Source organism: Mytilus edulis, chromosome 6 (assembly GCF_963676685.1).
Source record: "Mytilus edulis chromosome 6, xbMytEdul2.2, whole genome shotgun sequence".
NCBI classification, from domain to species: domain Eukaryota; kingdom Metazoa; phylum Mollusca; class Bivalvia; order Mytilida; family Mytilidae; genus Mytilus; species Mytilus edulis.
The window spans coordinates 76,889,892-76,941,340 of NC_092349.1; the positions used below are offsets into that span (position 1 = coordinate 76,889,892).

General features: G+C 32.7%; 4 protein-coding genes across 4 annotated transcripts; 2 read left to right on the plus strand and 2 right to left on the minus strand.

The window, feature by feature from the left end:
- The first annotated feature begins 16,419 nt into the window (after positions 1-16,419).
- On the plus strand, positions 16,420-29,017 carry LOC139528463 (metalloproteinase inhibitor 3-like). The gene is made up of 5 exons (XM_071324447.1): positions 16,420-16,656; positions 19,222-19,307; positions 20,443-20,536; positions 21,158-21,300; positions 28,768-29,017. The coding sequence occupies exons 1-5, from the start codon at positions 16,539-16,541 to the stop codon at positions 28,930-28,932; spliced, it is 606 nt and encodes a 201-aa protein (XP_071180548.1). The 5' UTR covers positions 16,420-16,538; the 3' UTR covers positions 28,933-29,017.
- A 4,212-nt stretch (positions 29,018-33,229) lies between these two features.
- LOC139528464 (fructose-bisphosphate aldolase-like) lies at positions 33,230-50,864 on the plus strand. Its single transcript, XM_071324448.1, has 8 exons — positions 33,230-33,356; positions 43,505-43,623; positions 44,050-44,316; positions 44,925-45,085; positions 46,159-46,242; positions 48,522-48,696; positions 48,980-49,179; positions 49,918-50,864. Exons 2-8 carry the CDS (start codon positions 43,512-43,514, stop codon positions 50,008-50,010), a joined length of 1,092 nt encoding a protein of 363 aa, XP_071180549.1. The 5' UTR covers positions 33,230-33,356; positions 43,505-43,511; the 3' UTR covers positions 50,011-50,864.
- LOC139526636 (zinc finger protein 862-like) lies at positions 35,825-38,502 on the minus strand. The gene is made up of 2 exons (XM_071321796.1): positions 37,910-38,502; positions 35,825-37,448 (listed from the first exon to the last, which is right to left on the minus strand). The coding sequence occupies exons 1-2, from the start codon at positions 38,500-38,502 to the stop codon at positions 35,825-35,827; spliced, it is 2,217 nt and encodes a 738-aa protein (XP_071177897.1).
- On the minus strand, positions 40,106-42,783 carry LOC139526637 (zinc finger protein 862-like). Its single transcript, XM_071321798.1, has 2 exons — positions 42,191-42,783; positions 40,106-41,729 (listed from the first exon to the last, which is right to left on the minus strand). Exons 1-2 carry the CDS (start codon positions 42,781-42,783, stop codon positions 40,106-40,108), a joined length of 2,217 nt encoding a protein of 738 aa, XP_071177899.1.
- Positions 50,865-51,449: the final 585 nt, after the last annotated feature.

A 51,449-nucleotide genomic window follows, 5' to 3' on the forward strand; every position in this document is an offset into this window, starting at 1 on the left:
TGTAGAACAGAATAGATTGGTCATTGCCACTAAGTTGTGATTGCTCTTTTTCTGAGTTGTGTTTTTGCACCTTGGTCATCTGTGACATAATTTCTCCAATAATGTCTTCTAAAATCAATTGTCAAAATATTGAAAGTACTTTTTGACATAAATCTTTAATCTCGTGAGGAGTAACAACAAATGGGTCATTTGCTATATTGCATAGTGATGTTGAAAGTGCTGTATAAAAAGTTTTACTGAAAGATCATTGTCCCAAGATAAAAAATCTGACATGTTAATAGAGTTCAAATCAAATAGTCAATAGCATATTTTGCAATTCGTTCTTTTTATGACATATTCGTGTATATTTCTCAAGATTAATTTTCTCAAATCAGCTTTGGTCATTTTGAAAGTAGACAATGACTCTTTTAGTGTAGTTTGGGTCATAGCTTTTCTTAATTGAATAGTAGAAAGGAAACAGCACAAGCTCATATTAAATGAATAACATACAATCAGGACTAATTATTTGTTTTATTATAATTAATTATAAATCATCACAAGAATTAGGAATGCAAAATCTCAAACTAAATAAGGTTTTTTAAAAAACAAATTAATCATTGTTTCTAGAAAACATTTACCTTAATAAAAATGTTAAAACTTTGTAATTTATACGATTTTAACGGCCATGTAAGACATATTTGATAGAAAATAATTTTTTTTCATATTTGTTTCTTTGATTTTTGAACTTCGAAAACACTGATCTCAATCAAGGACGTATATTAGTTATACGTCCTTGTCTCAATACAATCATCTAAAATACGACAAGCTTTCTATAAAAGCTATTACTTGTATACAAAACAAGTCTCACGATATGCGATATTTTAACGAGATACCGCGAGACACGAATCCTTGTTAGTTAAACGTCCTTGTCTAAAGGTAATCACAGAGAGAGACTAGCAAGCAATTTTTAATTGTAGCTTATTTAACGTTAAAACAACTTTCCACTATAAACAAATGTTACTATGTCCAAATATAAGGACCTTGTTAGCTAAATCTACAAATTTTATTAGATATTTTGAATTTGTATTATTGTAACAATAGATTAATGAATATGCTAAATTAATATCAAAATAAAATCATGCATCAGAGACTAAAATCAACTAAAACACATTCCAGGGATTTAGTATTTTAACGTCACGAACAGTCAGAGAAGACATGATTTGTTCAATGCCAAAAATAAATCGACAGGTAGTAGGAAAGTGAGCAGCGAATTCTCTATAGATAAAAATTAACGTGTGTGTGTCTCTAAATTGTGTGTCTCTAAACATCCCTCTGGTCATATATTGATTAAAGGTTTGCAATTGCCAGTGATGGTTGGTTATCTTTCAAGTGGTACATTATTCCAGTGCTGGCGTTTCCTTTTATAAATCTCTTCATAACATTCTCCTAGAAGTAAGGAAGGTTATGATGAAACGATTTGGTAATGTTTTGAAATGTTTATGGATGTCCTAATAATTTGAATAACCACTAGCAAATATCTGGGTCACAAATCCTATTCACATATCTCACTTCTCGTATCATAAACCAGTATTGTTTTGTCATTTATATATTTTTATAAGGTTTATTATTATAAATGTTTCTCTTTTGATTTAAAACATTCAAAGTCCATTCCATTCTAATCATTCCAAAGAAATTTTACTAACAAATAGCATAATACTCGGTCCAAACGAGTCACCGTCATTCGTCTCAACTCGGCCGATTCCTTAGAAGGAGAGTAGCGGATTCTACCGAGGATTGCCGATTGGAGTCACCGTATTCAGTTTTACTTCGGTAATAGGATGATGCAGCGTATCTTTACATCCAGAATAGTCAAAACAGACGCTCTCTTTTGTATTGGCTTAACTCCCGGATGCGTGCATATGATATAACACAAAATTCATGTATATATTCATTGTTTTATAATAACAGGCAAAAAGATATATGAATTCGACTCTGAAGGAACACGTACAAGGGTGCTGAAAATTAAAAAAGAAAAAGGTAGAAAGATTTTGCCAGAGAAAACACGTGCCGCATTTGCTGTCAGTGAAAACCAGGTGTATATGTTAGGTGTAAGTAGTAAATAGTTAATAAAACAAAAATAATACACTTGGAGCATAACAAGAAATTTGAAAATTCAGCTAGGTATAAAACCACTAATTCATTCCCCCATTACTTTCCATGTTAAATTCTGCAATTTCGAGCATTAAGGTCTACTTTGTCTTAAGTTAACAAAAGTGGCAGTTATTTCACGTCAAAACTGTACCTTATCCTGACTTGATCTGAACAAATCAACATTTCCTTAATTGCATAATAGAGCGTACTTGTTCATGGAAGTTTGATAGTACAAAAACAGGAACTTCTGATCTGAACAACAGGTTAAATGTGCACTTCTATCAAATTTCATATACTTCTTTATTATTCAAATCTTTCAACAAGGGTTCTACAGTAATCCCATGTCCCCAAGCTTTCATTTGATACCACAACTAACCAAATATACCCGCTATTCACAAAATTACAGCTATGCGTAGGAACTAGTTTGTTTTAAATATGTACTACTTTCTTGTATGTTCTTTCCGACCGGGCGGGAATTAGTCGGCAAACATTTTATTTTTCATTAAGACAAACCAGTTGTTTCTATTTTTAACAATGTGTATGACAGCTGCTGTTTATTTTTCTGTATAATGTTTTTATCAAAACATCTCTTTTTGTCTTTTGCGGTAAATAAAAGTTTAACCTTCCAGAACCACATAAACCACTCCATGTTTTTTTTTATTAGAGCTCGTTTTGTTTTAAGTAGTTATTGTTTATGAAATGAACTTCAGTTCTTGTTTAGAAGTAAATATTTCACTTCAGAATAAATAAAAAATTGATGAACTGGACTTTTATAGATCGGTTACGCTGGAATGTACGTTGTTCTGCCTTATGGAATGTATATATATTCATGATATACGCAGCGAAGGTCACCTGGGTACATTGGATGTTCAAAAAAGGCAGCCATCTGGTTGGATTTGAGTTTTTTAATCGGATGATTCTTTTATGAAAATTGAATAAGTGACCTATTGCAACACCGATTTTTCGATGATCGTCTAATTTAGGGTGTGTCTATTCTGTGTTAAACTTTAATAGCATTATGTATTCGGGTTTAGTTTTCTGTAATTAGTTAATACTTCAGTTTCATTATGTATATCTCTTTCATATTCATTTGTTAAAATTTACTGTTTGCAATAGCATGAATTGTTCTATATAATAAGGATGTTCTTATCCCGGGCATAAAAACAATGCCGTATTTGGCAAAACCTTTTCAACTTTTGATCTTCAGTGCTGTACAACTTTGTACCTTTTTCACTTTCGATCTTTTATATCTGGGCGTTATGTATTCGGGTTTAGTTTTCTGTAATTAGTTAATACTTCAGTTTCTTTATGTATATCTCTTTCATATTCATTTGATAAAATTTACTGTTTGCAATAGCATGAATTGTTCTATATAATAAGAATGACTTGTTCTTATCCCGGGCATAAAAACAATGCCGTATTTGGCGAAACCTTTTCAACTTTTTATCTCCAGTGCTGTACAACTTTGTACTTTTTTCACTTTCGATCTTTTATATATGGGCGTCACTTGTAAGTCCTGTGTGGACAAGGCGCGTTTTTGGCGTATTGAATTTTAAACCTGATGCTTTTTGTTATCTATTAATCATGTTTTTCTTTGTCTAATATGTTCTCCTATTTATTTGTATTGTAGTCCTGTAATATTATGTTGTCATTTCAATGTTATATTTAACTTTGCCATTAAAGTGCGAGGTTTGGCATGCCACAAAACCAGGTTCAACCCACCACTTTTATTCCCCTTTAAAAGTGTCCTGTACCAAGTCAGGAAGATGGCCATTGTTATATTATTGTTCGTTTCTGTGTGTGTTGCATTTTAACGTTGAGTCGTTTGTGTTTTCTCTTATTTTTGAGATATTGAGATCAGACGTGGCACGGTACTTGTCTATCCCAAATTCATGTATTTGGTTTTCATGTTATATTTGTTATTCTCGTGGTGTTTTGTCTGATGCTTGGTCCGTTTCTGTGTGTGTTACGTTTCGGTGTTATGTCGTTGTTCTCCTCTTATATTTAATGCGTTTCCCTCGGTTTTAGTTTGTTACCCCGATTTTGTTTTTTGTCCCTGGATTTATGAGTTTTGAACAGCGGTATACTACTGTTGCCTTTATTACTCAAACTTCATTCTTCTGTAGTATTCATCTATGATTTTTTCCAATCAATCGACGAAAACATGAAATTGTTTATAAACACATTTATTAATGTTTTTAATTTTGTTTAACTTATAAACTGTACAGTTGATTTTAATCTTTAGTTCTCCTTTGCAGATGGGAGTTTTTTGTTTAAATATTTTATCATTTAAAAATTTTATTTTATTTTTACTTAAGTCTGTAAATGAACAGATGCTGACTCTTGCACATATTTTTTTTAGGACAGTATGGTATGGCAGTTAGATTTATCCACCCTCACCATCAGTTCTGAATCGATCAAATTAATATCAGAAGAGTTCCCTGGATTACCCTCTGGGACTGAAGCAGCTATGCTGTACGACACTCAGACAGTTTATTTCTTCCAATCCACCATGTAAGTTTACTCGTACTAAACAAAGAAATAACACGACGGGTGCCGTATACGGTGCAGAAAATCCTTACCCTTCCAGAGCACCTGATTTCACTCCCGATTTTTAGTGGAGTTCGTGTTGTTTCTTATTTATTATTTATAACTGTTGATGTAAATGTCCTTTGGTTTTGTAAGTCTTTGTTTACTCCTTGGTTTTGATTGTTATTGTCTTTCAATATCATTAAATGCATCAATTATTTAACCGGTCGTAGTACTTATTTGGAACATGCAACACTTTTTCGTCAGATAGTAAAATATTGAAGAGTGTATGGTGACCCAAACTAGCTATAGGTCACCATATGACCACAGACCACAAGTATTTCCTCTATCAGGTCTTTATAACGTTTTGTATCATTAAAAAAATTGCACCTTGCACTTTTGTCATATGTTTTGTGTGTGTAATGTATAGTTCTAGTCCAAATATATATCCAAAATTCAGAAAGATTGAAACAATCAATTTTACAAATTTAGCCAATACACATCCATACCCCTATTGACAAGTCAAGAGATGTTTCGAAAACTGTAAATAGTACCTTTTTGCACTTGGCCTTATCACTCATTCCATATCAAAATCAGTTTAAATACAACATCCAAAAATTTATTTCACCTCTCTTCTTTCATTTTCATCCAAAAAAAATCTAAGAAATGAGCGAGGAAGGGAAAGAAAAAAAATTAGGAAAAATACACTCTAATTGAAAGGAACTATATTCGTGGGCAAAGAAAAGCGGAGTCATTAATTGTGGTCTTGGGCCATATAGCCTTCAACGTTGATAAAACTCTATCCGATATAATCAGCTATTAAAGGCATCGACCTGACAAACAAATCTGTCTGATTTAAGACAAACGTAAAACAAAAATTCCTTTAATTTTACCGTTTTGTGTCAAATACAAATGTATGTTACACATTGCTTCAGTTAAACTGGTATATATGTCTTAGATATTTTAGCTTTGGGCTTGCTTTACAAATAGTATTTTACGATCAATTCTTACTTGTCTTGATTTGAGGTTTTTTCTCGAAAAAAAAAAAACAGACAAACAGCTATCCACAAAAATAGCATAAAACCCAAGATTTGACAACATTAAATCCGTAATAAGTATTTGGACCATATATGTATTTTTATTGTTTCCATAGCAACACGTTATTATACAAAACATTTGAAATTAAGTATCCTTTTTAGATGAAATGATTCGGTTTATTTAACATATTGTATTATGCATTAACCTGTACGTAAAGTTTTGTAAAGCTGTTTCACTTGATAAAATAGAGTTTGGGCAAGTTTTATTTAATTAGTTAAAATGTGCATAGAGTTTTGTCCCTTAATTTAGTTCATTTGTGAAATTCTAACTTTATTATCAAATGAGACTTGCTATTTTATTGTGTAAAATCTATAGCACTTTGATTACTGATTTCAAGAAATAAGCATCTTCATTTACCAGAACTTTCTCTTGTTTTACACCAGGCGCTAAAAGTCATCAGACGCCGCAGAAAGTCAGTACGACATATGCATTATCTAGAGCTCCTTAAAACACCGTAATGACCCGCGACCTTGGTATCACTCCTCGCACGTAAAAAGAAAGCTAGTTTTTCACTCGCTAGCAAAAGGCGTAACTAAAAATGATTGTGCACTACTAAAACCAAAACGTGCAAATACAAAAATTTAAAGCTATGGTACCGTGTGTAAGTTAATGTTACCCTAAGCATACGTGCACGTATACATTTAGCGATGAAAACTAAGATCAACTGACTGTGGCATCTATATTTAATGTTTATGAAGCCTTTGAATTATAAAAAAATATACATTTCTATGTAACCATGGTAACCATCATTGTTTTATTTAAGATAATTTTTTATTTTATTATTGAAACGTTTCTAATGCATATTTGAAAAAAATACATATATGGTCCAGATACTTATATGATCCGTTTCGTTAAAGACAAATCCCTCTAATGTTTATGCGCACATACAGGCGCAACAGTATACTATGCCGTCAGCGGTTTATGTCCAAACGAGTATATACGGGTTTGGTCGGACCATATGAGTATATGCATATGGTTATGACCATACGCGTATGGTTCGAATACTCCTATTGTGCAGAACATTACCATTATATTCTTGATAACGACTTCATATTATTTTATCATCATTGACCAGCTATGTAATTTTAAAAAAAAACAGCAAATGTTCTAAACATTACGACATTACGGGTGCCACATGTGGAGCAGGATCTGCTTACCCTCCGGAGCATCTGCGATAACTCCCAGTTTTTGATGGGGTTCGTGTTGCTTAATCTTCAGTTTTCTATTTTGGTTCTTCTGTACTGTTATTTGTCTGTTTGTCTTTTTATTCTTAACCATGGCGTTGTCGGTTTATTTTCAATCAATGAGTTTGACTTTCTTCTGGTATCTTTCGTCCTTTATTGATATGAACTATTTTAGTTTAGACAGGTATTTCTGAACTATTTTTTTATTTGGACTGGTATTTATAAACCATTTGTTTTATTTGGACTGGTATTTATAAACCATTTGTTTTATTTGGACTGGTATTTATAAACCATTTGTTTTATTTTGACAGTTATTTATAAACTATTTGTTTTTGGTACAGGTATTATAGTTTTGATTTACAAACAAACACTTTAAATGGTGGACCTTACGATGCTGCTGCTGAATTCATAAAGAACGACTGTGAAGTACTTAAGTAAACTTAACATAGAATTATGACGAAAACAAGATTGTGGGAAAAACAGTGTATACGTTCTGTGATTATCAAACTGTTACCAGAAAACAAGACTTTTTTTTAATTCGTCCAATGTTTCGTATTTAACGTAGAATATAACATTTAAAAATAAATTTGTTTTTATTATTAAAATATGTTTACATTTCATATTTTAATATGCTGTGTTTTGTTCATTCGTGCTAAGCAAAGCAAATGAAGGTCGTGTTGATTTATATATATTGAAAAACAACAGATGTTGAATGAATCAATAGTCATGTACACCTTAAGCCGATACCCATACCGAAACCCATACCGAAACCAATATAAAAGTGAGATAAATGATGAAAATCTATAATGTTTAATTAACCCAACCCTTTTTACTCCATTATATTGATTGACATTTGCATACACTAGATGGAGTATAACTTCAATTTAACAATTTACATTAGTCTAGCAAAAAACAAAGTTAAATTCAACGAGTATTAAATACATTAATGTAAGTTACATACAATTAAAATATGGATTAACATTTATTAATGATGTATTATTACCCTTCCGGAGCACCTGAGATCACCCCTAGTTTTTTTGTGGGGTTCGTGTTGTTTATTCTTTAGTTTTCTATGTTGTGTCATGTGTGCTGTTGTTTGTTTGTCTTTTTTCATTTTTAGCCATGGCGTTGTCAATTTGTTTTGGATTTGTGAGTTTGACTGTCCCTTTGGTATCTTTCGTCCCTCTTTCATTAATCATGAAACAAGTTTTGTCGAATAGAATGAACTGTACATAGTTCTACAACTAATATCGTAATATCGTTCCAACTACTGTATATGTAATAAAAAAAAGAGAGCCTTTAATTTACAGATGAACCAAAACAAATACTTATAAAGACAAACATTTTATTTCAGTATAAATAAACGAAATTCTTAACATTCCAGTTGCTTCCTGGGCCCATTTATCCATCAACAGTTCACAATTTTAATGAAGTATATATTTGATATTTATGAGAGCGCTAAGCAGAATAGGTCAAGAGAGTAAAGAAGTGGTACTTATTACATGTATAAGCTAACAAAATAAACTTTTTATGGTTTTAATTTGATTTGTTAACCTACATTTGAACAAATGGCTTTGGTGTTTGATGTTAGCAATACTTTAGTTCACAAAGTTATCCATGATTGGGTCAAGTCTTCATCCAGCTTTCAGATCAATGCTAACATTGGATTTATCTGAGGAATTGAAATCTTAAAGGGTGATTGGCCAGAGTTGGAAAAATCAGTTGGATATATTGATGGCATCTTCCATAGAATAAATCGCCCAACCGAAAACCAGGCATTGGTTTATAGTGAATATGTTCATATACATTGTATTAGTACGCAGGTCATAATAGACACAGGAAAGAAAATAAGATCCATCAATTCTTGTTTCCTAGGTCATGATAATGACGCGCTGATTTACAGATTGATAGATGCTACCGGTCCACACAAGATATTACCGTTCCTCGTGATTGTTACTAAATTGGTGATACCATATACTCATCAGAACATCCTATTACAACACCATATACTGTAAGGCATCTACGCACTCAAAATGCAATGATTTGCCATCAACTCAAAATTGTCAATGAAAAGATTCGTGCAAGAAGAGTTTATGTAGAACATTCCCATAAGACGTATGCAAATTTATGAAATGATAGGTTCTTTTTATCGACATAGTGGGAACGATAATGCGGCTATTGTGGAACTATGTGCAGCTCTACACCTACGACGAAACTTGCTTTAAGATAAATGTACATGACAAATAATTTGTCTATAAATTGCATAAATGTATTTAATATTGAATGAATTAAACTCAGATTTTTCGATAGATTTATGTGAACTGATGAATTGAAGAATATCCCATATAGTAGTGTATTCCAATTTCAAACAATATAATTGAGTGAAAGGTTTGAGCTAATTGACATATCATTAACATTTAACATTTACCTCACTACTATTTTTGGTTTCGGTATCGGTTTATGTTTCGGTATCGGCTTATAGTGAACATGTCTTATAAGAGCAACCCATTTTTTGATACACAACGAAATATTAATTTATCAGCGAAATAGTGTTTTTATTGCAGTGTATCACCTTCAAAATGCCTTATAGGTCATGAGTTGCTATTTGATAAAGGCGGATACCATACTTATTCATTCCCACCAGCCTTTTATAACTATTAGTAAATTGTACGACCATCTGAAACCAAGTTCAAAGTGGTACAAAGCTACTTAATTTATAAGTTTCTTATCTTTTATTTCTTTCTTGAATGATTAGAAAAAAAATGAAAACAATATGTAATCCATTTTTCTCTGAAACTGGTTCTGTTAAGCAAGTAGTTAAACAACCATTCCCCATGTGAAATTGAAAAATTGTGTAAATGAAGTCATTCACAATGCATTTAAACCTAAAATTTGGAAGCATACATTATAAGTATACTGTGTATTACTTTGAGATTCCACTAGGCATATTTTGTTAAATTGTGAACAAAAGGTAAAACAATGCCTCACTGAGGAACAAGTGATCACTATGCTGAAGGTTCTTATTGACAACATGTTTGTTTAATTTGCCGGTAGACTCTCTCTTACAAATTGTTGGTATTCCTTTGGGAACGAACCATACACCTCTCGTTGTCGACCTTCTCTCAATTCATACAAGTATGAATACCCCTCAAACACAACAATAAGACAGGTCCTTTAATTTCATAGTTTGATACATTGATGATGCACTTTCTATTAACAATCAAAACTTTTCTGATTGGGTTCAATTAGTATATCCTCCAAATCTAGAAAGTAAAGAAACAATAGACACGGCGTTCTCAATCTTATTTTTAGACTTATACCCCGAAGTGTGCAGTACCACTATCTATAACAAACGAGACTATCTTAATTAAAAAAAATATACATTCTCATGCATACCTTAGCAGCAATATGCCCATTGGAACTGCATTTTGTTCACAAAACTTTTGAATTTTTAAAATATTAAGGATTTTTAACTCAGGAATAATTTATCTTAGCTGTATTTGGCAAAACTTTTAGCAATTATGGTCCTCAATGCTTTATAACTTCGTACTTTATCTGGCTTTTTTTTTACTTCTTTAGATTCAAGCGTCACTGGTGAGTCTTTTGTAGACGAAACGCGCGTCTGGCTTAAATACAAAATTTAATCCTGTATCTATGATGAGTTTATTTTGGATACTAGAATACATTTTCAAACCCATTCGGTATTCAAGAGCTTGTATCTGCAAATTATGCTTTATATAAAATTTCTGAGCAGAAAGTTGACGAACCAGGGTTATGTCAAAGGACGATTCGACATTTTTTCTGAAAAAAATATCCTCGAAAAATACTAGGCCTTGTTGATAAATATACCGTTTCAACTGCACAAATAATGCATTAAGCCTTTGTAATCTTAATGCAGTGTTATTGTGTTCATTATAATTGTCTTTGTATTTTTTTTTTAAACTGTTTAGTGCATTTTTGGTTATATTCTTTAGGCGCTTTCGGTCTTTATAAATATTTAGCTCTACTGTATTATTGAGCTATGGTCATTTTTGGGTTATTCCGGATTTTTTATTCTTACTTATTTACTTTGTCTTTATGACAATTTGTTTTTCTTTGTTTACATAGGTGTTTGTTTTTATAATGATTAAGATTATTACACGTCGATGACCACTGTACACAAATGTTTGACATTTTTCGAATTAAGTTTGTTTGTTTTGGTAACACATTGATGTTAATATTATGAAATTCTATGCAACTGTCATACGAGTGTGAGGTTTGGCTAGCTATTAAACTATGTTTAACCAATTCTATCTACATAAAAGAAAATCTTTAACAAATCAATTCGTTTGAATTTTAAATTTAGTCATTTGATAAGGAAATTTTCGTTTTGAATTTTCCTTTGAGTTCGGTATTTTTGTTTTTTTAAATTTTTAGATAAGGAATTGATCCGGGTAATTTCGTTATTTAACAAAAAACGAAACTTACATTACGCTATTTGTTAGATGAACATTGTTCAGCACATCTATAAAACCTACTAAGGTTGTCTTATATGACAGCTATATTCTTTCAAAACAATGTATTTTATACTTCAAGTAATATGATATAATTGTTATATTATTAATAGACAATGCTTTATAGAAAAACTACACACACAAAAACAACCGATTCACTACTTATGTGTATACGTTAATATCATAGTTTAAAAGCCGTGTTCACGATTTTTTATTTTGTGCGCACCGGATTAAATCTCCTTCAATCGAAATATTCACATTTACATGGAATTATGGGGCTCCGTAGTAAGGCATACTTTTGTACATAATGATTTTAAATAAGAATAAAAGAATATGGTTCCAATGTCCTCCACGTTTCACATATTTTATATGCCCAAGGGCAATACCAAATACTATAAGTATCTGGCAAAAATTGTTTACGTTAGAGCAATTACAATGTATTTTTTTTTATAGATTTTAATTTCCTGGAAAATCTTTCTTTTAAAACAATTGGTCAAAGCTAATTTTTGAAGTGTCCGAGACATTCCTGATTTAAACTTTTGATATAAATTTTATAAAAAAAAACCTTCCAAGTATTGGACATACAGGCAAATATAATGTTATTATTATACTTTAAGCCCCAGTCCCACTAGACCACGATCGCACCACGCTCACCGATGTAAAATAAATTCAGATCGTGGTGAGGTCGCGGTATGAGCGGCATGAAAATATGATTTTTTTGTTGCTTTTACGATGCTACTACGTCCTCATTACGCTTCTACAACGATCCCGCTACGATTATACCACGTTCTCATCGCGCTTATTCTGCGACCTCACCATGCTCACTACGCTTATCAAAATCTTTCTACGCTCATCACGTTCTCTACGACCATACCACGAGTTATCCGATTGCAACACGATCTTACCACGATTATACTACGTGCATACCGCGATCTTACTACGTTCTCAGCAATAACGTCAACATCGTGTTCCTTATCAATACAGTTCCATTCATTCTATTTCTGATTAATACGTAGATTTCTCGGAAACAATACAGTCATGCCACCAAAATCTACTTGAACACGTGGGCGTGGTGGTAGGGGTTGATGATAGGCAAAGGAAGCTCTGATAGTAACGAATCCTGATCCAGCAGAGATGTCGGACCGACCAATCCAACCTAAATTAAAACCTATTGCTGGTGCATCAAGCTTAAATGACGATATTTTAGTGAACAAAAGCAGAGATGACACATATGTGTCAATAGATATAGGAAGATGTGATATGAGTGTCGATAAGACAACTCTCCGTCCAAGTAACAATTTATAAAAGTAAACCATTACAGATCAAGGTATGGCCTTCAACACGGAGTCTTGGCTCACACTGAACACCAAGCTATAAAGGGCCCCAAAAATTAATAGTGTAAAACCATTCAAACGGGAAAACCAACGATATAATATAAATAAAAACGAGAAGCATGGTTGAGCCGTTAGAGAAAATGGACAAGAAGTCCTAATTGCATACAGAGAAACAAAACCTGGAGAGATTTGATATGTTTTATGTGAAAATGACAATGAGAATGATGGTCGTAGTATGAACGTAGTGATGTCGTAAGAAGAGCGTGATGAGGACAGCAAGGGCGTGCTAGATTCGCACTGTGGTCTTGAACAGCGTGGTGTAAACGTGGTATGATCGTAGTTGGTCGCGACGAGAACGTGATGGTCATAGTGAGGTCATAATAACGTCGCTGTGATATCGTAGCGCAGTCTCTCCGAATAGAATCACGCTTACAGGGACCTTTGCGATCTTGCCACGACCTTAGTGCGCTCTCACTACGCTTCTACTACGACTTGATTTCACCACGAACGCACCACGATTGTTTTGCAAAGTTGGCCACGCTCATCACGATCTTGAAGACCTCACCACGGCCGTGATACGACCTTACTGCGATCTACACGATCTCACTACGATCATCAAAATTTGCATTTTTTTCACAGATGGTAGTGCGATCATCGCCTAGTGGGACTGTGGTATTAAGTTTTTTGTATGATTGTTTCATGCGTCATAATATTTTAAATCGACTCCGAGGCTTTACAACTATCTTAAAACCTGTTTCGTAATAACTTGTCATATCCTTTATGGTTACTGCAACCTAATTGCATTAAGAATGTATCATGTTCTTACGTTTATGTCCCGTTGAAATCCCGTTCTAGAATCATTTCCAAAACATTGAAACTAGTGGAAAATATCAATGAATTTAAATCAAACTTAACTCTGTGAAAACAATATGTATTACAATAAGTAGTTTTTTAGTTTCAATCATTTATAATAAAAAAAAAAGTTGAAATGTGAAACTGTGATTTGTTTATAACAATATTCACAAATTAGTAAAAATTGATGAAAAATGTTAAAATAACTATCAGAATTGGTTAGTTTCAAATGGCCGTAGCAAAAAAGATGTGTACCACCATATAATTTTTCCTTTGCCCTATTATTAATAACATTAAGATACACCCACAAATCAGGTTGAGCAAAAAGTTTCAATCTAGAAATGTTTTGCTCCTCAGAGGTATACATCCTAAACGATTCTTATTTACTTTTTATGAAATGGTCTTTTGTGGCTTTAAGAATTACAAGAGCGTCATAAAAATTATCTTCAGTTCTGGCTGTAACATTATCTGAGACAATTTGTTCAGCTTTCTCTGTAGCATCGCCTGCATTTATATCTCCATTATTTATCTTTTGAAGTTATAGGTGGTTCCTAATCCCCGTCGAGAGAAAGAGTTTTAATAGTTTCATCAACCAAAGACGACAAATACCAGATATCATATTTAACCAGAAAGTAGAAACATGAAAAAGAGAAAATGATGGACGCTCAACAACTCAGTGCAAAATACCGTGCATCCGTTGAACATGTTAATGACGAATTGAAATGTTATAAACTTATTGAAGCATCTTTGTCACACATTAACATCATATTGAGAATTAGCGGTATCATTGTTTTGTCAACCACTGAAAACAACTTTTAATTAATACTATACTGAATAAAAGTACAATGTTTATTGGCAATGAGATTATTATTTTGAGATCGATCCTGTCAAAAGATCTGACTGGTATTCGGACGCGGGTCGGGGTCCAGACAAAATACACGTATTTAAAATATATAATGGTCACAGTAAGGTCCTATAATTAATAATAATAAAAATTAGACTCCAAAAATGGTATCGAAAATAAAACAAATATCAACAACTCCATTTGATTTTTCATTCCTCTCTAAAATAACAAAAACACAAAAATAAAAGCTTCCGTAAATTTTATGATAATTCTAAGTACTTTGTACCTTTTGGGAACGGTTAACCTGTGGTGCATTATTGAAGAGAAAATGATTGAACAGCATGTGGTTAAGTTTACGTCAGTTAATTATAAGTTACCATCCTGTATTAAAAATGATACGATCGCACTACGATCATCAAAATTTGCATTTTTGTCACAGATGGAAGTGCGATCGTGGCCTAGTGGGCCTGCGGTATTAAGTTTTTTGTATGATTGTTTCATGTGTCATAATATTTTAAATCGACTCCGAGGCTTTACAACTATCTTAAAACCTGTTTCTTAATAACTTGTTATATCCTTTATGGTTACTGCAAACTAATTGCATTAAGAATGTATCATGTTCTAACGTTAATGTCCCTTTGAAATCCTGTTCTAAAATCATTTCCAAAACATTGAAACTAGTGGAAAATATCAATGAATTTAATTCAAACTTAACTCTGTGAAAAAAATATGTATTACAATAAGTAGTTTTTGAGTTTCAATCATTTATAATATTAGTGAACTTTATTCAGATTGGTCCATTTCATCTTTATTGAGAGTGTGAAAAAAAGTTGAAATGTGAAACTGTGATTTGTTTATAACAATATTCACAAATTAGTTAAAATTGATGAAAAATGTAAAAATAACTATCAGAATTGGTTAGTTTCAAATGGCCGTAGCAAAAAAGAAGTGTACCACCATATAATTTTTCCTTTGCCCTATCATTAATAACATTAGAATACACCCAAAAATCAGGTTAAGAAAAAAGGTTTCAGTCTAGAAATGTTTTGCTCCTCAGAGGTATACATCCTAAATGATTCTTATTTACTTTTTATGGAATGGTCTTTTGTTGCTTTAAGAATTACAAGAGCGTCATAAAAATTATCTTCAGTTCTGGCTGTAGCATTATCTGAGACAATTTGTTCAGCTTTCGCTGTAGCATCGCCTGCATTTATATCTTCACTATTCATCTTTTGAAGTTAGGTGGTTCCTAATCCCCGTCGAGAAAAAGAGTTTTAATAATTTCATCAACCAAAGACGACAAATACCAGATATCATATTTAACCAGAAAGTAAAAACATGAAAAAGAGAAAATGATGGACGCTCAACAGACTCAGTGCAAAATACCGAGCATCCGTTGAACATGTTAATGGCGAATTGAAATGTTATAAACTTATTGAAGCATCTTTGTCACACATTAACATCATATTGAGAAATAGCGGTATCATTGTTTTGTCAACCACTGAAAATAACTTTTAATTAATACTATACTGATTAAAAGTACAATGTTTATTGGCAATGAGATTATTATTTTTAGATCGATCCTGTCAAAAGATCTGACTGGTATTCGGACGCGGGTCGGGGTCCAGACAAAATACACGTATTTAAACTATCGAATGGTCACAGTAAGGTCCTATAATTAATAATAATTAAAATTAGACTCCAACAATGGTATCGAAAATAAAAAAATATTAAGAACTACATTTGATTTTTCATTCTTCTCTAAAATAACAAAAAACATAAAAATAAAAGCTTCCATAAATTTTATGATAATTCTAAGTACTTTGTACCTTTTGGGAACGGTTAACCTGTGGTGAGTTACTGGCGAGAACATATATGAACAACATGTGGTTAATTTTACGTCAATTATTATAAGTAAATATCCTGTATAAAAAATGAAATGACATGTTATTTATGTTAATAAATAGCAATTTATTTATGTAGATGAGAACACGTGATTGTTAACTACTTATATATTGATCGATGAAAATATAACATGATATTATATAACGTGTAAAACAACAGGTTTCTGAAAATGTCTTGCAAAGGAACATGCATATTAGTAATTTTGCTATGGGTAACATACATATCAAGTGGATGTCGGTGCTTTGCACAACACCCACAAAGAATATTTTGCAGGGAAGATTCTGTCGGTTAGTATATTGCTTAGCTTTTATCCACCTCATAATTATGTAAGTAAATTTGTATCTATTCCTCCAGGTGTCAATTGTACCCTAATTTTGACATTTTTACCTATAATGTCTGTTTGTTTTGTTTACACATCGTCGTTTATATCATGTATATAATGGTATTTTATGCGACTAGCATACAAGTGAGAGGTTTAGCTAGCTAGAAAAAAACAGGTTTAATCCACCATTTATAACATAAGAAAAAAAACTGTACGAAGTCAGGAAAATGACAGTTATTCGTTTGATGTGTTTGAGCTTTTGATTTAGCCTTATGATACGGAATTTCCGTTTTGATGTTTCCTCGGAGTTTGGTATGTTTTATTTTTTACTTTTTTCATGTGTCATTTGAATAAGTGGTACATTACAAAAACAGGAGACTAGTAAGTGAAATAAAACCCTCACGATTTATTTTTTCTACAATATTGATAAAAATAAAATAAATAACAAATGTGGACAGGGTGCAATAAAACTCTTTTAATAATTCTTTCGACGTTTCAGTCAAGTCGGTTGTTCAAACACAGAGACACATAGTTAAAAATTGTAAAATTGTAAAAGGTTTTTTGTTTTGATTGTATAAAAATAAAAGAACTAAAAAAGGTGATAGAAAAATGAAAGGTCTGTGAACTGTTTTTAAATACAAGCACTTGAAATTTGGCCGGAATAATTGTCTCTAGATCTATTTAAGAAATAATTTTATCCTGCCATGCTCTATGCTCATTTTAACATGGGTAGGCATTATATTTGTTAATATCTTAATACCGAGCGTTAGCGAGGTATTAAATGTTTACAAATATAATGCCTACCCATGTTAAAATGAGCATAGAGCATGGCAGGATAGAATTATTTCGATTCTAATAGGAATATTTGAACTTTTTCACTTCAAAGCGGACCTATAGTAGACGCTCGGAATGTCGCCATTTTGATTTCATGAACCAAAAACGTTATAGAAAATCAGCAGTTTATCAATAAAAAAAAACAGAAACATTTAAACTTACTTTTAGAATGTTTTTATTTAATTTCCTAGCGAGCAGCACCAACAAAAATGTCCATTTTGATCTCTGGTGTTGTTCAAAATTCATCTGACGTTGCAATTTCAATTGTGATGTCAATCACGTGCAGCCCATGTTCTATTTGAACTAGAACATGGCTTTGTACCCAAAGCTTAAGAAGAACGTCATATTAGAATGTACATTAAACATTGGAGCTTTTTTTTTTTATATAAAAACTGTGAAAAGTAACAAGTATTTTGTAAGATTTAAGAATATGCCTTTTTCAATTTAATGTAATAAAATTAGGAAAAGAAAAGTAAGGGAAATGCCATTTCACTGATGATATTTTAGGATTCCGTATATCTGACAAAAAGTTTAAAAAAAAAAAAAACAACCTTAAAGGACGCTTAGATAGCTATAAAACAATGTTTAATCCACCATTTTCTACATTTTGAAATGCTTTAACTCAGTTATGAATATAACAGTTGTTATGCATCGTTTGATGAGTTTGAGCTTTTGAATTTGACACTTGGTTTTCTTGGGACTTTTCGTTTTCCTCGGAGTTCGGTATTTTTTGTTAATTTATATTTTACTGATGTTGAGATCTCGTAAATTGACTTAAGGAGGCTCGCGGGTATAAGATTTTCAGAAAAATTTCATTTATTACCTTTAGTATTGTTGTTACTTAATCATATGGTACAAAAATCATTCCAAAAAATCAATTGGTGTTGGCCCAAGGTGACTTTTAAAATGTAGATATCATTGAAAAAGCTCCAAATTATCTCCCTTTGGTAAAAAAAATGCCTTTTTTTGGCATTAGAATTGAAATAACTTTTTTAACTCATCGGTGACCTATATTTTTTATTGTTGTTTTCAAATAAGCTGTACATAAACTAAATAATTGTAAAATTTAAGCGATGTAATTTAGTTCTTTTTCTATTTCGATATTACCGCTATTTCTCCTATTAGTTCAATAGAAAAAAAGGACATTAACAAAAATGTATGCTTCTTTCGAAGGCAGATTGTGAGCGTAACTGAACGGTGACCCAATTTTTTTTATTTCATTTTTCTATTAAGTATAAGATAAAGTTCATTTATAGAAAAATAAAGAGAAATCCTATATTAAATTTTTTTTAAATGATTTAGACCAGCGAGCCCCCTTAAAAGATTAGAAAAAAAGTTTATATTGAAAAGCTTCAGCAATGACGCATTTGTGTGTATTGCAACCAAATTTGCAACAGACGAAATCGTACTAAGATATAAACTGGAAAAAGTTTTGTCCCAACGATTTTATGAATTGAATTATGTATGTTTTCTCCAAGCATGATGTGTTGTTTTTTTTTAAATTAAATCTTAAGCAATTGTCGGAACTAAAATGGTTTCCGCTAAAGCAGAGTTCCAACATAGACATATTGTTGAAAATGTTAAATTTCTGATGCGATACTCTCGACGGTGAGTCGTTAGCTGCGGTGTTGGTTTTTCAAAGTAAGGTTTATTTTGATTTGATCATGTGATATTACTTATGTTTTATCTTTTTTAGTAATGGTTGGGAAAGTTATAAAAGAGGAAATTCCCAAGGGAAGAAGTAAAATAAAATATCACTTTAAACTTCTCAAATCATTGAAGGTAAGATAGACAGAATATATTGCAACACTGATCAACAAAACATATTTCTGTGCAATCAGAAAATGTTCGTATGCACTGATCGAATACTGTAAACTAACTAATTCTCGTTCGCGACGTGCGCGAGTAGAGGATAACACGATAATGTAGAGTTGGATCTTTACTTTTTAAGTAAAACAGGAAATATAGTACATGTATCAGCCAAAATAAGATGGTTTATTTTGTTGATGTATTTGTTTGTTTTATAGTGATTAAGATTATAACATTATTACTCAATGTTGACTGTTGTAAACTTTTTGAGGGACATTTTTATCAATAATATCTGTTTGTTTTGTTCACACATTGTTGTCAATATAATGGAATCTTATGCGACTGTCATACAAGTGAGAGTTTCAGATAGATATAAAAACAGTTTAATTAACTATACAAGAAAATGCACGTAACAAGTCAGGAATATGAAAACTAATTGTTATTCATTCATTTGATAAGTTTGAGCTTTTTAAATTTGCCATTGGTTAGTGGTATTCCGTTTTGAATTTTCCTCGTATTTCGGTATTTTTGTTATTTTACTTTTTACAGTATCTTTTATGTTATGGACTTGTTATTCACACATGTTTCAGTGGAGGTGTAAAAACAATCAGAGCATTTTATGAATGTTTTAGAGAAAAAAATGCATTTAGATGAAATTAGTCAATCAGATATTACAATTTAAATGTTAAATAAACAAAACCCATAATTAGTTTTGTTCAATGCAAATATACTGCTGTGTAAACATACTTTCTTATGTTGGGTTTGTTTAAACCCTTTCTGATTCGGGAAATTAGATATGAACATGATGATCCGGTGTACAAATTGTATTTGTATATTGGTTTTATCAACGTACGTTATATCTATACTTAGTGTATTTCTTTCCCCTTTTTACAACAAAATATATTACATAATACTAAGTTGTAATTGTAATTATATATAGAAAGTAATTGCTATTCATTTAAAACAAAGGTAATATTTTTTTGTTTTTTAAAGGGGCACTAGCTATGAGATATATAAAACACCTAATATATTATTTGTTTTGCTCAATCATTAATGAAATGCAAATAGTGAAATAATAATATGCTAAATTATACATTGAATGTTTCAGGGTGTTCATGAAACAATTGGTTCAACAATAATCATAGAAACATTTTCTTCATGTGCTATTAGATTGAATGTAGGAGAACAGTATGTATTATCAGGTACAAAAGAAATGACTAACTTTAACATGGTTAAATATTCGTAAAACAGTCCAAACGTTTTCTTTTTAAATTTTCCTCGGGGTTCAGTAATTTTGTAATTTTACTTTTTAATGCGCCCAGTGGCTAGAAAATCATTGACATGTCTACAATACTAAATCGCCATTTTCTCTATCTTTTTCAGTTCATAATCATTCAAATCTCTCTATTTCTTATTAAAAAAAACTATGCGATAGCCAAATATGTGTGGTTTTCTTTATTCAAGTTTAGATGCCTGTTGATACCTGTTGCATGGTATGCAGTTACTTGATATGTTAAAACCTTGATATGTTATATACTTGATATGTTATATACTTGATATGTTATATACTTGATATGTTATATACTTGATATGCTATATACTTGATATGTTATATTGTAGAAACGTGTTCTTTGCAGTTAAATTAGTATCCAAATCTAGTTGATGATTTATATAATATCATTTATACAAATGTATGTTCCATAAGTAAATACTCATTATGCAAGTAAATGCTTCTACACAAGAAACGAATAAATACGTTAATTAAACAACATAATATGTTACAATAGTATAAATCCAAAACTTGGTTTTTTTTCTCGTTTCAGGTCGCAGGAGTAACACAACAGGAACGATATCTACCATATACTGTGGTAACTTCATTTATAAGATCGCAGATGTGACATTTGAATTGATGTTGTACCTGTTCAGTGGCGGTTCTGATTCATATAAACAAAACTGTGATTGTAAAGTAAGTGTTGCTTCTGACAAGGTTGAAGGTTTTAAGGTTGGTACCATATCATATGGTAACTTCATTTATAAGATCCATTTGAATTGATGTTGTACGTGTTTAATAGTGGTGCTGAATCATACTAACAAACTGTGTAAAGTTAGTATAGTTTCAAAGTATGAAGGTTTGTACCTATTAAAACGTTTAAACCCGCTGCATTTGTCTGTACCTGTCTTTCGTCAGGAATCTAATGTTGTTGTCGTTTGTTGGGGTGTTTAATAACCGTTTCTTGTTTCCCGTTTTTATATAGATTAGAACGTTGGTTTTCCCGCTTGAATGGTATTACATTTGATCCTTTATAGCTTGTCGTTCGGAGTGAGCCAAGGCTCCGTGTTGAACACCGAACTTTGACCTATAATTGTTTTCTTTTACAACTTGTGACTTGTACATACCTATATTTATATAAAATATAGGTTTTTTATATTTTAAATTGTACTTTCTAGTATATTGAAAATTGTTCTCATGCTCATCAACATGGATTTAATATTGAATTAGTTAATAAAGTCTTTAAATATGACCATATGTACATTGCCTTTCAATAACTAAGAATACTTTTGATTTTACTTTGACTGATTTATGTTCGGTTTTGTATTATTCTAAAATGCCTCACGTCGGTTTGAATTTATGGATTAATTAACTTGGACCACATTTTGTGTATTTCATACTCATAAATTAGATATCCAAACTTACGCTCTGAATTAGTTTTTTTATGTTATAAAGTAACTTAATTATGAAGTTTAAGATAGCTACTCAACCAGCTAGGTTTAACCATCATTTTCTTCCCTTCACTTTGTCAGGAATAAGGCAGTTGTTTTTTACTTAATGAATTCTGGTGTTTTTAAATTGCTCTTGTCAGTTCTTGTGAACTTTCATTTTTGAATTTGCCTTGGAGTTCGGTATTTTTGTTAAAGTATTTAACATTGAATTATACAAACTCTTATATATTTGACGTAAGTGTAAATTTTTAGTCCTGATATCTAGATGAGTTTATTTACAATCACTGGGTCGATGCCACTGCTGGTGGAGATTTATTTCCCCGAGGGTATCACCAACCCAGTAGTCAGCACTTCTGTGATGACTTGAGTTATCATTGATATGTTCATTATAATAAATTAACTGTTACCATACTTTGAATTTTTGAAATACTAAGGCTTTTCTACCTCATGATTAGTTAACCTTAGCTGTATTTGGCAAAACTTTTAGGAACTTTTGGTCCTCAATGTCAACTTAATTTATTTGGCCTTTCAAACATTTTTTTTTTATTCGAGCGTCACTGATGGGTCTTTTGTAGACGAAACGTGCGTCTGGCGTAAGTGTAAAATTTTAGTCCTGGTATCTATGATGAGTTCATTTACACCGTTAGCATGGTTAGAGTTTAATAAGTGTTCAATACTTGTAACACAAATACTATACACTTGATCGTCACAACATCATTTCGTTCATATAAATTATAATCATGTATTTCATCGACGTCTGACTATGGCAAGCCGTTCTCGTCAAAACTATGTTTAAACCCTTTTTTTCGAAAAAAAATTACAGAATGAGATTTAAAACCCTAAAATAACACACTGAGAAATCGAAATTACACACTGAGATTAAAAACTAGAGGCTCTAAAGAGCCTGTGTCGCTCACCTTGGTCTTGTGCATATTAAATAATGGACACGGATAAATTCATGACATAATTGTGTTTTGGTGATAGTGATGTGTTTGTAGATCTTACTTTACTGAACATTCTTGTTGCTACAAATATCTCTGACTATAATGAACTTGCCAGTAATTACAGTGGAAAATATTTTCTACAAATTTACAAAAATTTATGACAAATGTTAAAAATTAGCTATAAAGGGCAATAACTCCTTAAGGGGTCAATAGACTATTTTGGTCATGTAAACTTATTTGTAGATCTTATTTTGCTGAACGTTATTGCTGTATACAGTTTATCTCTATCTATAATAATATTCAAGATAATGACAAAAAACGGCAAAATTTCCTTAAAATTACCAATTCAGGACAGTAACCTAACAACGGGTTGTCCGATCCATGTGAAAACATCAGGGCAGATAGATCTTGACCTGATAAACAATTAAACCCTGTCAGATTTTCTCTTAATGCTTCGGTTTTTGAGTTATAAGCCAAAAACTGCATTTTACCCCTATGTTCTATTATTAGCCGTAGCACTTTTTGGTTGATTGGCCAGGTCACGCCACACATTTTTTAAACAAATTACCTTAATGATGATTGTGGCAAAGCTTAGTTTAATTTGGCCCAGTAGTTTCAGAGAAGAAGATTTTTGTAAAAGATAACTAAGATTTACCAAAAAATGGTTAAAAATTGACTATAAAGGGCAATAACTCCTTCAGGGGTCAACTGACCATTTTGGTCATGCTGACTTATTTGTAAATCTTACTTTGCTGAACATTATTGCTGTTTACCGTTTATCTCTATCTATAATAATATTCAAGATAATAACCAAAAACAGCAAAATTTCCTTAAAATTACCTATTCAGGGGCAGCAACCCAACAACAGGTTGTCCGATTCATCTGAAAATTTCAGGACAGGTAAATCTTGACCTGATAAACACTTTCACCGCATGTCAGATTTGCTCTAAATGCTTTGGTTTTTGAGTTATAAGCCAAAAACTGCATTTTACCCCTATGTTCTATTTTTAGCCATGGCGGCCATCTTGGTTGGTTGGCCGGGTCACGCCACACATTTTTTAAACTAGATATCCCAAAGATGATTGTGGCCAAGTTTGGATTAATTTCGCCCAGTAGTTTCAGAGGAGAAGATTTTTATAAAAGATTACTAAGATTTACGAAAAATGGTTAAAAATTGACTATAAAGGTCAATAACTCCTAAAGGGGTCAACTGACCATTTTGGTCATGTTGACATATTTGTAAATCTTACTTTGCTGAACATTATTGCTGTTTACAGCTTATCTCTATCTATAATAATATTCAAGATAATAGCCAAAAACAGCAAAAATTCCCTAAAATTACCGGTTCAGGGGCAGCAACCCAATAACGGGTTGTCGGATTCATCTGAAAATTTGAGGGCAGATACATCTTGACCTGATAAACAATTTTACCCCATGTCAGATTTGCTCTAAATGCTTTGGTTTTTGAGTTATAAGCCAAAAACTGCATTTTACCCCTATGTTCTATTTTTAGCCATGGCGGCCATCTTGGTTGGTTGGCCGGGTCACGCCACACATTTTTTAAACAAATTACCCCAATGATGATTGTGGCAAAGCTTAGTTTAATTTGGCCCAGTAGTTTCAGAGAAGAAGATTTTTGTAAAAGATAACTAAGATTTACCAAAAAATGGTTAAAAATTGACTATAAAGGGCAATAACTCCTTCAGGGGTCAACTGACCATTTTGGTCATGCTGACTTATTTGTAAATCTTACTTTGCTGAACATTATTGCTGTTTACCGTTTATCTCTATCTATAATAATATTCAAGATAATAACCAAAAACAGCAAAATTTCCTTAAAATTACCTATTCAGGGGCAGCAACCCAACAACAGGTTGTCCGATTCATCTGAAAATTTCAGGACAGGTAAATCTTGACCTGATAAACACTTTTACCGCATGTCAGATTTGCTCTAAATGCTTTGGTTTTTGAGTTATAAGCCAAAAACTGCATTTTACCCCTATGTTCTATTTTTAGCCATGGCGGCCATCTTGGTTGGTTGGCCGGGTCACGCCACACATTTTTTTAAACTAGATATCCCAAAGATGATTGTGGCCAAGTTTGGATTAATTTCGCCCAGTAGTTTCAGAGGAGAAGATTTTTGTAAAAGATTACTAAGATTTACGAAAATGGTTAAAAATTGAATATAAAGGTCAATAACTCCTAAAGGGGTCAACTGACCATTTTGGTCATGTTGACCTATTTGTAAATCTTACTTTGCTGAACATTATTGCTGTTTACAGCTTATCTCTATCTATAATAATATTCAAGATAATAGCCAAAAACAGCAAAAATTCCCTAAAATTACCAGTTCAGGGGCAGCAACCCAATAACGGGTTGTCGGATTCATCTGAAAATTTGAGGGCAGATACATCTTGACCTGATAAACAATTTTACCCCATGTCAGATTTGCTCTAAATGCTTTGGTTTTTGAGTTATAAGCCAAAAACTGCATTTTACCCCTATGTTCTATTTTTAGCCATGGCGGCCATCTTGGTTGGTTGGCCGGGTCACGCCACACATTTTTTAAACTAGATACCCCAATGATGATTGTGGCCAAGTTTGGTTTAATTTGGCCCAGTAGTTTCAGAGGAGAAGATTTTTGTAAAAGTTAACGACGACGGACGCCGGACGCCAAGTGATGGGAAAAGCTCACTTGGCCCTTCGGGCCAGGTGAGCTAAAAGCAGCAAAATTTCCTCAAAATTACCAATTCAGGGGCAGCAACCTAACAACCGATTATCCAATTCATCTGAAAATTTCAGGGCAGAAAGATCGTGACCTGATCAACAATATCACCCCATGTCAGATTTCCTCAAAATGCTTTGGTTTTTGAGTTATAAGCCAAAAACAGCATTTTACCCCTATGTTCTATTTTTAGCCATGGCGGCCATCTTGGTTGGTTGGCCGGGTCCCTGGACACATTTTTTAAACTAAATACCCCAATGATGATTATGGCCAAGTTTGGTTAAATTTGGCCAAGTAGTTTCAGAGGAGAAGATTTTTCTAAAAGATTACTAAGATTTACGAAAAATGGTTAAAAATTTAATATAAAGGGCAATAACTCCTAAAGTGGTCAACTGACCATTTTGGTCATGTTGACCTATTTGTAGATCTTACTTTGCTGAACATTATTGCTGTTTACAGTTTATCTCTATCTATAATAATATTCAAGATAATAACCAAAAACAGCAAAATTTCCTTAAAATTACCATTTCAGGGGCAGCAACCCAACAACCGATTATCCGATTCATCTGACAATTCCAGGGCAGATAGAACATGACCTAATCAACAATTTTACTTCCTGTCAGATTTGCTCTAAATGCTTTGGTTTTTGAGTTATAAGCCAAAAACTGCACTTTACCCCTATGTTCTATTTTTAGCCATGGCGGCCATCTTGGTTGGTTGGCCGGCTCCCTGGACACATTTTTTAAACTAAATACCCCAATGATGATTATGGCCAAGTTTGGTTAAATTTGGCACAGTAGTTTCAGAGGAGAAGATTTTTCTAAAAGATTACTAAGATTTACGAAAAATGGTTAAAAATTGACTAAAAAGGGCAATAACTCCTAAAGTGGTCAACTGACCATTTTGGTCATGTTGACTTATTTGTAGATCTTACTTTGCTGAACATTATTGCTGTTTACAGTTTATCTCTATCTATAATAATATTCAAGATAATAACCAAAAACATCAAAATTTCCTCAAAATTACCAATTCAGGGGCAGCAACCCAACAACCGATTGACCGATTCATCTGAAAATTTCAGGGCAGATAGATCTTGACCTGATAAACATTTTTACCCCATGTCAGATTTCCTCAAAATGCTTTGGTTTTTGAGTTATAAGCCAAAAACTGCATTTTACCCCTATGTTCTATTTTTAGCCGTGGCGGCCATCTTGGTCGGTTGACCGGGTCACGCCACACATTTTTTAAACTAGATACCCCAATGATGATTGTGGCCAAGTTTGGTTTGATTTGGCCCAGTAGTTTCAGAGGAGAAGATTTTTGTAAAAGTTAACGACGACGGACGACGACGGACGACGGACGACGACGGACGACGACGGACGACGGACGACGACGGACGACGACGGACGCCGGACGCCAAGTGATGAGAAAAGCTCACTTTGCCCTTCGGGCCAGGTGAGCTAAAAATGAAAAACACACACTGAGAAATTAAAATTACACACTGAGATTTAAAAAAAAACACAATGAGATTAAATAAATTGAAAAACACACACTGAGAATTTTTAATTACACACTGATATATGCAAATTACTAATGAATATTCATGAGATGAATAATTCAACAGATTAATATCTTGGTCTCTAGGACTCTTGTCATTATAATGAAATGTGGTTCCTTCAACCAACGTTCATAATAAATTTCGTTTTTTGCTAACTCATATTTATGAGTTTGTTGTCAATATAGTTCAGATTAATATTATTGCTAACGGTGTATCGGGATTGTTTGCTTAAAACTGTTTAAGCATAGCCGGTCCTTTTCCCTGATTTCGCAAGGTAATCTTTTATATTTTTGTTATTACGTTTATATGCTATAATAGACACTTGGGTGAACATGTCATTGCATTGGTTTTTTTTGTAGATTGTGCCAATGATTTCTTATAATTTTGATAAAGTTTTCACCATTTGGTTATATCAGAGACATATAATACATGTCTCTGGTTATATTTTGTAATGAGAGTAAGTGGGTATTTTTCTTGTTCTATTAGTCTTTAACGTTGTATTAATATGCTTATGTATTTTATAAAACATTTGGCACCAGATTGAAGGACTAACTAGTTATGTCCCCTAGTTGTTTTAAGCTTGTAATAGATTAAGATTACGTATGCTAGTTAGATATGTGCGCATAAAAAGTGCGCACAAATCTCAGTGTGTTATTTTAAATTCTCAGTGTGTAATTTCAAATTCTCAGTGGATGTTTTTCAGTTTATTTCATCTCAGATTTTTGAAATCTCAGTGTGTAATTTTCAATTCTCAGTGTGTGTTTTTCATTTTTCGTAATCTCAGTGCGTCTTTATGAAATCTCAGTGTGTAATTTCTTATTCTCAGTGTGTGTTTTTAGGTTTTTTACATCTCAGTGTGTAAAATTTTCGGAAAATGTTTTAAACATAGTTTTGACGAGAACGGCTTGCCATATCTGACGTCAGTTCTGAGCATTGTCAGTGTATTGTTCTAAGTTAAGTTTATAAGAACCCACTGTCATTTTTCAACACTTTTTAGTTACTTGCTATTTGAAATGAAGGCCTTGTAATAAGATCGAACCTGCTATCATATTCCTCATTAGACATGTGTTTCCGCGTCTATGATATATACTACCACTAGACAACTGAAGATGACGTACCATCATGCGTTATATTTTGCAATGCAAAACACACGTAAATGGAAATGATAGTTTTCAGCGAATAACGACATGAAAGGAGCAACCAGGCCCAGGAGCGAAATATGCTTACAGTTGTTCAGCACCTGAGTTCATTTAGATCTGTGATGGGTTGCGTGCTGTTTAGTTTTTATAATGCATCTTTGTTGTGTCATGGTTTTTTTTAATTAGTTTGTCGGGTTTTTTTTTTCCATTTGTCAGCATAAAGAACACATTAGATTTGATAATTTAAGCAATACGTATATATGCCTGTTAAACAAGTTTAAGTTGATAATTTTCAGATTATTTTCTATTTCATGCAAATATTGGGTTTTTTCTTCCTTTTATTTAGGAAATTGTAAATCCTAGACATGACCCTGGAAAATTTGACCCGAGTAAAGGTTGCAAGATTCCCTCAGGATTGAACGTTGGCACTGATTGTAATTATCGTAAACAGGGATTATGCAAGAGAACGGGAAGTGTGTGTAGCTGGAAAAACACTAACTGTGGACCATGATGACAAGAAAAATAAACTTGATGATAAGAATTGTGTGGATCTTTTGTATGACAACTTTACAGAAAATATATATGTATTTCGTGTATATGTTGTTTTGCGTGTTCTATTATTTTTCTGAATCATGTGAAAGGGAAACCGAGAATAAAGGGAATCCGGTGCAATACAAAAAAAAAAACAATACCCTACAAAATATGTGTTATTTGCTTCAGTTTGACTCATAATGTAATTTGCTACCTGTGCAACATCTTCGAATACAAACATCTTGTTAATGTTAAAATTTAAAAGCAATCTAAAAGCAATATTTAATCGTACATACAAGGCGAACGTTCTAACAATAATGGTAGCCTGACAAATACATACAGAGCACGTCCACATTTAAATATTCGCATGTAAATAAATAAATATTAGACAAGATTCATCAGTGACGATCGAATAAAGAAATATCAAATAGGCTAAATAATGTACGATGTACGAAGTTGGAGACCATTGAGGACCTATTTTCCTACAGTTTATGCCAAATATACCTGAAGTAATTATGCGGTAGAAAATTTATTAGTTCGAACACTTTAAATTTTGTAAACTTATAGTAATGAGCCAGGGTAACTTTCTTATGATTAATAGGCTTAGGGAAGGACCATTTAACTTCAAATGTTTTTATTTCTAAAATAACAAATTCTGATTCCCAATTTGATAAAAAAAAAAAAAAAAAAAAAAAATATGCTTGTCAAGCAGATGACAACAAAAATACTACTAACCCTTATTATCTCCATACCTTATAGTATTTAATATTAGAAAAAGATCTGACTCGAACAGAAAACCATTACCCCCTAGAAGTATAAATGGTTGCTCCCTTATCGGAAACACGATGTTTGGAATGTTGTAATAAATATCCTTTTCAATTTAATTAACTGTGCTTTTTACTTTAAAAGAGACGTTACAATCCTTATATATACAGCTCCAACTGGATTGAATTCCTCCGCTCACTTACCATTCCTATTTTGGCATCTGTGGATGTTTTACTTAGTATAGTGCTTTCCTATAAATTTGATTTTGTGGATATGCCAAATTCTAGATACAAGTCTATCAAAACTGTTAACATTAAAATCCTTAGTTTTACCACAACAATTTACATCGAAATCCACGAAAACTGGTAACTCCGTTGTATGTTTTCAACAACATGGTAATGTCTACCAATATTTCATATGAATATAAAAATAAGGATATTTGGTATAAATTATATTGAGAAAACTGTACCCAACGGTCCAAACATGCCAAATCACGTACATAAAAGCTGGTTTATTTCACCTTAAGGCCTTCAACGATGAACAAAAACCATAACATAACGTCAGTAATAAGAAGCCCGCTATGACACCATGTGCAATAATTCATACAGGAAAACTAATTATGACAATATAATAAAAGAAAAAGAAATATGACAATCAACAACAATATGACAACCACTGATTTACAGACTACTGACTTGAAATAGTAATGTGACATCGCAGCATAAGAACAAACTCTAAAAATCAGTGAAAATGTGGAAGATAGGAACATATATAACTGCACTTATCATAGATAACAGGATTAAAATTATGGGCGCCCGACGGACTTTTCGTCTACAAAAAACTCATAAGTGAAGCTCAAATAAAAAAAAATGAAAGAACAATTGATTCAGAAGTAAAGTCGAAAAGCATATGTCGTCTTTGTGCGTGCTCGAGTTATTGTGTCGATTGAATCATGATAAAATCATTGTGTGTAGGTTGTTGTGCGATTAAGGGCACTTGTGGTCCTGTGTCCTGTCGGTGCTTGTATTTAGGCGTTTTAAAAGCTCATGTACTGTTTATGACATATTTGCTCGAAATTGATTAGATGTGTGCATGTTAATATTTTGGTGTTGGTAAACATGGGATATTAATAGGTTGGGTTGGTTTTGTACTTGCTTTCAGTACATGTTGTGTGAGTGATCTTGGATCAGAATTTTGTGGGTTTTGTTTCTGTCTTTTGCAGTTTTTTGTTGTGATTTGTGTTAACCTTATGATCGATGTCCGACTGATATGTACTCTGAGGATTTTTAATTGTGTTGTGCTGTTATACAAATGTCATCAATTCAATTTCATGAGCTTTTAGCAAAGTGATTGTCGTTGGTGCCCGTCTTCCATATTTGATTTTATCATATACCATGTCACATTCTCTCTTTTGAATAATTTTGAGTTTAGTCATGCATGGAACTTTTAAAGCTTCCTTGGGTTTTGGCATACCTGTTAACCTGTGACGATGAAAATGCAGGTCATGACCTGCATTGAAGAATCAAATCTCAGGTCATAATGCGTACGAACTTTTCGAGCTGAATTTCAGTATTTATGGTACTTTTTTCTTATAATTTAAATCAAAGTTACCAAAACATCAATGCATGTTCACTTGGTTAAGTAATTTTAAATCTTATTAATTATTATTTCATTGCATTTGTTTTTTTTGCTCGTCATTCAAGTTCATACGATTACCTGTCGTTGTAACCATCATCTTCCTATAATTGCTGGTGAAAAGTTGTTTAATCTACAATGCTACCATGATAGTTCCATACCTGAATGTGCAGGCTATCTCGATGACTGTCTTTCATGGAACCAACAAACAAACAAAGTTTGTACTGTGATTAGTACTAGACTAGGTTTACTAAATCGATTGAAACATTATATTCCACAAAAAGTGTATGTTTAGTTTATAATAGATATGAACTTCCTCTTTTTAATTATTGCTGTACAATATGGACTGAAACATGTAATCTTAATTTGGGAAAAATGTTAAAATTACAAAAAGGGCAGTCAGAATCATTCTTAACAAAGCAGACACACCGTCAAAAATTGTATTTAAACAATTAGAATTGTTAACTTTTCAAACAAGAATCACATATCACAAAGAAGTATTAATGTATAAGTGTGTAAATAGTCTTGCATCTGCTGATCTTTGTCAATTATTTAACAATAACCAAAATGTTAAAGCTGATCTTGATGCAACTGCAAAATGGGAAGAGGACTATCTGATGGCCTTCCACTCAGACAAGTGTTATGTTCTCTCTGTCACAACTAAATGTCAACCTTTACAACAAAATTACTAGTACGACGTACACTCTTCACAATCATATTTTAGAAACGGTTACACAAACATATAGATGACAATATCTCGAAAGCCAACAAAATATATATAATCGGTTTCCTTCGAAGAAATTTGAAAACTTCAAATCAAAACATAAACATGATAAAAGAGCCAGGCATACCAAGCACTTGTCCGTCCCAAACTCGAGTACTCTTGTTCGGTCTGGAATCCCCACACTTCAGAATCTATCTCAAAGATAGAGATGGTCCAAAAAAGAGCTCAGTGCTCGGTATGCCTGCAACAGGTATCATAACACTAGCAGTGTATCGAACATGTTGAACACACTCAACTAGACTCAATTAACATAACGCAGACTGCGTGCACTCCTGGTTATGATGTGCAAGATCACACACCATCTTTTTGTTATACCATCTAGCACAATTATCATTCCATCAGACTCAAGAACCAGAAAACATCATGCTCACACCTTCAGACACATTTATACATCCAAAGACTCATACAGATTTTCATTTTCCCCATACGCAATAACGCAATGGAATCTTTTAGAGATCAGCTTACATATACTGTTCTCTCCACTATCATTTAAATAGCTTCATTTCCTGTACATAGTTTTAATCACTACATCTGTTCACTGCACCGTTTTGTGTAACTAAAATATTAATTAGTTTTAAATAGATAGGCCACGTATGCACCAGTTATTTATCATCTTTATTCACATGGGATAACTGGAAAACTTAAAGAAGAACATGAAGAAGATCATGAACCAATTTTGGCAAACTGAAATCTATCAGTTCACAGATCTAGACTGGATAAAATAAAAGTTTTACTCTTGAAAACTATCTTATTGGCTATAAAAACCTAAAATTTTATCTCAACCTCTTCTGGATTACCAGTCTGAGAAATGCATTTCTTTTGAATATGGTAACAGCTGGGAGAGACCGGCAAAATATTGTTAGTTTTGATTGTACAGTAGTTTAAATTCAAGTAGTACTAGTCAACTTATTTTAAATCAATTTTGCAATCTCAATACTAAATTTTCGACATTTTTTTTTAAATAACCGGTATACAAATTGAAAGTCCTGTAACTCGTCTGTTCTATAATTATTTTCTTTTTCGATTAACGATTAAGTACTATATTCCTGAGCTAAACAGACGTTCACGTTTTACATACGGTTTTAGTCGTGTGATACGGGTGCTCCGATAACGGAGGAGATTACTAGGAAAAGAAGACGTCATAATCAAAATACGGAAGTTGCGTATTTTTTGTTGCCGACAGGAACAAGGTTGCTGCATCACAAGCTCGCCAAATTAAGGTAATTTGCAGACAGTTATGCGATACATATGTTAATTGAGTTCCAAAACTATAACCTGTAAATGATCAAACATTTTGAAAATAATTTTGACAGCACATGTCAAGGTTTTAAACGATATATTTTTATGGTACACTGCCAACCCCACGTACAGAACAGCTGAAGCCGTGAAGGTGAATTTATACGACCTTGTCCTTTCTATGCGCCTGCTTCCTATACTGAGTGTGACCTTCTCTATTGATATATTGTAATTTGAAAGGACATTTATTGCCAAGATATTTTTATTCAGACAGAGAAGAACCCATTTGGAAATATTCTGTATTCTGTCGACACGACGACAGAGAGACTGCTTTTAACAGTAAGTTTAGTAAATGTACTATAAATTCGTATTCTGATATAATTTCTACCTTCCTATTGTGGATACAATGTATGTGTTTATAAAAAAAGTTGACTTGCATAGGAAGCATAGGCAGTTGAATTTTATCACACTATTTTTTTCATTAAAATTAATGCCATTTTAGCAAAGGTGTAATGGTTTATTTCTTCCTCTGTGGTATTTGTCAGGGTAATTTTTTTCCAGGCATGGTATTTCATAGGTAGAATTTTTCCAGAGGAGTGAAAATCTATCTGTGTTTTGCGGATAGTATGTACCGGTATATATTTGCCGTATCATAATTCACAGAATCTTGTGAAATATAGTCCAATTAACTAGTATGTTAGTTACTTGCAATCAATATATACCTGAATTTAATTATAAAATGTTTCACAAAGGTACATTGTAGAACAAACTTGCATAATTTATCAAAGGGAGGTAATTATGAGCAATTTATATTTTAAAGATATTAATATAATATATTCCTGAATCTATTTCATAGTGAAATTTTTCCTTGAATCTTATTTTTTATATACTCGTTTATATAACAAGATTTTTTAATAAGACAGATAACATTTCACAGTTAAATACTATCTAGCTGTTAAAATTGCTTTTGTTCCAATATATTGCAATTGTTATGCTATAATTTATCTGATTTCAATATAATCAACAACAACATCTTTGTCCCCAGACAAACATGCCAGAGAAAACTATTTATATAGTTAAAAATATCATCATAATCAAATTTTTCCATTACTGTTAACAGTAGTAATGCATGTTTAATGATAATTTTGTTTTTTAAAGAATGACAACATGAATGATATTTACCTAATTTTTTTCAGGAAATTTTTTCAATGATAATTTGTGAAATAATACCCATTATAATACATTTTTTTTTACAAAATAGGTTTAATTCAAATACACTATTTCATAGTATTTGTAAAGGATAATTTTTTTCTAATAACTATTCAATAAGTTAACTACCCAGATAAAATTTCACGGCAAAGGAAAAAATATCCCATGGAAATATTTTCCTCCGGATGAAAAAATAACAACTACTGTGACATTTTTTCCCCCGGATCAAATTTCACCCCGATATAATTTTGGTTTACACAGGCACTTGTATCTATCAGTATTCACCTCAAAAACTAACAAAACCTTTGAACAGACTTATTAAGAAGGTATATAGTTACGATTCTGTTGTCAGGTCATTAAAGATTGCATATTTTGGCGTTAATATTGATTCACTTATAGGGTCTTTGCATCGGAACTAAACACATTTTTTCAAAAAACAGTTGTTGGCATGACACGGGTTATGTTCTTCTCATATATGTTATGATGGTATGATACTAAACCCCTAACGGGAAGGATTGTGCCTGATGTTCATATGATGAAATCATAATCTTTCAGTCAGTTTAATTGAAGTCCGGAGCTGGCATGTCAGTTAACTGCTAGTAGTCTGTTGTTATTTATGTATTATTAATTTATTGTCATTTTGTTTATTTTCTTTTGTTACATCTTCTGACATCAGACTCAGGCTTCTCTTGAACTGAATTTTAATGTGTGTATTGTTATATGTGTTTACTTTTCTACATTGGCTAGAGGTATAGGGGAAGGGTTGAGATCTCACAAACATGTTTAACCCCGCCGCATTTTTGCGCCTGTCCCAAGTCAGGAGCCTCTGGCCTTTGTTCGTCTTGTATTATTTTAATTTTAGTTTCTTGTGTACAATTTGGAAATTAGTATGGCATTCATTATCACTGAACTAGTGCATATTTGTTTAGGGGCCAGCTGAAGACGCCTCCGGGTGCGGGAATTTCTCGCTACATTCAGGCCTCTACAATAACTTTTTTTTCAACTTGTCCTGTAGGACAAGTACTTACCAAAATGAACTTGTCCGAATGGAATTTTACTTGTCCGAAAAATAATTGTGAACTTTTTTTTTCTTTTAAAAATATAGTTAATTTTTATGTTAATGGCTTGCACAAAGTGAAATAAAAGAATATAACAGTTATAGTTTATATATTTATTATCTAGTGACATCCTAGTCAAATTTTGAAAAATGGCTACTGCATTTAGTCAAAAGGGTTCTAATTATCTAATTGTCATCAATGTCATCATCAGAGTGAGTCTGTTCCATGTCAGGATCTGGTAGTGCTCTCAATCCTATAAACTCGTGAGGGTTGAAGCCTGGTCTTTTCTGTCTTCCACTTGACCACCAGTGATTGAAGACTGAGTTTGTATCAAAATGATTGAGTTCAGGTCCTTCAACAGTTATGAATAGTAACATTATCAACATTTCTGGTTTTAGGGAAGATCTCCAGTCAGTCTTGACTCTTTTCATAGCAGAAAAGCCTCTTTCACACACAGCACTAGACAGAGGAAAAGAAAGAAGCAGCTCTAGTACCAAGATCATATTAATAAATCTTCTTTTCAGATCAGGGTAAATAAAAAAATTCTCAACAGCCACTGTTGCCTTGTGTCTCCCTATATATGCCTTAAAATCTTTCCATTCCCCGTTTTGGTCCATGATTGCATCTAAATTACATCCATTTCTTTCTAGAATTTCATGGAAATTCTCTAACAGGTATGCCATCTCTTCATTCCCATATGTGGCTAGGTCATTTCTATCTTGTGGCCATTCACTAAAAGAAAGAATGAGTGATGCTGCCTTAAGTACTGGGTCTTTCTCCATGGGTTCAAACCTGTTGTCCAGAGCAGCAACAATCAAGTCAACTATTACTTGTTTCTGTCTTGTAAAATCTTCATCAATGTTCATGTTTGAAAGTTGAATGTCTTTATATGTACTGTTCTGGGAATCTACAGTAGCAAGAAAATTTGTCAACTCTTTGCCATTTACAGTTTTTAGTTCAATCAAAGACAGATTTGCAGTAGAAATTGCATCAAACATTGCTGACAGGGTCAGGTAATCTTGCTGAAATTTTAAACTAAGAACACTGAGTACTTTTAAAATGTCAAGGAAAAAAAATACTATATACAGAAACTTGTAATCTTTGAGTTTTTTGCTGATAAAGGTAGCTCTACCTTGGACTTCTGCAGATCCAGACCTAGACTCCCGAATATGTTCAAAATGTGCTAGCAATACTCTGAACTCTCTAACCAAGACTTCAAGGGCCCTGTGAATGTGTGGCAGCCATCTTGTACCTGCAAGTTTTGTGGGCTTTAACACCTTTTCTTCTAAAGCCTCACCTATCTGCCTTAACTCTCGTAAGGCCTTTGGAGAGTATTGATAGTGCTTATACAAATACTGCAGTAAATCCTGTATTTCTTTCATATGCTTGTGGTTTTTGATTGCACTATTTGCTGCCAACTCAAGCCTGTGGGCTATACAGTGTGTTATAACTAAATGTGGCACATCACGTTTAATCAAAGTGGCTATACCACCACGACATCCTAAATTTACAGAGGCTCCATCCGAACCAAAACCAATCAATTTATCCTTCCAATTGGGTATCCCATTCCTAGTGAAGGCCCCCTCAATTTCTTTCAGAATCCCCTGGGCATCTGCTTTTTCTACATCTTCTATACTGAAGTAGTGGTTAACTGGTCTTCCGTTTTCAACAAATCTCAGATAAATTAATTCATTTTCTGTGACAGAAGAGTCTGTAGCTCCATCAATCAGAATTGAATAAAAGTGCAAATCATTCTCTATTTGCATCTTCACACCTTTGAATAAGTCTTCATATATATACTGGATAAATCTGAAAATATCAGGGATGATAGTGTGTGAAAAATCACATCTATAAAAAAAAAAAGGAGATGTGGTATGATCGCCAATGAGACAACTCTCTAATTCTCTGACTAAAGTTAGTCACTTGTATTAAAGCATACATTTGTAACAGCAATGAATGATTGATCAGTAATATTGGGTATTGTAAGGTATATAAGTTTAGCAAGCATGATCATACTAAAATAAATAATTATATCATATACAAAGTAACATGCATGAATTGAAAGCATAAATAAAAGCTGCAAGAAAAGTTAAAGTGCAAGTAGAAGTAGGCATATAATCAGAAGGCTGCTGTAGTGCAAACTAGTACATTGGGATGATGAGGATGAGGATTAATATACTAGTACATGTATACAAAGTAAAACTTGCAGTATAAAAATCTTATTACAATATATTTACTAAAATTTCAAATAATTGAGTAATTCAGTTTACCTTCTACAAGCATTATCAGATCTATAAAAATTTCCCATGTCTAGACCATTAACCTCTTGTAACTCAATCAATCTTGGAAAGTCTGTAAAGGGCTTTTCTTGCTTGCAAATAAAGTAGGCAGTGGTGATTAGTTTCTTGATTTTGTCTTCATTTTCCTTTTCCATTTTCCTAACACAGGACAAAAGAGGCCCAGACTGAGAGGAACTACAACTTCCAGATGCCTCAATTTTTTTCACTTCATCTGATTTTTTCTTCTCCTCACATTTCCTGTGTGAATTGCTTTTCCAGTGAGCAACTAATGTATCTTTTCTGAAAGCACTTGTTCCTATGAACATAGAGCAATTTCTATCTGCTAAATCAGGATAGTTGTTACACGTTTGGCATATCATAGTTTTTGATTTTGACTCATCAACCTTCCCATCATCGTCCGTATGAACAGCATATTTTAACCCAAGGAATTCCTCTTCCCAGCTCGGTAAATACGTTCTCTGTCTTTTAAGCTCGTATTCTTTCTTCCTTTCTTTATACTCTTCTTCGTCTTTTGTTTTTTTCTTTTTCCCAGTTGTAGTGAAACCAAATTTTGTTAAGTCCATGATTGTATCGAAGGGGTTTGTTTATAAAATGTCCGTCTCAGTCAATATTGTTATTTTAATCTCAAAGCTGAGTTCCGTATCTTTAAAGCGCATCACTGATAAAGTTTCTCCACTGGAGGTTGTTCTAAATGATCGGAGGAAGATTCAGTAGACTAGTATAATAAGAGTGTCGATGACTGGTTTACGTTTACAGAATGTGTTTTTTCTATGCCGAAGTTTATGACAAGACAACAGTTTAAATTTATTATCGATTGATTTTGTAATCTTATAACAGGTCAAATTAAATAATATTTTTAAAACCTTATTGATTAACCGTAACGAATTTCGTTTGATCATCAGAGTGGGGGTTAAATTATTTTCCTCAGATTATTTTACTTGTCCCATCGGACAAGCTCTACTGGGGTTTTACTTGTCCGCCCGTTTTTACCTCTGGTAGCGGACAATCGGACAAGCGTTAATGTCGAGCCCTGACATTGAAGACCTGTTGGTGAATTTCTGCTGTTGTTTTTTTCTATGGTCGGGTTGTTGTCTCTTTGGCACATTCCCCATTTCCATTCTCAATTTTATTGAAGTTTTTCTTCTAAACTGCAAGATTAAATTTACAGTGTATAAGTCTTGACTTCAAAATCGAACCACATAGATGCAGGTGAACATTATACATGTATATAAGGAAGGCATACAATTTACGTAAGAACACACATCATTGCACATACATGTATTTTATCTTTGCACTAATTTTTTTAACGTTGTACAAATTAATTATATATATTGTTTAAATGTAAATGCACAAATTAAGTTAGAAATGATCTCTGTTAGATACTTATATTAAGTTTTACCCTTGTCCATCTGTACATCCGTCCATTTGTACGTCCCAGAATTGGTTTCCAATCTCGAACTTTAGTTTGCCTCAACCAAATGTTATGTTACTTATCATGCTTATACGCAATGCTTAATACCACAAAACTCAGAATCTGAGATCAAGTACACATTTTATTTTGACCATTCTTGAGTCATATACATGTACCTTAATAATGTTTAATGCAAGTGGGGGCATCATCTGTGTCCTAAAGACACATTCCCAATTAAAGCATTTATTTTTTTACAGTTTTCTTGCAAGGATTTAAAACCCGTACTGCATACTGTAGTGTATGCATCTGTTTTTAGCTTTGGAAATGATTGCATGTTGGGTTGGTTTTGGACTTGCTTTCAGTACATGTTGTGTGAGTGATCTTGAATCAGAATTTTGTAGGTTTTGTTTCTGTGTTCTGCAGGTTTTTTTTGTGATCCGTGTTAACCTTAAGATCGATGTCCGACTGATATCTACTCTGAGGATTTCAGGCCTCTACAATAACTTTTTTTTCAACTTGTCCTGTAGGACAAGTACTTACCAAAATGAACTTGTCCGAATGGAATTTTACTTGTCCGAAAAATAATTGTGAACTTTTTTTTTCTTTTAAAAATATAGTTAATTTTTATGTTAATGGCTTGCACAAAGTGAAATAAAAGAATATAACAGTTATAGTTTATATATTTATTATCTAGTGACATCCTAGTCAAATTTTGAAAAATGGCTACTGCATTTAGTCAAAAGGGTTCTAATTATCTAATTGTCATCAATGTCATCATCAGAGTGAGTCTGTTCCATGTCAGGATCTGGTAGTGCTCTCAATCCTATAAACTCGTGAGGGTTGAAGCCTGGTCTTTTCTGTCTTCCACTTGACCACCAGTGATTGAAGACTGAGTTTGTATCAAAATGATTGAGTTCAGGTCCTTCAACAGTTATGAATAGTAACATTATCAACATTTCTGGTTTTAGGGAAGATCTCCAGTCAGTCTTGACTCTTTTCATAGCAGAAAAGCCTCTTTCACACACAGCACTAGACAGAGGAAAAGAAAGAAGCAGCTCTAGTACCAAGATCATATTAATAAATCTTCTTTTCAGATCAGGGTAAATAAAAAAATTCTCAACAGCCACTGTTGCCTTGTGTCTCCCTATATATGCCTTAAAATCTTTCCATTCCCCGTTTTGGTCCATGATTGCATCTAAATTACATCCATTTCTTTCTAGAATTTCATGGAAATTCTCTAACAGGTATGCCATCTCTTCATTCCCATATGTGGCTAGGTCATTTCTATCTTGTGGCCATTCACTAAAAGAAAGAATGAGTGATGCTGCCTTAAGTACTGGGTCTTTCTCCATGGGTTCAAACCTGTTGTCCAGAGCAGCAACAATCAAGTCAACTATTACTTGTTTCTGTCTTGTAAAATCTTCATCAATGTTCATGTTTGAAAGTTGAATGTCTTTATATGTACTGTTCTGGGAATCTACAGTAGCAAGAAAATTTGTCAACTCTTTGCCATTTACAGTTTTTAGTTCAATCAAAGACAGATTTGCAGTAGAAATTGCATCAAACATTGCTGACAGGGTCAGGTAATCTTGCTGAAATTTTAAACTAAGAACACTGAGTACTTTTAAAATGTCAAGGAAAAAAAATACTATATACAGAAACTTGTAATCTTTGAGTTTTTTGCTGATAAAGGTAGCTCTACCTTGGACTTCTGCAGATCCAGACCTAGACTCCCGAATATGTTCAAAATGTGCTAGCAATACTCTGAACTCTCTAACCAAGACTTCAAGGGCCCTGTGAATGTGTGGCAGCCATCTTGTACCTGCAAGTTTTGTGGGCTTTAACACCTTTTCTTCTAAAGCCTCACCTATCTGCCTTAACTCTCGTAAGGCCTTTGGAGAGTATTGATAGTGCTTATACAAATACTGCAGTAAATCCTGTATTTCTTTCATATGCTTGTGGTTTTTGATTGCACTATTTGCTGCCAACTCAAGCCTGTGGGCTATACAGTGTGTTATAACTAAATGTGGCACATCACGTTTAATCAAAGTGGCTATACCACCACGACATCCTAAATTTACAGAGGCTCCATCCGAACCAAAACCAATCAATTTATCCTTCCAATTGGGTATCCCATTCCTAGTGAAGGCCCCCTCAATTTCTTTCAGAATCCCCTGGGCATCTGCTTTTTCTACATCTTCTATACTGAAGTAGTGGTTAACTGGTCTTCCGTTTTCAACAAATCTCAGATAAATTAATTCATTTTCTGTGACAGAAGAGTCTGTAGCTCCATCAATCAGAATTGAATAAAAGTGCAAATCATTCTCTATTTGCATCTTCACACCTTTGAATAAGTCTTCATATATATACTGGATAAATCTGAAAATATCAGGGATGATAGTGTGTGAAAAATCACATCTATAAAAAAAAAAAGGAGATGTGGTATGATCGCCAATGAGACAACTCTCTAATTCTCTGACTAAAGTTAGTCACTTGTATTAAAGCATACATTTGTAACAGCAATGAATGATTGATCAGTAATATTGGGTATTGTAAGGTATATAAGTTTAGCAAGCATGATCATACTAAAATAAATAATTATATCATATACAAAGTAACATGCATGAATTGAAAGCATAAATAAAAGCTGCAAGAAAAGTTAAAGTGCAAGTAGAAGTAGGCATATAATCAGAAGGCTGCTGTAGTGCAAACTAGTACATTGGGATGATGAGGATGAGGATTAATATACTAGTACATGTATACAAAGTAAAACTTGCAGTATAAAAATCTTATTACAATATATTTACTAAAATTTCAAATAATTGAGTAATTCAGTTTACCTTCTACAAGCATTATCAGATCTATAAAAATTTCCCATGTCTAGACCATTAACCTCTTGTAACTCAATCAATCTTGGAAAGTCTGTAAAGGGCTTTTCTTGCTTGCAAATAAAGTAGGCAGTGGTGATTAGTTTCTTGATTTTGTCTTCATTTTCCTTTTCCATTTTCCTAACACAGGACAAAAGAGGCCCAGACTGAGAGGAACTACAACTTCCAGATGCCTCAATTTTTTTCACTTCATCTGATTTTTTCTTCTCCTCACATTTCCTGTGTGAATTGCTTTTCCAGTGAGCAACTAATGTATCTTTTCTGAAAGCACTTGTTCCTATGAACATAGAGCAATTTCTATCTGCTAAATCAGGATAGTTGTTACACGTTTGGCATATCATAGTTTTTGATTTTGACTCATCAACCTTCCCATCATCGTCCGTATGAACAGCATATTTTAACCCAAGGAATTCCTCTTCCCAGCTCGGTAAATACGTTCTCTGTCTTTTAAGCTCGTATTCTTTCTTCCTTTCTTTATACTCTTCTTCGTCTTTTGTTTTTTTCTTTTTCCCAGTTGTAGTGAAACCAAATTTTGTTAAGTCCATGATTGTATCGAAGGGGTTTGTTTATAAAATGTCCGTCTCAGTCAATATTGTTATTTTAATCTCAAAGCTGAGTTCCGTATCTTTAAAGCGCATCACTGATAAAGTTTCTCCACTGGAGGTTGTTCTAAATGATCGGAGGAAGATTCAGTAGACTAGTATAATAAGAGTGTCGATGACTGGTTTACGTTTACAGAATGTGTTTTTTCTATGCCGAAGTTTATGACAAGACAACAGTTTAAATTTATTATCGATTGATTTTGTAATCTTATAACAGGTCAAATTAAATAATATTTTTAAAACCTTATTGATTAACCGTAACGAATTTCGTTTGATCATCAGAGTGGGGGTTAAATTATTTTCCTCAGATTATTTTACTTGTCCCATCGGACAAGCTCTACTGGGGTTTTACTTGTCCGCCCGTTTTTACCTCTGGTAGCGGACAATCGGACAAGCGTTAATGTCGAGCCCTGGATTTTTAATTGTGTTGTGCTGTTATACAACTGTCATCAATTCAATTTCATGAGCCTCTAGCAAAGTGATTGTCGTTGGTACCTGTCTTCCATATTTGATTTTATCATATTACCAGGTCACATTCTCTCTTTTGAATAGTTTTGAGTTTAGTCATGCATGCGGGAACCCTGGGCTGTTGCTTTTCTTAATTAGTTTCTTGTAAACAAACCTTGAAACCTGTCAGTTTTAAAAATTTGATTTGATTTTTCAGTACAACCATGCCAGTTTTCCCACAAAACCTTTCACCTGAGCAGGAAGATGAGCTACGAAAGATTGCCAATGCCATTGTTGCCCCTGGTAAAGGAATTTTAGCTGCTGATGAATCTACAGGTACACATTATAATTAATGGAAATATAGTCAATTATGTATATTAAGGACACCCTCCGTGAGAAAACTGACCTTACAAGACAGGTGACCTTAAAAATGAGGTTAAAAAGGTACATGTATAAATATCACTATTCTTCATGTATGTTGGCATGATCAAGACAAAATGTGAGCACCTTCACCTTGACAAGACAGCTATCAAACAGCTTAAACTAGGTGACCTTTAAAGCAGGTTTAACTGGACACATATAAAGCTTCCTTACCGACATGTAAAACTCTGTTTCCTACAAATGTATGTTGGTTCAGTTTAACATGTTTTGGACTGATTAATGCATAAATCATGTCAGAAAAGATACACCAATCAGAAAAAATACAATATAGTGAAACTTTTAAGTTGAACATAGATTTCATCGGTTTTGATTGTATTTTAGGTTCTATTGGTAAGAGATTTGCACCAATCAATGTTGAGAACACGGAAGAGAACAGGAGACGTTACAGAGAACTCCTGTTCACATGTGACACATCATTGGCACAAAACATCAGTGGTGTCATCATGTTCCATGAAACATTCTACCAGAAAAACAAAGCTGGTGTGCCATTCCCAAAACTTCTCCAAGATCAGGGTATAATTCCAGGCATCAAAGTAGACAAAGGTGTTGTGCCATTGGCTGGAACAGATAATGAATGTACTACACAGGGTAGGTATACATACCAAATACATGAAATAGAGAAGGGATACCGAGGAAAATTTTAAAAGTTCTTATGTCCAGATGAACTGACAACACTAGTACTGGCAAAAAAACAAAAAAGATAAAAGATAAACAAGTTCATGAGACACTTTTTTGATCACTTAAAAGACTTTAGACAGAGAAACACAATCTCATAAAAAAACTGGGATGATCACAGAAGCTGTTGTAGAGTATTAGCAGAACCTGCTCCACTGGTGGTTCTCTTGTGTTTGTTTGAAAACGGATGTTGCTGCTGTAACTAAAAGGAAACGTACATTTCAATCTTTTTGGTTATATTGAAGATATTAAACAGTGATTGTCGATTTCAAGAAATTTTAATATGATTTGCAAGAGACTGATACAAATATAACTTTTTTTTTCTCTTTACAAGACGGTTGATAATGAAAATAGTGCATTAAAAGGTTCTAAAATATACTTATTCACAAACATCGGTGTAAGTAGACTAGTTATTCCTGCTTTACATTAATTTAATCAAATGTTTTATCTTTTTACTAATTACACTATACACAGTTGATTGATACATGAGCATTACAATTACTTTTCCTTGTAAATTTTAGGTCTTGATGGTCTCTCAGAGAGATGTGCACAGTACAAGAAAGATGGTGCTCAGTTTGCTAAATGGCGATGCGTTCTAAAAATCCAACAATATACTCCCTCATATCAAGCAATGTTAGAAAATGCTATTGTTCTGGCGAGATATGCCAGCATTTGTCAACAGGTAAGCAGTAAATGTATTTGTAATAGGTCTTCATATGTTCTTTTTTGAAATCACAATCAAGACTATTAACCCTTTCCCCAATGAGTCCTGGTTTACCAGGATTCACGCTTCAGACAGCTGACGATGAGTCTCATTTTACCAGGATCGGAATACCTCTTTTATATTTCCCGCTCAAAACAGTGCAAACATCAGTTATCTTTCTTCGTTGAATACCCAGATGAAAGTTTAAACATGTTGCTTCTGTTTGTTGAAAAGCATGTCAAAATCATTTTGCAGAGGAAATTTATGGAATTTACGAGAATTTGAAATGAGGGAACATTTTTTTGAAAGAATATGGAAGTATTGAAGCCAAACTAGTATACTTTTTTTTTTTTAACATCAAAACACTTGGAATGGACTTCAATCAGTGTCAGGAATTTGTACAGCCTCATTAAATTTTTCAAAATTTTGCTGTTTTGGGTTTAAAATTATAATTTTGGGTCAAAGAGCAGAATTTTGAGAATTTCACATAGATAATGCTGAAAATTTGAAAATTGGAATGTTTTATGAAGAAAAAATTATTAAAACATGAACAAAACTGTGAACATGGTGTTAGTGAATGAAATAAAGACACAAATAACTACAGACAAGTTTTTATAGACATTTATTATGAAGATCTCCCACTTGAGTAATGGTAGCCATGGAAGCCATCGTCTAAGAGTAGCTTCTGTCTGGGCAGGTATAGGTGAAAGGGTTAAGAAAATATAATACATAAATAGATATACATGTATGTACACACATTAGAAACAACTCCTGTCTTAATAGTAATAATAATATTTTGAAAGATGTCTACGATGTCAATATTAAATATATTGTGATGGTTGCTTTTTATCTAGGAGTACAAATTGTTGTATCTACATATATATTCAAGTTTGGTAACACAATAAAACACCATAATGCATTAGAGTTACTTCCCCTTGACTGCACACCAATTTGGTTTTTTTTACTGTTCAGTAGCTTTTGAAATGAATAAAGTTTTAAATTCATACTAATGGTAATTACTGTTGAAGAAAAGTTTGGATGTTCTTTTTCAGAATGGACTTGTTCCCATTGTAGAACCAGAAGTATTACCAGATGGAGAACATGATCTAGCAACAGCACAAAAAGTCACAGAACAGGTATTAAAACAGTCCTCATGTTTCATCACTTTAAAGTGACCCATGTTTCTTCAGATTTTCATGTAGGAAAGAAATATTATATATTTTGTAAATTCGGGTAGCAGAGAAAATTTAAGTTGGTATTGCATTTCATGTTTTTTTTATTTTGGCTGATTACCAAGATTTTATGATTTTCAATAAACATATTAAGGAAATTGATTTTCCTAGTGTTTAGGGAAAGGGGCCCAGGGCCAATGCAATTGGGGACAAAACTTTGTGACATTTTGGATTTGAGATATTTATATTAGTTCATTTATACCAATGACACACAGCATCATGAGTGCAACTTGGAAGTGGGGTCCCAAAGAAAATTTTGAAAAATTAGGTGCAAAATCCTACATTCCGAAAAGAATTAAATTATAATTGCATGAATTGCAAACAAGATTCAAGAGATTTGTAAACAAAATACCACATTATGAGACCAACAAAATCTTGCAACGATGTCTATATCACTACAAACCATTAAAAGTCTGAAATGGCCTATATCTGTACTCGACTGTACTGATTTTTACTCGACCAGTCTGCATTCGTCTGAGATTTACTTGATAATACTCGACTGTAGTCTGAACCATACTTAACAGTCTGAATGTGTACTTGACCAGTACTTAACCATTTTATACGAGTCTGAACTGTACTCGACCTAGTCTGAACCGTACTCGACCTAGTCTGAACCATACTCGACCTAGTCTTAACCAACCTAGACCTATTCTTTGTATCTATCAACTGAATTTTATCAATTTAGGAATTTTTTTAGATAAAAATGAAATTTGAACAACAACTTGAAATTAAAAATGTAATCAATACAGTATTTAAATTAAAATTTCACAATAATCAATCATAATATAACTTCAACTCAATATTAATCAACACTTACATAATAATATATATCAACTTCTAAAATATAAATAAAACAAGCTGATCAAATAATCTAAAAAAATGAATTGTGACTAATATTTTAAATATTATTCAAAATTTTATGAATATTTTGGAAGTATTTTATGGTAACTGGTCTATTTTCACCATTAACTTAAGCCTAGTATATATTTTTGGTGTCAGTTGAGTTCCGGTAATAATGCAGTGAAGGTTTTTTTATATATATAAAATAGGATATAAAACAACCTAATAAATTTTTAAAAAATGAGAGCTTAATTGTTTTGTTTTATTAAACCACGAATTTAATATAATCATGATAATAAAATTTCCATAGCAATCATTGATAACCTTTTTAAAAATGGAAATGTATTCCAAAGTAACAGTAAAAAAAAATCAATCAATTTAAGTATTTTTTTGTCAAATTAACATGGCATAAATAAAGCACTTTAATATGTTCTAATTACCTCAGTACATGTGTGTTTTACAGGTAAAAAGAAAGCCCTATTTTCTTAAATTCGTGTATTACTTATCTAGTACATACATGTATATTCGAAAGGCCTTGTTATTTAATTTAAACAGGATGTTGCAATTTTGAATCAATGTTATTTAGAATTTAATACCTGTGTCCAGGTGTGATCTTATTTATGAGTTTGCCCCCAAGCAGAGGTTATACTTTATATTTCACTACTAATCAGAAAAACAATTTTATCTATTTATTTAATTTTATCCCTTTTTGATATAAGTTATATATAATATATTTTTTTTTATCCTAGATATAATTAGAGATATATTTCTTTTATAAGGTTAAATATTTTTATAAATTTTGTTGGCTGTTGTTATATATGTCAGTTAAAAAGAAATTTATTTTAACAGTTAAAAAAGTAGAGGTGTTTTGGTCTAGTATGGTTCAGACTGGTCGAGTATTGTTCAGCCCTTTGGTTAAGTATGGTTTAGACTGGAAAAATAGGTCGAGTACATGTCGAGAATGGGTTAAGACTGTTTCAGACTGGTCGAGTAATAGTTCAGACTATTTTCAACGGCAAAGATAAGGGTCAAGTACGATTCAGTACAGTCAAGTATGGTTCAGACTGGGGTCGAGTAATGTCAAGTAAAAGTCAGACCAAGTCAGACTGGTCGAGTAAAAATCAGTACAGTCGAGTACAGATATAGGCCATTTCAGACTTTAATGGTTTGTAGTGTATACAATTGGGAATTTTAGAGCTGACATGTGGGAAAAATAGAGCATATTTTTATTTGGGACAGGGCCCAAGTTTGGATCCAAATAAGTAGGTAGGAAAATACTGTCACTCACTACCGTACGAATAAATTATTTTCACCTTAAACAACACTTCTTTAATCTATTTTAGGTTTTAGCATTTACATACAAAGCTTTAGCAGATCATCATGTCTTCCTAGAAGGAACTTTACTCAAACCTAACATGGTTACTGCTGGAATGAGCTGTTCTAAGAGGAACTCTGCTGATGAAAATGCCAGAGCTACCGTATTGGCTCTGAGTAGGACTGTCCCACCAGCAGTTCCAGGTATGTATAGATGTCCTTAAAGAAACTCAACTTGGGAACATGCCAGATGCATTTATATATAAGTAATGAGTGAAAATGTGATGTTCATTTTAAATATAAAAACATAAAGGAAAGCTAAATAAGAAATAAATTTGTTACCATTACCTTATTTGTAGTGTACAGAAATTTACACCAGTATTGAAAATGCATACACCCTTCAGCTGCCCCTGAGTGCATATTTTTTCTTTTGATTATACCAAGATAACTAACTGTGTTTTAAGAGCTTTATATTTATATTTTTCAGGTGTAACCTTTTTATCCGGAGGTCAGTCTGAAGATGATGCTTCCGTTAATTTGAATGCCATCAATACCTGTGAAGGAAAGAAACCATGGTCCCTTACATTCTCTTTTGGTAGAGCTCTACAAGCTTCTGTACTTAAAGCCTGGCAAGGAAAAGATGAAAATATAAAAACTGCACAGACAGAACTCATGAATAGAGCTAAGGTAATTAGAAGACTTTATTGTGGCCTGGTTCAAAACAAAATAATCTTCATGATAAATGAAATACCTCTTATTGAAGCGTAACACTTCTTCATATTCAATTTTCTAGATTTTGATCACTACATTTGAGAGAGAGAAATTACTTCCATTGAACCTTTCAACATTGTTTATATCCTATTCTTATCAATTAAAAATTCATAGATTGGGCATGGTGCATAAACATGGTGTATTTTTTGCAAATATCATTGTCATTGTGTAAATAATATTAAAAGTTGGAGTTATCTTTCTTTGTCTTTGATTGTAGCTGAACCTCTTCCAATACTAAAACTAATGAAATGTTTGATTTTATGCTCCAACTGCCAAATAGATGCTATCTTTACTGTACGTTGCTCACAAAAACTTTGAATAAAATACACATGAACATGCAGTTTTTCCTTCTTTTAAATTTTGGCTGATATGGCTAAGTGAACTTAGGGTTAGGGTTAGGTTTGACTCCAATCTTAATTGATTAGGATAGTCAGTTAAACTCAGTTTCCTATGGAAGGTTGGTGTTTCTCTCCAGAGACTCCAGCTTCCTCCACCAGTTAAAACTGATAGCCAGGAAATAGCAGAGTAGTGTTGAAAATGGCTTTAAACATCAATCAATTTATCAATCCTTTCAATGTATATTTAATTAATTTCAGGTTTATGTAGGCTGTAGCTCTGTTAATTTTAATGAATTTATTTCAATGTGTATTTCAGGCAAATGGTTTGGCAGCTGTTGGACAATTTAAGGGTGACATCAAGAGTTCTGCTGCCGATCAATCATTGTTTGTTGCCCAACATGCCTACTAAAGTTAGATTAATCAACGAAGTCGTCAAATTTAGCATAATACTTGGCTTTGATATTTTACTGCTTTTTTACCAAAGAACAACATTTTGAAAAAAGAACTTGATTGGTTATTGAAAAACTGGTTTCCTAACATCACTACCTGATTTGATAAAGAAAGACTGGTTCCCTAACTTCAATGTTGTTATCATAGAATCTCAGTTTCATGAGCATTTACCTTAGCTTTTCTTTATATAGATATTTATTGTACAGTTTTTACATTGTAAGTTTTAACTCTTTATTGATGATTATTTATCATTGAGATTGTACATGTAATCTTCTTTAAATTATTTATACTTATCAATGTTCTGTAATGTTAAAGTACATGTTGAAAAAAGTATGTTGTTAGAATGGAGTATAAGTCATGTTATTAGTGAGACATTTTTGATATTTTGATTTATTGTTTTGATTTGAAAGCAAAAGAGAACTAAAGGCATTATTCCAAATGTGTTAAAGTTGTTGTTCTTTACCACCAGAATGATTTAGTTTTGTTGTTAACTTTAAAGGAGATTCCAGAATCATCTCTGCTGATACATTTGAACTCTTCTGGTGAACAAAGCTTTTTTTTCGCCTTTCAGATTCTTTTGGGCTAGAGATTATTTTATAACATGGTTTATTTTTATTTCATATTTTTTGGTGCATACAGTTTTTATTGATAGAAGTGCTTACTCTTTATATTTTTTCTGTGATATAATTTAACTATTTATTTCATCCCTCAATTGATGTATGTAAATTTTTGGTTTTGTTTACAACTTTATATTGATGGAAAGTTATGAAATCTTTAGATGCAGATAAAATGAAATAAAATTAAGCATCCTTATGTCTTTATTTTAATTAATGCACAAATTTGATGTTTGGTTTTGGTTTTGTTCTCCCTGAATGAAAAATTGGTTATTGATTTGGGGATGTACGACAGGCAGGCGACTGTCAAAATCTTTTCAAAATATATGTTGTCTCCTGTGACTTAAGGGAGTTCGCTTCTCAGTTTCAAAGTAATTAACTTTTCAAAACACTAGTTTATTTTGATAGGGGATTAATAAAGGAATCCAGAGAGCAAAAAAAATATATATAGGTCACCGCGCTTGTTTTAGAGATTTTAGCCAATCAAATTTTAGCGGGAAAATATTATCTCTTGACTTTTCATAGCTTTATCATTGACAAGTTGAAGTTCACAAAAACTGTAATTAAAATTTTATATGACTTTAACAGATGGATTACCATTATACATCTAAAAGATTTACAAAAAGAAAAATGGGGGTCACCGGGCAAAATTTTTCAAGGCATTCAAATGGATAAAACCAGAGGATTTCGAAAAATCTGACAACAAATCCAAAACATGACAAGCCAGCTTCCTTAATGAAGGTCAAGGTCAGTTTTCACGTTTAAGCTGTTCTCCTTTTTGAGT

Bases quoted from the DNA above. Each gene is read 5' to 3' on its own strand.
- LOC139526636 (XM_071321796.1), bottom strand. From the start codon at position 38,502: ATGGACTTAACAAAATTTGGTTTCACTACAACTGGGAAAAAGAAAAAA. The intron at 37,449-37,909 runs GTAAACTGAATT...TGATATTTTCAG, and splicing joins TCTGATAATGCTTGTAGAAG to ATTTATCCAGTATATATATG.
- LOC139526637 (XM_071321798.1), bottom strand. From the start codon at position 42,783: ATGGACTTAACAAAATTTGGTTTCACTACAACTGGGAAAAAGAAAAAA. The intron at 41,730-42,190 runs GTAAACTGAATT...TGATATTTTCAG, and splicing joins TCTGATAATGCTTGTAGAAG to ATTTATCCAGTATATATATG.
- LOC139528464 (XM_071324448.1), top strand. From the start codon at position 43,512: ATGCCAGTTTTCCCACAAAACCTTTCACCTGAGCAGGAAGATGAGCTA. The intron at 45,086-46,158 runs GTAAGCAGTAAA...GTTCTTTTTCAG, and splicing joins ATGCCAGCATTTGTCAACAG to AATGGACTTGTTCCCATTGT. The intron at 46,243-48,521 runs GTATTAAAACAG...AATCTATTTTAG, and splicing joins CACAAAAAGTCACAGAACAG to GTTTTAGCATTTACATACAA.
- LOC139528463 (XM_071324447.1), top strand. From the start codon at position 16,539: ATGTCTTGCAAAGGAACATGCATATTAGTAATTTTGCTATGGGTAACA. The intron at 19,308-20,442 runs GTAAGATAGACA...TGAATGTTTCAG, and splicing joins AACTTCTCAAATCATTGAAG to GGTGTTCATGAAACAATTGG. The intron at 20,537-21,157 runs GTACAAAAGAAA...TTCTCGTTTCAG, and splicing joins AGAACAGTATGTATTATCAG to GTCGCAGGAGTAACACAACA.